This window comes from Camellia sinensis, chromosome 2 (genome assembly GCF_055761805.1).
Source record: "Camellia sinensis isolate YWXY chromosome 2, ASM5576180v1, whole genome shotgun sequence".
Taxonomy (NCBI): domain Eukaryota; kingdom Viridiplantae; phylum Streptophyta; class Magnoliopsida; order Ericales; family Theaceae; genus Camellia; species Camellia sinensis.
This window is the reverse complement of record NC_138962.1, coordinates 138,116,603-138,188,691: the sequence shown is the minus strand read 5'-3', so window position 1 is coordinate 138,188,691 and position 72,089 is coordinate 138,116,603. Positions and strand designations below refer to the sequence as shown.

The 72,089-nt window shown below is 37.4% G+C and overlaps 2 protein-coding genes across 3 annotated transcripts; both read left to right on the top strand.

The window, feature by feature from the left end:
* Positions 1 to 24,979: 24,979 nt before the first annotated feature.
* Positions 24,980 to 52,443, top strand: IMP4 (Ribosomal RNA processing Brix domain protein). 2 transcript variants are annotated; one of them, XM_028241371.2, is made up of 9 exons: positions 24,980 to 25,289; positions 25,421 to 25,504; positions 27,380 to 27,489; positions 27,606 to 27,656; positions 38,858 to 39,001; positions 39,101 to 39,190; positions 39,684 to 39,790; positions 48,853 to 48,937; positions 52,173 to 52,443. In XM_028241371.2, the coding sequence occupies exons 1-9, from the start codon at positions 25,178 to 25,180 to the stop codon at positions 52,269 to 52,271; spliced, it is 882 nt and encodes a 293-aa protein (XP_028097172.2). In that variant the 5' UTR covers positions 24,980 to 25,177; the 3' UTR covers positions 52,272 to 52,443. The 2 variants fall into 2 exon arrangements, 1 of the variants encoding a protein (XP_028097172.2); XR_014361645.1 differs by having other exon boundaries at positions 24,986 to 25,289; positions 48,805 to 48,937.
* Positions 52,444 to 53,105: 662 nt separating this feature from the next.
* LOC114323156 (uncharacterized) lies at positions 53,106 to 60,143 on the top strand. Its single transcript, XM_082913061.1, has 7 exons — positions 53,106 to 53,243; positions 57,238 to 57,315; positions 57,399 to 57,514; positions 58,486 to 58,585; positions 58,889 to 59,274; positions 59,323 to 59,881; positions 59,967 to 60,143. The coding sequence occupies exons 1-7, from the start codon at positions 53,106 to 53,108 to the stop codon at positions 60,141 to 60,143; spliced, it is 1,554 nt and encodes a 517-aa protein (XP_082769187.1).
* The last annotated feature ends 11,946 nt before the right edge of the window (positions 60,144 to 72,089 follow it).

Genomic DNA, 72,089 nt, shown 5'->3' with positions numbered 1-72,089 from the left:
AAAAAAAAAAGATGTGAGAAACAAAATAATTAGAATATAACTCCCTCATATTTTCTTATCTTCATAACTCTTATCTCCTCGTAAGTTGATGCTTTCTCCTTTCTATTATGACTAAAAAAATTATCCAATCAAAATACAAGTCATTCATAATCATGAAAAATACAATTTATAAGATGTAATCATATCAAGCCATGCATTTGCCAAAAGTGCACACAAACAAATTTTCAGATTTTTAAAAATATAGCAAATATTATTGTACGAGTACGAAATAATTCTTCTCGTATAATCCTGTTGACCAAGTCTGCGCTCCGCTAAACGTCGTCGCTTTACTCCCTGAAAACACAAACGTGAGCTAGTCGGCGAGTGTGTGCCGGATACCCCTCCGATGCCTAAATCAGCAAAACAGACAAATGGTCAAAAGCTCTGTGTATTCGGGAATCAAAGTTATGTGTTACCTCTTCCACGGGTGATGTTATGAGCTTTTATAAGTTCCCTGTGGCACAACCCTACTAGGACTCTTATTCCTCCATGTAGAGTCCTCCTAGGAATCACACTCCTGAAAGATAATGCTTATCCTTCAACACCCCCCTCACTGCTTAAACCAAGTGAGATGGTTTCACCTCGGTAGTATGACAAAACGACCAAGCTAACATGACCATGCTAAACTGGCAAACATGACTGAGCTCTAACTAGCTCGGTTCTTCCCTTCATAGCTTGTACCTCGGTTTCACCAGTGGAGACCAAGCTAATCATAGTAAGCTTGGACCGAGCTAACTTCAAGGCTCTTTTAGGAGCGAGCTAACTACAAGGCCCTTTTACTCAGCCCTTTCTTACTGCGGCCCACAGAACGGTCCATTACACAGCTCGGCCCAATTTACCTATAAATTACCCTCTCAATTGCCCCTTAATTCTATCTGCGTAGCATGATTGGGATTACCCGTTTCCAACCGAGCTAAAAACTTTAGCCTTCCAACCGAGCTAAACTGTGGCCTTCAGCCGAGCTAAATTCACACCGAGCTACCGATTGGTTCGGTCAAAACACGTCTCTTCAGTTACGCTGTCATCTAAATCGCTTGCTATTCCATAGACACGTGGCTGGCCCCTACTGGTTGAGTACAGCTGTCAACGCTGCCCTCGTTCTCCGAAAATTTTGAACAGCCCCGCCTTTCTTTGCCTTATACGAAAAACCATACGTTTTGAACCTATCACTTCAACTATTCATCATCTTCTCTCTCTCTGAGCCTCTATTTTTCCAAACTCAGTGCTTGTGAAGCTTTTCATTGCCATCTCGATCTTCATCTTCACGTCTTCATACTGCAAGTAACTCAATCCCATTTCTTCTTTGTTTATATAGTTTTCGAAGTATGTAGCATAATATCCATATGTTTTTCAAAACACATACACCATTTTTGCTTCCATTTTTTTGAGAAAAACCCATGTAATAGAACTATTATATTCACGAACAATCTGAAAAACGACGCCTTTGATCCAGAATCACACTCCAACCGAACTAGGATATGGTTTGTATTTAGGTGCAAGCCTAGTCTGACTGGATAACCCTTCTGCAACCGGGATAAAAACTTCACACCGTACCTGTAGTTTCAATAAGTCTAAACACCTTCTGCCTCACTTTAGCTGAGCTAGCGAACTGTATTAGGTCTGCGAGATGCCACACTAGAAAGCCTCAACCACAGACCGAGCTATAACTTGGGGCTTAACCAGCTCCCTGACTTAGTCAAAACCGAACTAAGAATGCTGTACCATAAGCTATAACTAGGCTACGAACTTCTCATAACTTAACCGGGCTAAGAACGGATAGTATTCCATGTAGCCGAGCTAAGACAACATTTATTTTTCCTTTTTTGCTTTTAGCACGGTCCATCGGTCTATGCTTAACACTTTTTCCTTTGCACTTTGCAGACTCTGACTAGGTTGCCCAGACACTCCTTTGAATGTCCAACCGAGATAACCAACGTCATCTCAGCACCGAGCTAGCACCCCAGCTAATTTATACATAATTTAAGACCTCATGGGTAAATATAGGTTTTTGGTAAACTCACCAGGGGCTATGGCCGAGTTCCGAAGTGACTACCAGATCCCTGATGATGTCCATCTTACTTTAGCCGAACTAGACACCACATCCTGGGAAAACCCGGGCTCCGTTCCCTTCACCCTTCTTTCTATTGTAGAAACCGGACTCCGATTCCCTGTACAGCCTCTTTTTTGTGAGTTCCTTAGACAAACAAACCTCTGCCCTACCCAGCTTTCAACAAACTCATACCGAATAATAAATGGCATTGCCGAGCTAAATCGCCGACTTGGCCTCAACCTCGGTTTGGCCGAGCTGTTTCACCAGTACTCTCTAGGCTAAAATGAGGACGGCTGGGTTTACTATTTAAGAATAAGGCGCCGCCGTGAAAAGATAATAAAGAATACCCCAGACAAAAATGTAAACGACGATGCTTTTTTCTGGGTTTCTGGGAATTTTGAAGACCATGAGGCCCAGATCCCAGGCGACCGAATAAACTGGAACAAATGAGTCGCCGGTATAATTACCTCTGCTTAGTTTCATGTTTTTCTTTACTTCGTTGCCTATTTTCAACCGGCCTAACCGTTCGTTTTCCCTTTTACAGATTTAAACTTTCTAAAGTCCCAGTACAACTACCCCAACCTTGGCATACTCCGCGCCGCACTAAGACATCCCAACCAAGGTTGGGCCGAGCTACTCAACTTTGAGCCGACGTACCGATACAGTAGCAAGAGGAAAACCAGAGTGACAGACTTCCTTTTGGAGCCCTCTCCTGAACCTGATCAAACCTTGCCTCAAATCAACCTGATCCCACTAACTGTTGAACAAGAAATGGCCAAGAAGAGAGCCGTACGAGCCCTTATCACCGAGACAAACCAGCCCGAGGTACCACAAGCCGGTCAAACACAAGAGGCCGTGGTAGCCCTATCATCCCATCAGCCTTCATCATCCCGCCCAAGCAAGCGTACTCGGATTTCCACAACCGAGCCACGCCTTGTTGATGAAGAAGACATCATTCTCCCCAAACCACCCAACCGAGCCCAGAGCCCACGGGTTCTGATCGAGCTAGCCCTTCTGAATGGGCCCCAAAACTGTCATTCTAGAACCGAGCCATCCGTGATACCGATTTCGTGGTGGCAGACAAAGACCACATGCTCGCCTTTAACCTGGCTAAGAGCGTGTGTCTGCCCCCTGATATAGAACATCACCATCATTTGACCGAGCTAAAGGCCATCCGGTTAGCAACGAAGTCAATGGTGCTGGTAAGTACTCTAGATCGTTTTGTATTTTATACATTTGTTTGCTCGGTTTTGACTCATCTTTGTTGTCTCTCCTTTCGCAGGCCATGCAGAAGAACCATATTGCGCATAAGCGAGTGTTGGAACTGCGCAAAACCACAAGGCAGGCCATGGCTGAGGCCAATGCTAAATCGACCGAGCTAGATGAGGCCAAGAAGGAAATGGCCGAGCTATGGACCGAGATGGTCCGCCTGATCGGTCTTGTCAATTCAGTCGAGACAGAGAAGCAGAAAGCTGCGGCCATGTTGAAAGACAAATATTTGCGTGAGCTAGCCAAGCTCGAGGGAAAAAAGAACGCCGAGATAAAAGAGTTGGAAAAGAAGGTGGAAGACGCGGAAGACCGCGGCTACAAAGAAGGTGAAGCCACCTACATCCTGCAGTGCGAAGCTGCTAAGGATATATTCTTCAAGTGTGGTTGGAAAGCGGCCATGGCACAGTTCGATCACAGTCCTGAGACCGAGGTCTTCCTGAACCCTCCTTCGCACTTCATGCCGAGCTACATGGCGAAGTACGCTCAAGCCATTCAACAAAAATTCCTTCAAGCTGAGGATGATGAAGAAGAATCTGAGCCTCACAATGCCCCGGTCGTCAATGATCCCGCTATTCAGTCAGCTCGAAAGGAGCCACCACTGGAAGACTTGGTTGACAATGTGACCGAGCTACCTGCTGAAACCGGGCTTCGAGTTGACCTGGATATGGATCTTGACAACCTCTTTGCTTAATCTTGTATTTTCTTCTTTTTGTTGTTGGAAAAAAATTGTAGCCGGGCTGAGGCCCCCACCTTTTGTACTTGGTTTGAATTTTTAATGAAATCTTCTTTTGTTCCAACTGTTGTTTTGGTTTACTGTCACGCTTGTATTTACTTATCAATTACAATCCGAATGCAGTATAACCTTTTCTGGCCGAGATGCCTATCTCGGTCTTAACCTTGGCACCTATCTAGTCATACCTACCAACCTCTTCAGCCTAGGTTTTTATCTCGGCGGAAGATTACCAAAAGTTATTCCAGCCAACCACTCTTCAGCCTAGATCCTTATCTCGGCTGAAGAGTACTAAGTGTTGGTTTTTCTAGCCAACCACTCTTCAGCCTGGATCCTTATCTCGGCTGAAGAGTACTGAGTGATGGTTTTTCCAGCCAACCACTCTTTAGCCTGGATAATGTTGGTTTTTTCAGCCAACCTTTTCAGCCCAGATCCTGATCTTAGTTGAAGAGAGCTCAAAGTTGGTTATTCTTGCCAACCTAGAGTCGAAATGTTTGGGAATTCCTGCCAAACGTCCTGCAGCCTCGATCCTTATCTTGGCTTAGGAGAAGTGTTGGTTTTTCCAGCCAACGTCTTTAGCCCAGATCCTAATCCTAGCTGAAGAGAGTGCAAAGTTGGTTATTCCTGCCAACCTAGAGCGAAGTGTTTGGTTATTCCTGCCAAACGTCCTGCAGCTTAGATCCTTATCCTCGGCTTAGGGGAAGTGTTGGTTTTTCCAGCCAACCTTTTCAGCCCAGATCCTAATCCTAGCTAGAAAGAGCTCAAAGTTGGTTATTCCGGCCAACTCTGATTTCATTGCCCTTAGTACACTAAAACTACTTTTACAAAGGAAAACAATTATACTGAAAAGAAACTACTTGTTTTATTGAAAAAATTACAAATACTTTAAAGAAAAGCTAAAAATAAAATAGTTTGAGATTGGCAGTGTTCCATGGCCTGGGAATGGCCTTGTCGTCTCCATCCTCCAAGTGGTATGCCCATTTTCCTGCTAATCCAACCACTTTGTATGGTCCTTCCCAATTAGGCCCTAACTTGCCGTCTCCGGGTACTAGAGTATTTCCCATTACTTTGCACAACACCCAATCTCCAATCTTGAATTGCCTTGGATGTACTGTCTTGTTATATTTTGTGGATAACTCCTGCTGGTATGAGGCAATGTGAACCAGTGCTCTTTTTCTTCTTTCTTCTGCCAAGTCGAGCTCCAATGCTATGGCTTCTTCATTTAAGTCTAGATCAAAATTTTCACTTCTAATTGTGGGGAGGCCGACTTCCAGTGGGATTACTGCTTCCATGCCATAGGCTAAGGAAAAATGTGTTTCTCCAGTAGACCGCCGATGTGTGGTACGATAAGCCCATAAAACATGAGGGAGCTCCTCCGCCCACTTGCCTTTCGCTTTCTCTAACCTTTTCTTCAATCCATCCAAGACGACTTTGTTTGATGCTTCCGCCTGGCCATTTGCTTGAGGGTATGCTGGTGTAGAGTTGTAGAATTCTATCTTGTATTCTTCACAAAAGCCTCTAAAAATTTTGCCATCAAACTAAGTGTCATTGTCAGATATTAGAGCTTTTAGTATGCCGTACCGAGTGATGATGTTCTGCCAGACGAACTTCTTTACATCTTTCTCCTTTATTGATGCTAGTGCTTCTGCCTCCACCCACTTTGTGAAGTAGTCTGTTGCTGCAAGAAAGAACTTTCTATTGCCGGGTGCCGTTGGAATTGGCCCTACTATGTCCAAGCCCCACATTGCGAAGGGCCATGGGCTAGTTAGAGGTAGAAGCTCTCTGGCTGGCTGATGTATTTGGTGTGCGAACTTGTGACATTTCTCGCACTTCTTGACATACTTCTCCGAATCTACCTGCATGTAAGGCCACCAAAATCCCTGCGAAATTGCTCTGTAGGCCAAGGATCTTCCCCCTTGGTGGCTTCCGCATACGCCTTCGCGTATCTCGAACAAGAATGCTTCGACCTTGCTAGGATGGACACATTTCAGGTAGGGTCATGTGAAGGATTTCTTGTACAAGGCCATTGATGGAGAGAGCCAAAATCGCTGTGGCTTTGCTCTAATTTTGTTGGCCTCTTTCTTCTCTTCGGGTAAAATGTCATCCTTTAAGAACACTATAATGGGATCCATCCATGAAGAGCCTAGTTCGGCACAACATACCTCTGTTACTTCGGGTTCTTCAATGCTTAGCCTTGGTAGGAAGTCGATCAGTAGTGGATATGGGATGGATGTATCTGCCATCGAGGCAAAGCCTGCTAATTCGTCTGTTCTACTGTTTTCTTCTCTGCTAATCTGTTCAATCCGCACTACTTCAAGTTTCATGATCTCATTTCTGACTAACTCTTGGTACTTAGCTATCCTCTCATCCTTTGCTTCATAGTCGCCTGAAATCTGGTTTACTACCAGCTGGAGTCGCTGTAAACCATTAGTTCGGTGGCCTGCATGAAAAGTGCTGATTTTAGGCCTGCTAAGAGCGCTTCATACTTCGCCTCATTGTTTGATGCTGAGAAGCTTAGGTTGACTACTTGTTCCACTACTAGGCCATCTGGTGAAATGAGGACTATGCCAAGTCCTGCACCGTGCCTGTTGGATGCTCCATTCATAAAGAGCTTCCACATCTCTCCAACAAATAGTTTCCAGCAAGTGGAGGGATCGGATGATGCCTTGGGGTCATGAGTGTTGCTGGTTTTTTCTTCAAAATCCACTCTTACTGTTGCGGTTTGCTCTTCACTATCTGTCTGTCCCAAGTTATGACTTGTTGATGAGTCTTCATTAGGAATGGCCTGGTTTATTCCTTTCTTTTGATCCTCAAGCCTGTTTGGTTCGCACTGTGGCAGGGTGTCTTGTATTAGAGTTGCGCAATTCCTGCGGCACTTTCTGTCCCCATTTCGGTTGTACCAGTCAAGTCAACAGGGCATAGGTGATGACTTCCTAGTGTAAACTCTGCCACAAAGTCTGCCAAAGCTTAGGATTTTATTGCGGTTATGGGTTGAAACTTGATATCGAACTGTCCTAATTCCACCGCCCACTTCAAGATTCGCCCAGAAAAGTTCGCCCTCTCAAACAAAGCTTTTAACGGAAAAGCTGTTAAGATGATTATGGTATGGGCGTGAAAGTAATGCGACAGCTTCCTTGAGGCAATCATCAAGGCTAAGGCCATTTTTTCCAATGGCAAGTACCTGGTTTCTGCGCCCAGCAAGGTTTTGCTTACGTAAAAGATGGACAGGTGTTGGATTCCTTCCGCTCTGACCAACACTGCGCTGACTACGTGCTGTGAAACTGCTAGGTACAAAAAGAGCTCTTCTCCGGGTACTGGGGTTACTAGCAAAGGTGGAGAAGACATGTACTCTTTCAAGTTTTCTAGAGCGCGGTCGCATTCTTCATCTCACTCAAACTTAGCCTTTAATGCTTGGAAGAATGGTCGACATCTGTTTGACGACCGACTTATAAACCGGTTGAGCGCAGCTGCTAGGCCAGTGAGATGCTATACTTCTTTTACTGTGTTGGGCCTCTCAAGAGCCTGGATTGCTTTGATCTGAGAGGGGTCTGCCTCTATACCTCGGCTGGTCACCAGGAAGCTTAGGAATTTGCCTAATCCTACGCCGAACGCACACTTGGAGGCATTAAGGCGTAACTTGTTCTTCTTCAGGATCTGGAACATTTCATCTAAATCCTTGAGATGGTCCTTCTCATCCTTACTCTTGACCACCATATCGTCGATGTAAGCCTCCATTGTTCTGCCTAACAATGGCTCGAACATCTTAGTGATCATCCGTTGGAATGTTGTCCCTGCGTTCTTTAAGCCAAAGGGCATGACCTTGTAACAGTACAATCCTCCGGGCGTTGTAAAGGATGTGACCTCCTGGTCAGGCTCATACATGGCAATTTGATGGTAACCTCTATACGCATTGAGGAAGCTAAGTCGATTATGGCATGCTGTCGAGTTTACCAGTTGGTCTATCCTGGGTAAGGGAAAGCTATCCTTTGGACATGCCTTGTTGACTGTTTTGTAGTCCACGCAAACGCGCCATTTTTCATTCTTCTTTGGCACCTCCACTGTATTGGATATCCACTTGGGATGGTGCACTTCTCTGATAGCTCCTACCTCTAAAAGGTTTCCCATTTCTTCCGCCACTATCTCGGCGTGGTGGAGTGCTGATCTGCTAGTGCGCTGTATAATCGGTCTGGCAGTTGAGTGGACGATCGGTTGGTGACAGATGAAGTTTGGGTCTATGCCAGTCATGCCATACGGTGTCCAGGCAAACACTTCGATGTTAGAGGTTAAGAATTTCATGACCTCTATCCTCTCAGTGCTGGATAAAGACGGGCCAAGCAAAAAGAACTTTTCTAGATCTTTTACATCTATTCTTACCTGTACTAAGTCTTTCACCATCTTCTGTTCAGCTGCCTTGGCCACATCCGCAAACAGTTTATTTCTCTCAGGTTCTTCCACCATCTGAACATATCCCTTGGCAGCGCGGCTGCCATTTACTGTGATGAAGCATTGTTTAGACATAATTTGGTCTCCAAATACCTCTTCAATTACTCCGGCTTCGTTGGGGAACCACATTACTTGATTGTAGGTTGACGCTACCGATCGCATGGCATGCAGCCATGTCCTTCCCAAGATTATGTTGTAAGTGGAAGGGACTTTCAATACCTAGAATTCCACTTGTTTTGTCATTCTTCCCGCTCTGACTGGGAGGATTATCTTGCCCACTGGCCACTCTGGCATTGAGTTGAATCCGATTAAGGGAGATGTTGCAGGCGCCAAGTCTTTGTCCTCCAGTTTTAATTGTTTGAAGGTTTCGTAATACATTATCTTACGCGAGCTTCCTTAGTCGATCAAAATCCGTTTGATGTCGTAATCCTTGACGCGAAGCGTGACGACCAGTGCGTCATTGTGAGGGCAATATATCCTTGCCAAGTCTCTGTCTGAAAAAGATATGACATTCGTGGCTTCTGTTCTCCCCTTTTTGAAGACGGGTTGTGCACTTAATACCTCTCTCAAGTGCTCAGCCTTCTTGATCATTCCCTTGAGCTCATATACTCGCTCAGGTTCGAATACCCCATGTATTACGTTAATCACGCCTTAAGGTGGGGCGTCGATCGGTATTCCGTTTGGGTTGTCGTGGTTCTGGGGGGCTGCCTGTGTCCCTCCTTCTATGTACTGGTCCAGGTGCCCAGCTGCCACTAACTCCTCCAAGTGCTGTCTCAACGGTGTGCAATTCTCAGTGCGGTGCCCCTTTTCATCATGGAAGGTGCATCGGGACCTTTCGTCATAGTCCTTCTGTGCTTCTCCCAACTTAGCTGGCCATCTGACGAAAGGTTCATCGCGTATCTCACTGAGAATCCGGTAGATTGGTTTTTTGAACACTGTGGTAATGGCAGTGCGAACTCTTAGCCACCTTTTGTCTGGATCCTCTTTGTTGGCCCGTTTGCCTCGCCCATTTCTACTTGGTCGTTCTACCGTGTTGACTTTTGCCGAAGTCTTTTTATCTAGTATTGTTGTTGTGCCAGATTTCACCTTAGCACGGGCGCCATCCTCTTCCACACGAATATGTTGGTGCACTCTCTCCATTAAGGCTTCCATCGTGAGGGGAGGCGTTATAGTGATTGAATACCTCAATTTGTTGCCGACTGGTAAACCCCGTTTGTATTGTGCAATGGCGCGGTTCGTAGGGCAATCCCCAATCTGGCTGAAGGTTTCCCAGTAGCGACTGTTATAGGACCTAAGCGTCTTCTTTTCGCCTACGCCAATGGAGAGTAACTGGTCGATCTCCACTGGTGTTTTGGTGTTCGTCTTGAATCTAGTCACGAACGCCTCTGCCAATTGCGCCCATGAGGCGATGCTGCTTTCTGGTAGCCTTTCGAACCAGGTTAAACCTAGGTCGCCCAGGCTGGATGGGAACAGGATACACATTAAGGCGTTGTTCCGCCGGTATACTGCCATAACCTGGCGAAAGTGGCTTAAGTGCATGTAGGGATCTGTCTTCCCTTCGTAAGTAGTGAATTTGGGCTGGAGAAAGCCCGAAGGTAGTGGTGCGTTCTCAATTGTCGGAACGAACGGCGAGGTCTGCAGCCTTGCTAATGCTTTGTCTGTTGGTTCGTAAGCAAGGTACGGTATTGGCATTCCTACCTCGACACTCCCATGCGTCCGAGGAGCCAACCGCTGAAGGGCCAAAACTCTTCGCGGGTCACGTGCCCTGGCATCTTCCTTCCATCGTGTCCTTTCTTCAAGCACAGTTTGCAAGTTAGAGGATCTGGGCAACTCCATGTGCCTAGATAACGTCTAGTGCGTGTGCAAGGGCCGATAGGTGCTCCCCTCAGTATATGACCTCTCTGTTCTCGTTCTCTCAGACCTGGAGTAACGAGTCCTGGAAGTCTTTGATTGAGTGTCGCCTGTTCTGAGGCTCCTACTCTCTGCTTGCGATGGTGTGGTATGCCTACCACGATTGTAGGAACCCACATTTTATGTTCTCATCATGTTCATGAGCATCTGTGTGATTATGACTTGTTTAGCTTGCATGTGTATGTTGTGGTTTGTTTCGCTTGAGTTAATGTGATCCATGCCTTGTTTTGAAGCCTTGTGATTTGTCTAAGTGTAGTATGCTTGCCTTGTTCCTTCCTTGATGTGAAACTTAGGTCACGCCTTGCCCGAGCTATACTAGCCGATGTTATTCCAAGCCGAGGTCATCCTTAATCCTGTAGTAGTATCTTGGAACCCCTTGTTGACCTCCGTCCTTGCCTTAACCACATTAGCCGAGATGTTACCTTGCACCCAAGTGATCTCGTCCTGGAGTGGTATGACCTAGGCCGAGGTGTGGTGCATCTAGGCCAAGATGTGGCACAGCTTAGTCAAGTGTTGTCCTTCCTAGCCGAGGTCATTGTCACCTTAGTTGCCGAAGTCCTTGGTTAGCCGATGTCACCCCTTGCCGGAGTACCATTCCGTGTAGCGTGATAGATACGCCTTGTTATCAGCCGATGTCATTGCCCCGTCAGAGAGCCCATACCGCTTTGCTTGTTGAACACCCTTCCACCATGTTTTGTCTGGTCTGTCAGCCACCTTTTCAGGATAAACCCAACCAGTCGCCGCCACGTGTCTCAGCAGAGGGTTAACCCCAGAACCGGGTATAGAAAACTATCATTTGGTGTCATAACCTTGTCTTGTAGAGAGAGAAGCTCTAGGAGGAAGAAAGAGTTTTAGAGTGAGGAAGTAGATCTTCAAGCTTGATTTCTAGAGATCCAACCGTTAGATCCGCGTTCTAAGGTTAGATTCTTGATCTACTCGTGATGTTCTTTATGTTTATGTTATTGCATTGCATGATTGAAAACGATTTGTAAGCCATGCATCGTTTTGAAGTTCGATTTTAGAAAGAGAAAATGACATTCATGTGTTCTTCAAGAAAGTCTTGTTTTGATCCGGAAGCTTGCATAAAGAATCATGATTTTGTGTTTATTTCCGCAAGGATTCCAGGTACGGGTACCCAGGTCCATGTTTTCAAACTCATAGCACGAAAATCCCAGATTTGTGATGGCAGATTATGATCAAACATTCGTATTTTTCATGTTTTCACGCTCATGTTCTTCATATTCGACAGCAGGGGGAAACCTAGAGTTTCCCGACCTCTTTTCCTTGCATGTGGCCCTCGGGGACACACCTCGGCGAGGAGGTGTGGAACCTCGGCCTAGACCTGGTTAGTGCCCAGCATGCTTTCCGAGATCATTTGTATACATGAGAGACTTGTTTGAAAGTGCATTCAATAGGCTTTGCCCTGTGTTTGTAGGACTTGGGCTTGTCTCGACCCCGACGTGTGAAGAAACTATGTGAGTGGTATTTTTAATAAAGCTATGTTACACTTGTTTTGATAAATCTTGTTTTGCCTTGTCTTGAAAAGTATTTGATCTAGCATGAATGACTATCCCTAATTGCATAACAAGCACTATCTTGTTTTGATGACTTGTCTTGATAGTCCTTAGTGCTAGAGGACTCTAAACTTTCGCAGCACAGCTTGTCTTGACAGTCCTTAGTGCTAGAGGACTCTAAACTTTCGCAGCACAGCTTGTCTTGACAGTCCTTAGTGCTAGAGGACTCTAAACTTTCGCAGCACAGCTTGTCTTGACAGTCCTTAGTGCTAGAGGACTATAAACTTTCGCAGCACAGCTTGTCTTGAAAGTCCTTAGTTGCAGGGGACTAAAATGCAACTGCACTCTTGTCTTGATATGTCATCACCCCTTGAAATAAGTAGATGTTATTAACATCCAAGGAACTTGAAAGCCGGCAAATGAACTTGACTTTTTCTTTGATTGTAAAGTATACTATGTATTGTTTTGTAAGAAATCTTGGATATCAATCATGCAAACCTTTATTTCTAATATCATTCACTGAGTATCCAAGCTCACCCTCTCTATATATATATGTAGGTGATGAACAAGAAGGCATTGAGGCCTAGACGTGATTGCCGATGTATTTTGGGCGCATAGCCGACATGTTTTGGATTTGTGTTTTGCATCGTCTTGAAGATTATGCTTCTCGGCTTATGTTTTCTTTTGTTTGTTTTGACATATGTCGGCTTGAGAAGCCTTTTGGTCAGGATGTATTTTGGTATCTCATTCTTGTTGTATCTAAATTGTAAGACTTGTAAAGATGCTTGATGTATGACATTCCATTGGACATATGCACGGCTCTCATGGACTACTCAGTTTTATATGTGTATTTTGCTTCCGCTCTTGTAAGCCCCATATTTCATACTCCGGTTGTGTGTGATTTATTTTGTAAGTCGGCCTTCGGTAATCTCGGATTACTGGCCATCACGGCACCAAACTACTAGGGGCGGTTTGGGGGCGTGACAGAATGGTATCAGAGCACAAGATCCTTGTAGTACGTTAATCACACACCTTGGGTCCTAGAGAGCCTAGGATTTCCCTTAGAATGATGTTAGGAATTGCATCATATTGCTTGCTACTTGACTATGTGTGCATCATTTTGGCCTAGACGCTCGTTACTTGCGCATGTGTTATTTGTTTAGTTGTTTTAAAGTCTCATCTTGCATTCCCCCTAGCATCATGAGGAGAGGTAGACCCCCAGTTGGCCGGGATCGTTCAGAAGACAGGTTGGAGAGATTGGAAAGGTTAGTCGAAGGCTTGGTTCGTGAGCAGAGACAACCTAGGCCGCAGGATACTGGTACCACTTCTATGCATGCCGAACAGACGAATGGCCGATATGCAGCTCCACCCCCTCCAGTGCCACAAGTGCCTCCGCAGCAAGTTTTGTATGGGAACGACACGATAACTCTAATCAGAGAGTTCAAGAAGATAAAACCGCCGAGATTTCAGGGAGGCATAGAACCAATGAAAGCCGAGGCATGGGTTTTAGAGATGGAGAAGTTGTTTGAAGTTTTCCCCAGTACAGACGCCCAGAAGGTATCTCTGGCAGCATTCACATTAGACGACGATGCTCGTAGGTGGTGGATGATGGTCCGAGAAAGCAATCCGGGTTTGACTTGGGCAAAATTTTTGGAGTTGTTCTACAACAAGCATTTCCCCCTCAGCGTCCGAGACCAAAAGACCACGGAATTTCAGAATCTGATCCAAGGGAACAAGACGGTCGCAGAATACGATCGTGCCTTTACTGAACTGGCGAGATATGCGCCTCATATGGTTGACGACGAGTACCGAAAGGCGAGGAAGTTCGAAAGTGGGTTGCGTGGACCGATACAAGATCGGGTCAATATGCTCAATATGCCGTCATACGCTGGAGTACTGGACAAGGCCATCTTGGCTGAAGCTAACTTGAACCGATACCAGAGTTCAGGTGAGGGTCAGAGGAAGAGACAGAGTTATGATAATCGCCGAGTTCCGTTCAATGCCAAGAAGAGAATGAGCACAGACAGTTCCAGCAACTCAAATCAGGAAGGTAACGCCAAGCCGATGTGCGCGAGTTGTGGAAAGCTACATTTCGGGGTTTGTCGTTGGGCAACAGGGGCTTGCTATGAGTGTGGCGAGATAGGCCATCGCGTGAAGGACTGCCCGAAAGCAAGGACCAGTGATGGGAAGAGGAATGGAAGCACCTCGGGCTCCGCACAGAAGACTAACATCGGGGGAGTACAGACGAGGCAGGGCCGAGTTTTCGCATTGGTGCCAGGAGACGCTCAGAATACTGAAGCAGTGGTATCAGGTACCATTTCAATTTGTTCTCAAGATGCATACGTATTGATTGATTCGGGTTCTACGCATTCATTTGTGTCTACCTTATTCGCCGAGAAGTTGGATAGAGAATTAGAACCCCTTGATTATGTATTATCTGTGTCTATTCCATCTGGGAGAAACATGATTGTTGCATCCATTTATAGGGCGTGTGTTGTTATGATTGAGGGTGTAGAGTTGTTAGTCGATTTGATGCCTTTGAGCATGACCCATTTCGATGTCATATTGGGGATGGATTGGTTAGTAGCGAATCATGCATCCATTAATTGTGTTACTAAGAGCGTCACATTGAAGACCCCAAGCCAAGCCGAGGTCATTTTTCAGGGTAAAGGAGTAGTACCCCCACCTTACTTAATCTCATCCATGAAGGCCTACAAGTTGATCCAAAAAGGATGTAAGGGTTATTTATGCAGTATACTAAGTGATCTGAATGGAAATGTTGAGTTAGCCGACATACCCGTTGTTGAGGAATTCCCCGATGTCTTTCCGAATGAGTTGCCTGGCCGCCTTGTTGATAGGGAAATAGAGTTTACCGTGGACATCCTGACAGGAACACAACCCATCTCCAAAACACCCTACAGAATGGCCCCAGCCGAACTTAGAGAACTGAAATCGCAATTACAAGAATTGTTGGACAAAGGATTTGTTAGGCCGAGCACTTCACCGTGGGGAGCACCCGTGCTATTTGTTAAGAAAAAGGATGGCACACTTCGTCTTTGCATTGACTACAGAGAACTTAATAAGGTGATCATCAAGAACAAGTACCCATTGCCTAGAATTGACGATTTGCTTGATCAACTACGAGGAGCACGAGTCTTTTCCAAGATTGACCTTAGGTCAGGCTACCACCAGTTGAAGGTTAAAGCCGAGGACATTGAGAAAACTGCTTTTCGGACAAGATATGGCCACTACGAATTTTTGGTAATGCCTTTCGGAGTAACCAATGCCCCAGCAGCATTCATGGACTTGATGAACAGAGTCTTTAAGCCGTACCTAGATGAGTTTGTCATTATTTTTATCGACGACATATTGATCTATTCCGGGAGTGCGAGCGAGCACGAGAATCATCTGAGACTTGCCCTGCAGACCTTGAGAGATAAGAAGTTGTACGCCAAGTTAAGTAAATGCGAGTTTTGGCTTTCCAGCATTTCATTTCTAGGACATGTGATTAATGAAGACGGTATATCAGTTGACCCCAGTAAGATTGAAGCCGTTGTGAATTGGCCGACGCCGACCAACGTGTCCGAGGTTCGTAGTTTCCTGGGTTTGGCAGGTTATTACAGAAAGTTTGTGAAGGATTTCTCGAGGATTGCAGTGCCATTGACACAACTAACGAAGAAGGGAGCGGCTTATGAATGGACCAACGAAAGAGAATCAGCTTTCCAGGAGCTGAAGACGAGGTTAGTCACAGCACCAGTTCTGGTACTACCATCAGCTAATGAAGAATTTCAGATTTACAGCGATGCTTCACACAAAGGTTTGGGTTGCGTTTTAATGCAAAAAGGTAAAGTCATAGCGTACGCGTCTCGTCAGTTGAAGCCCAATGAAAAGAATTATCCTACCCACGATCTAGAGCTAGCTGCCGTGGTTTTTGCTTTGAAGATATGGCGTCATTACCTGTATGGAACCTCTTGCCAAGTTTTCACCGACCACAAGAGTCTGAAGTACTTGTTCACCCAGAAGGAGCTAAATATGAGACAGAGAAGATGGCTCGAGCTACTGAAGGATTATGACATACAGATTCAGTATCACCCAGGTAAGGCAAATTCCGTAGCCGACGCATTGAGCAGGAAGTTAGTTGGAAGTATGGCGTGCCTGACAGCGGTTTCGGTGGAACCAACCATTATTGAGGAAGTGAAGACCAGACAGAGGGAGGATAAATTCCTCAACAAGGTAATTGATGAATTCGTCACCAAGCCGAGGCCGGGATACACTATGGAGAATCAAGTGCTTAAGTTTGAAGGAAGATTGTGCGTGGCCGACGTACCAGAGTTGAAAAGGAAGATTTTGCAAGAGGCCCATAGCTCCAAGTTTTCCATTCATCCAGGGAGCACCAAGATGTATCAGGACGTAAAGCGGACCTTTTGGTGGCCAAACATGAAAAGAGAGATAGCTGAGTTTGTATTTCAGTGTCTGAGTTGTCAGCAAGTGAAGGCAGAACACCAGAGACCGGCAGGACTTCTCCAACCCTTGTCAGTTCCTGAGTGGAAATGGGAGCACATCTCCATGGATTTCGTAGTGGGCTTGCCGAGGACGCAAAGAGGTATGGATTCCATTTGGGTTATAGTCGACAGGTTTACCAAGTCAGCTCACTTTCTACCGGTCAAGACTACATTCAATGCCAACCGACTTGCCGAATTGTACATGAATGAGATCGTTAGGCTTCATGGTGTGCCGATGTCCATTGTGTCAGACCGAGACCCGAAGTTCGTTTCTAGATTTTGGCAGAGTCTACAAGGAGCCTTGGGAACAGAGTTGAGATTTAGCACATCCTTTCACCCCCAGACCGACGGACAGACAGAAAGAACGATTCAGACACTCGAAGACATGCTCAGACTGTGCGTGTTGGACTTCCAGGGAAGTTGGGAATCGCATTTGCCATTAGTAGAGTTCGCGTACAACAACAGTTATCAAGCCAGCATAGGTATGGCGCCGTATGAAGCTTTGTATGGAAGGGAGTGTAGATCGCCGATATGTTGGACTGAAGTAGGAGACAAAGCTCTAATTGGCCCCGAGTTGGTTTAGATGACGACTGAAAAGATCAAACTCATTCAGCAGAAGATTAAAACTGCACAGAGTCGACAGAAGTGTTATGTCGACCAAAGAAGGAGGGAGTTAGAATTTGAAATTGGGGATCATGTATTTTTTAAGGTCTCGCCGATGACAGGAGTTTCGAGATTTGGGAAGAAGGGTAAACTTGCACCCCGATATATTGGGCCGTTTGAAATTCTGGAGAAAGTTAACACCGTTGCTTACAGACTCGCCTTGCCGCCAGATTTGAGCCAAGTCCACAGTGTGTTCCATGTTTCAATGCTGAGAAAATACATCCGAGACCCACTGCACGTAATAGATTACTCCGGAATTGTAGTTAATGAAGACTTGGGTTACGAAGAGAAGCCGATGAGAATTATCGACAGACAAGTGAGGCAGCTAAGGAACAAGTCGATATCAATGGTAAAAATCGAATGGGAGAAACATTATGGCGAAGAGGCCACATGGGAAAAGGAAGAGGAGATGAAAATCCGTTACCCGGAGTTATTCGTAGGACAAGGTTACTTAAGTTTGGGGACCAAACTTCCTTAAGGAGGGTAGACTGTAGGAACCCACATTTTATGTTCTCATCATGTTCATGAGCATCTGTGTGATTATGACTTGTTTAGCTTGCTTGTGTATGTTGTGGTTTGTTTCGCTTGAGTTAATGTGATCCATGCCTTGTTTTGAAGCCTTGTGATTTGTCTAAGTGTAGTATGCTTGCCTTGTTCCTTCCTTGATGTGAAACTTAGGTCACGCCTTGCCCGAGCTATACTAGCCGATGTTATTCCAAGCCGAGGTCATCCTTAATCCTGTAGTAGTATCTTGGAACCCCTTGTTGACCTCCGTCCTTGCCTTAACCACATTAGCCGAGATGTTACCTTGCACCCAAGTGATCTCGTCCTGGAGTGGTATGACCTAGGCCGAGGTGTGGTGCATCTAGGCCAAGATGTGGCACAGCTTAGTCAAGTGTTGTCCTTCCTAGCCGAGGTCATTGTCACCTTAGTTGCCGAAGTCCTTGGTTAGCCGATGTCACCCCTTGCCGGAGTACCATTCCGTGTAGCGTGATAGATACGCCTTGTTATCTGCCGATGTCATTGCCCCGTCAGAGAGCCCATACCGCTTTGCTTGTTGAACACCCTTCCACCATGTTTTGTCTGGTCTGTCAGCCACCTTTTCAGGATAAACCCAACCAGTCGCCGCCACGTGTCTCAGCAGAGGGTTAACCCCAGAACCGGGTATAGAAAACTATCATTTGGTGTCATAACCTTGTCTTGTAGAGAGAGAAGCTCTAGGAGGAAGAAAGAGTTTTAGAGTGAGGAAGTAGATCTTCAAGCTTGATTTCTAGAGATCCAACCGTTAGATCCGCGTTCTAAGGTTAGATTCTTGATCTACTCGTGATGTTCTTTATGTTTATGTTATTGCATTGCATGATTGAAAACGATTTGTAAGCCATGCATCGTTTTGAAGTTCGATTTTAGAAAGAGAAAATGACATTCATGTGTTCTTCAAGAAAGTCTTGTTTTGATCCGGAAGCTTGCATAAAGAATCATGATTTTGTGTTTATTTCCGCAAGGATTCCAGGTACGGGTACCCAGGTCCATGTTTTTAAACTCATAGCACGAAAATCCCAGATTTGTGATGGCAGATTATGATCAAACATTCGTATTTTTCATGTTTTCACGCTCATGTTCTTCATATTCGACAGCAGGGGGAAACCTAGAGTTTCCCGACCTCTTTTCCTTGCATGTGGCCCTCGGGGACACACCTCGGCGAGGAGGTGTGGAACCTCGGCCTAGACCTGGTTAGTGCCCAGCATGCTTTCCGAGATCATTTGCATACATGAGAGACTTGTTTGAAAGTGCATTCAATAGGCTTTGCCCTGTGTTTGTAGGACTTGGGCTTGTCTCGACCCCGACGTGTGAAGAAACTATGTGAGTGGTATTTTTAATAAAGCTATGTTACACTTGTTTTGATAAATCTTGTTTTGCCTTGTCTTGAAAAGTATTTGATCTAGCATGAATGACTATCCCTAATTGCATAACAAGCACTATCTTGTTTTGATGACTTGTCTTGATAGTCCTTAGTGCTAGAGGACTCTAAACTTTCGCAGCACAGCTTGTCTTGACAGTCCTTAGTGCTAGAGGACTCTAAACTTTCGCAGCACAGCTTGTCTTGACAGTCCTTAGTGCTAGAGGACTCTAAACTTTCGCAGCACAGCTTGTCTTGACAGTCCTTAGTGCTAGAGGACTATAAACTTTCGCAGCACAGCTTGTCTTGACAGTCCTTAGTGCTAGAGGACTATAAACTTTCGCAGCACAGCTTGTCTTGAAAGTCCTTAGTTGCAGGGGACTAAAATGCAACTGCACTCTTGTCTTGATATGTCATCACCCCTTGAAATAAGTAGATGTTATTAACATCCAAGGAACTTAAAAGCCGGCAAATGAACTTGACTTTTTCTTTGATTGTAAAGTATACTATGTATTGTTTTGTAAGAAATCTTGGATATCAATCATGCAAACCTTTATTTCTAATATCATTCACTGAGTATCCAAGCTCACCCTCTCTATATATATATGTAGGTGATGAACAAGAAGGCATTGAGGCCTAGACGTGATTGCCGATGTGTTTTGGGCGCATAGCCGACATGTTTTGGATTTGTGTTTTGCATCGTCTTGAAGATTATGCTTCTCGGCTTATGTTTTCTTTTGTTTGTTTTGACATATGTCGGCTTGAGAAGCCTTTTGGTCAGGATGTATTTTGGTATCTCATTCTTGTTGTATCTAAATTGTAAGACTTGTAAAGATGCTTGATGTATGACATTCCATTGGACATATGCACGGCTCTCATGGACTACTCAGTTTTATATGTGTATTTTGCTTCCGCTCTTGTAAGCCCCATATTTCATACTCCGGTTGTGTGTGATTGATTTTGTAAGTCGGCCTTCGGTAATCTCGGATTACTGGCCATCACGGCACCAAACTACTAGGGGCGGTTTGGGGGCGTGACAACGATCTTCCGAGTGGCGAAGAGGCGTATTGCCTTTGCGTCCCTCTCCTATTGCCACCCATTTTCCTCTTATCTAGCGCTTCATTAACTCCATGTCTGCCGTCATCTTCCTTATTAACTCGTCTTGTTCCTTTACGCGATCCTCCAGGACTTGAGGGTCCAACCTCCGCCTCTGTCATTCAGGACTTTGAGAGCGACGGGGGTTGTTACCTCGCCTCCCACTTGCATCCCTCTGAGGGTTCTGTTGTTAGGGCTCCAAATCCGCCATGGGAGGGATAGAAGGAAAACCTTCGCGCCTCCCACCCCTCTCTGGGGTTTGTCCGTCTATAGCGGACTGCGGCAAGTCTTCATTGTGCGTAATTGCTTCCGAATAGGGAGGAAAAACTTGATCAAGAGGTTTTGTTCTTTCTGGAATTCCCACAGACGGCGCCAATTGTACGAGCACGAAATAATTCTTCTCGTATAATCCTGTTGACCAAGTCTGTGCTTCGCTAAACGTTGTCGCTTTACTCCCTGAAAACACAAACGTGAGCTAGCTGGTAGGTGTGTGCCGGATACCCTTCCGATGCCTAAATCAGCAAAACAGACAAATGGTCAAAAGCTTTGTGTATTCGGGAATCAAAGTTGTGTGTTACCTCTTCCATGGGTGATGTTATGAGTTTTATAGGTTCCGCGTGGCACAATCCTACTAGGACTCTTATTTCTGCATGTAGAGTCCTCATAGGAATCATACTCCTGAAAGATAATGGTTATCCTTTAACACCCCCCTCACTACTTAAACCAAGTGAGATGGTTTTACCTCAGTAGTATGACAAAACGACCGAGCTAAGACGGCCATGCTAAACTGGCAAACATGATCGAGCTCTAACTAGCTCGGTTCTTCCCTTCATAGCTTGTACCTCGGTTTCACCAGTGGAAACCGAGCTAACCATAGTAAGCTTGGACCGAGCTAATTGTTACCACTCTGACCGTGGTGACCAAGCTAACTTCAAGGCTCTTTTAGGACCAAGCTAACTACAAGGCCCTTTTACTCAGCCCTTTCTTACTGCGGCCCACAGAACGGCCCATTACACAGCTTGGCCCAATTTAGCTATAAATTACCCTCTCAATTATAATATATATGTGAGACTTAAATGGATATTCTAATATTTGATTATTTAGTCTCAACTCAGTGATGCTTTATTTTCTTCAATCAAATATAGTTATAATAAGCATCTTTATTATATCAATTCACGTGGCTTAAGGATATCATGTAAGCATGGTATAACAAACATATATGTATGATAATGATGTATTCATATATGCATGAAAATCTTATATTAGTCAAAAAAATCTTTAAGGAACATACAAATCTTGATAAAGAGTGAATAACTATAAATATAGCTACCAATGCAAAAGTATCACCAAAATCAAAATATTTTATTTGATCACTAATTTGTCTCCGACCATGTATTTTGAACATTCATTGTCGAAGTACCATTTCTTTTCTACCGATTTCATTTTGAAGCACACCTTACAAAAGAAATCAAGTATTCGATTTTGATACCTATATCTTTTTGGGTGCATGACTTAAGATTACTTGATTTTGGAACCTAGATCTTTTTGGGCCCATGATTTTTAGTTTCAAGATTACTTGATTTGGAGCCCATCTCGTATTTGTTCCTAGTAAATCCCTTTTGTAAGGACATGATGAAAATGAGTGCACTTTTCTAAACTAATAACGACAAGTAATGTGTGAGCTACAAGAAAAGCAAGCTTTAACAAAGAAACTCCAACACCGGCTTTGTCGAAAACACATATTTGATTTTCAGATAATTGATTTAAATTTTCTTTTCGTTATGTGAATTTAAAAATTATTTTATTTAAATCTTCTATATTTTCTTTTAAATTATCGACGTATCATCTCTCCATAGTTGGCCGGATTGCCACAAGTATGAAAGAGAGAACCATCAAATCATGCAACTTAGATCACCATCGCCACCTTCAACTGTCACTTCTTTTGCTTCTCTTTTTCCCGTCTCTCCTCTCATTCTCTGCAAAACCAGATTTGGTCCGTTCTCCAATCTACGTAAGGCGAGAAAGGGAAGAAGATGATGAGAAGGGGGACGACATTAGAAGGGAAAGAATGAGCAAAAAGGGGAGGAGCATGAAAGGGAAGGGGTTGGGCGGAGCGACGTTGACGAGAAGTGGAAGGGGAAGGGGCTGTGGTTGCTTTGCTGTTGTTTTTTATTTATTTTTAGTGGCTTTAACCAAAATAGCGTTGTTTTATACAACTGCAAGAAAACTCTAAATAAGATAACTATAAATGATTTGGACGCAATAGAGACATTTGATTTGAACAGGCCGTATCACTTGGCCCATATAGCAACGACCCTACACGCTGTCGTTTTACGAATAACGACTACATACATATATTTAAGATAAATTACAAATATACCTGGCGAGATTTTCTTAAAATATGAATTGTCCTATGTGATTTGAAAAATTACAAATATCTTTTTATCAAAATTTTTATTTAACATAATTAATTGAAAAAATAAAATCCTTAACTGTTCTCCTATATAATAATAAAATTATCAGAATTATTAATTGAAATAAATTTATAATATCATTAAATATTGTTAATTGACTTGATGATTTATTAATAAAAGAGATCATTTGTTATAAATTTTAAGGGGCAAGATATAATTTCCAAGAATGTAGGAACAATTTATATTTTAAGTAAACCTAATGATTTATTTGTAATAGGGATGTTATTGGTTCAGTACAGTCAGTATTTAGATAAAAAATTTCATTGAACTGATAATATCGGTTTTATTATTTTGAGTACCGATGTAGACTGCTTTTCTCATCAAACCGCACCGAAAATGGTTCGGTTTGGTGCGGTTTAATCAGTTTAGTAACTTTCAATTTTAAACCATTTTTTAGTATAGTCACTCATTTATGTAAAAATATTGAATTAGCCATTTGTCAACCATTTCAAACATATCCTAGGATTATATAATAAGGATATACTAACTCAGGTTATAAGGATGATAGGATTAATTAATTGAGATTAATAATTTATTATAATTATTAATATTATTATATTATTAAAGTATATATATATATATATAGAGAGAGAGAGAGGGAACTATATGCAAGTAAGAGAAGAGAAAAAAATTGCAAACACATGAAGGGTGCAAATGTGTCTGTGGTGGGGTGCAAATGTGTCAGTTTTGGTTCAGTTCGGTGTATAAAGTGCCTACCTGTATATAGTTCTTCCTATATTATAAATACAATATATGTTCAAACGGTCAGTTTTGATTTAATTCAGTGCATAAAGTGCTTAAATCGATACTGAACCAAAAAAAAAAAAATCAAATTTAAAAGCTACACAAACTAATTCTTGTTAAAAAATAAACCAAATACAAACAGTTTAGTTTGATTTAATCAGTTTAGTCGGTTTTTCTTACCTCCCTAATTTGTAATGAAAAATTTGGCCATAAATCCTTTTTAACTTCCTTTTCTTGTTAAAATGACAAAAAAAATAGTACTTTCAAAACCTCCTCATAATTATAAAGTAATGTATGGAGGACAAAATTTGTTATTTGATTATTTTATTTGATCATTATACCATCTCTTTCTTCTCTTTCTTTTATAGCATTCTCTTTCTCTTCACCAACTCGACGGGTGTTCATCACCTCCACCATCTTCATCGTTTACTGGCGTTGCTCATTCTCATTATTGGCCAACAACCACTATTTTTACCATCAAACCATCACCATTTCAGATTTGATACACACGAACTCATATTTGAAATGAATAACTTCAAATTTGGGATTAAAAAAAAAAAACTTAGATTTGACAAAAAAAAAATGAGAAATATAGATATTGTAATGAAAAATCAAGAGTTTTTTGTTTGTTTGTTCATAGATGTAAAAGTAAAATTTGATTTTGATTCGTTCATTTAGTATGTACTTTGTTTTTTTATAATAGTAAAATTTTACTCTGGTTAACAATATGTTGATATGCTTAATGACAGTAAAATTTTCTTTTAAATCATATTAAACTTTACTTTGATTCAGAGTAAAATTTAACTTTAAATTAGTATTGTGTCATGAACCAGAGTAAAATCTTACTATTAAAAAAATAGAGCATCATGAGAAGAAGAAAGAGAGATAGAGAGACATAATTTGAAAATAGAGGATCATGAAAAATAAGAAGAAGAAGAAGAGAGAGAGCATAAATGGTGAGTGACACACGCACACACATAGAGAGAGCACGGACCATCAGAATCAAAGAGAGAGAGAGAGAGAGAGAGAGTAAAGGATCTCAGATCTGAGGTTTTATGAACCGTCGTGAACCATCATTTTCCGGCGACGACGACTGTGAATGATCTTAGATCTAAGATTATGGATGCGACGAGTGATGGTGGCGATAAAGATGGTAGAAAAGGAATTCCATGGTGAGCGACAATGGCACCAGTGTAGAGCAATGGTGACGTGAGTGTAGAACGTCGATGGAGAGAAACAGTTATAAGAACGAGATAGGAAAAAGATGTATATATATATATATATATATATATATATATGAGGTTATTATAGTAAAAAAAAAAAAAATTTAAAATATTAATGCTTTGTTTAGTTAGAAATTTAAAAAAAGATTTAGAAATAAAAAAAATATATATATAAAGCTAATTAAAATATGTATTAGTTAGAAATTTAAAAAAAGATTTAGAAATAAAAAAAAATATATATAACTAATTAAAATATATACATATTTTATTAATATTTTATCTATTTTTTTTTATCTTTTTATTTTTTTTATTCAAAACTTCTAACTAAACGTAATTTAAAATATTTTAAAATAATCCATATAATATTCTTTCAAAAAAAAAAAATTAATTATAACAATGTTCCCAAAATAGTCCACCATATCCCCAGTGCAGAGGCTACACCAAATCTGCCATTTGTAATTTAGCGATGCGTGTATCATGCGTGCTCTGGCTGCTCGAATCTCCAGCATCGCTTCCGTATTAAAAACCTAAAAACCCTAAACCCTAAACCCTAATTTGATCCCCTCCGCCTGCGACGCTGCTACTAGTTCTCTTTCTCTCTCTCATAGCAGGTAGTTGAAGATATGTTGCGAAGGAACGTAAGGTTGAGGAGAGAGTACCTGTACAGGAAGAGTTTGGAAGGCAAAGAGCGTTTGCTCTACGAGAAGAAGCGAAAGATCAAAGAAGCCCTTGACGGTAACTCTACGGCTACTCTACTCATTCCATTCACACACACACACACACTCTTTTTTCTTGTTCTTCTTATTCTAATTAACTATTAAATTAATTAATTCAATCGAAAATTTCTCTTGTTTGTTTTTATACAGAGGGAAAACCAATCCCTACTGAGCTCAGAAACGAAGAGGCCGCCCTTCGCCAAGAAATCGACCTCGAGGACCAAAACACTGCCAGTATGCTTCTTCTCCTTTTCTCTCAGACTCTCTCATCTCATATATATACATATATTATGCCAATATGTGTATGCTGCTCGGATTGGAATTAAATAGATTTTTATTTTTTGATTTTTGTTAAGCTGGCAAGAGGGTAAATCATAGCCTCCCAAATCAAGTAAAACATGTCCCAAGATATTTCACTTTGTTTGCTTGAGTTTTTAAAATAAAAAAAAAAACTAGTACTTAATTTGGTACTCATTATTTTAGTATGTCTTCCATTTTTTGATGCGAAAATAACTTTTATAAATTTAAAAATATTTTTTTGTTGTTTATTTTGGTTGTAATAGTTTATTTTTTAAAAATAAAAAAATAATTTCTGAAAACTCAATTAAACAAAGTGTTTTTTTAGATTGGGAAAGACACAATGATATTTTGTGCATAAGAAAGAAATGAAATATTTGTAGCATACTGTAGATCTTAATTGATGTTATAAAAATTTTATTCACTTCAAGTGATTAGGACAACCACTACCACCTCCAATTTTATCCATGCCTGCACGGTGACCATTAAAATTTAAGAGCCTAATAATATGAAAGATTTCTAAAGTTGAAAAAAATAGAGATTTTAGCTGCTAAAAATATAACGAAGATAATTAGTTAATTGGTAAATCAAATAGCTGTCCTTCGAATTTTCGACATGCAGGCTTTGATGTTTGTGTATATGTGAATTGACTACATTGATCATGTTTGTGTATTTGTACTTTAGTTTCTATGGATGTGGAAGGATGTGGGCTTATGAAAAATAGGCTTACTTTTTTAGAGGTTTATGTCGGAGAAGGGCCTAAGATCCTTTGATTAGATTGAAGTTAGTAAAGGTAAATTAGTTTGTAACTGTTTAAATTGGACAAACATGATTAGAATGTCTCCCTTGTGTTCTATCTATATATAATCGTTTTCATTTGTAAATGTGTGAAGAGAATAAGTACGTAAAGAATGAACTGAAGTTGCAATTTGAAGGAATCACAAATTTCAATGTTTAAGACAAAAAGTTGTCAAGCTTGTTTTTGCGGCATTGATCTTCTTTGCCCATTTAATGATGAATGAAAGTTTAACTAATCTTCATACAAAGTAAGCAACTAAGCATGTAAAGCCACAAACGCCTTCTCTTTTTGTTTGTGTGTGAGTTTAGGTTCATCATAAACTACGATGCAGTGTTTGAAGCGCGTATTTAAGAATATAGGTGAGTGTCAATGTCTGGACTATCTGTTTACTGAGAGCTTCACATTGCAGTGTAAGCCTCAGATCACTTTTAAGCTGCACAGCTTTTACTAGGGATTATTATTTGGAAACTCATCTTAGGGTGAAATGCAAGGTTTAAATCTCCAAAAATAAGATTCTATTAAATGTTTTTCGTGGTTAGTCTGTGATGGAATTAGTGCAGTACCCAACATTACCTTCCAGACTTCCAGTGAAAATCACATAAAGCCAATTTGAAGTTGCTCTAATGCCAAAAGTTGATTGCAGACTGATAGGATGAGATTTAAAATGATATTTGGACTCCATTGGCGTCGTTGTACTGGTTCTTTTAATACATAATGATGAAGTACAATCATATGAACAATGTGTGCATACTAGAGACAAATGGACATACCCTCAACTTCCTTGGTTCATTGATTTTTTTACTTTGGTAAGAGTCTATTTACATGTGCTTACCATAAGGCCATGTGTTATGGATTCTGATGTCGGTTTTTGTGTCAAAATCAATTTGGAGTTTGATTTACTATAGCTATTGGCCATCTGCAGTTAGTGATTTTGCTATTGATTTGGATATTTTTTTCTTTTCTTTTTGTACACATGAAAGTTAAGTAAATCTGGTTTCTTTGCTTGAATCTAGTTCCAAGGACACATATCGATGATGAGTATGCTAATGCATCAGAAAAGAATCCTAAAATTTTGTTAACCACCTCCCGCAATCCAAGTGCTCCTCTTACACAGTTTGTAAAGGTTGGTTCAGTCTAATTTGCCCAATATTTTGTTTGCCCAGTCTACACATTTTGTTGTCTTTTTATGCACGTGCAGTTTAGTTACATCAAATTGTTATCAAACGAAACTTTTTGCAGGAATTAAAGATTGTATTTCCTAATGCACAGAGGATGAATCGTGGTGGTCAGGTCAGCTTATTGTTGATTTCATTTTATTTATAATTTTCCTATATAATTTAGGGCGTGATTGCTCATAGTACCACCATAAGCTCAAATAAATTCTTAACATTTTTTTTTGTATTTTTTGAAATTTATTTGTCTATACTTGGTTTCAATAAAGTTTTTTTTTTTTTTATAGTTTTTTTATGTTTTTAACTTAAGCCTGCCTGCTCAACTGATAAAGTTATTTTGCCCTACATTTCCCCCCCTGAATATTTAAGTGCAATGTAAATTACAAAATTTTGATTTATGACTATTGTTTCTGAAAATGATATTTGTAGTTAAGAGTGCTAACATAACCTCTAGTGAAAGAACTAATTCTGCATATAGAGTTATGTAGATTAATTGGTTAATAAGTGATGTATGAACATAAACCAAGTCCAATATGGGATCACCTTGCACCACCCGGTTTGCATATTTGACCACTACTTGTAAGGATCCTTATAGTTATTTCTCGGTGGTTATATAATAGTTTTTGTACCATTTGTTGTGCTTACTTAGGGCTTTTCATTTATTTGTTTGTTAATCTATTCTTTATTTATTTATTTGATTATTACCTATGTACCAAATTTGAATGATTGTGTGGAGGTTCCACTGAAAAAGGCTCCCCAGGAAGGAGATTGTTGTGCAAGATGCCATGGATAATAGGGCAAAAAATGATATTCCTGTTGCTAGCACAAACATGTCTAATGCTTTAATGTGCTTCACTTGTGGCTCTCCATGCTTGAAGGTGAAGATAAGATTGAAAATTCTATCACTTCTCGAGAGAAAATTCGCAACTTGAAGTTGGCCTGGGAGAGAGGAGGTATCAAGATTGCTTAACTACCTTATCCTCGAGTTGTGGAGGATGTTTTATTTTGGTCTAGTGTCACAGTCTGAATCTTTTAGCTACGTAGCAGAATAATTTTTTGCTCATGGGGTGCTTGAACTCCACCTAGTCTAAGCCCACCTAACTCTTTCAAACATATGAGTGTTGAGTCTTTCACTCATCTTTACATATGTAGGTCCAAACTTATCTAGCAAGAACAATTCCTTTGAAAGAAATCTCGCACTTTAAATGCCACTTGAAGACATGCTTGTCCCAGGTTGCATGTCTATACGGCTAATAGGTTGCTTCACCACACCGAGCTCACCTATGAGCAAGGCATGCTTGTCCCACCGAAGGATCAAATGTCAAGGCATCTCGTGCCATCAGTGCCAATCAGAAGTGTTGCCCACAACTAAGCTACTTGAGGTTGCCTAACCATGTGCTAGCATAGGCCCCCAACCTTTGAGACAAGCTTCCATTGCATTTATGGTCTTTGTTGTGCACTTCTTGAATATCACAGGGCCCTCCTTTACCCCACACTATACTGAGGGTTGCTTGTGCGACCACATCATACTCGTTCATGCTTGTATGCTCTTATACACCAAGGGGCATTGCACGGCCAAGGCGTTGCACTTGCGTGTTGCATGAGCAAGGCAACTGTGGTCTGTAGCCCCCACCGATAGCATACCCTCCCAAAAGCTATGCACAAGGTGCCTGGCATTATGATAGGGCTGCATGCCTGTAACAACCCCAAATGATTGACATATGATAACTCTGATTAATCCTTCTCAATTCAATAATCATTATTCTCCAATCATCATTATACAGGTCAAATATCTATGTTTCACGACATATAGGAGATTTACAAAAGGAATCCACATGCAGTTTCATATTCAATCTCCTATAAGGTATGAATCTATAGCATGTAAGATAGATAATATAAAGGAACAATTATAAAATAAGCTCCTTGGGCCACAAGTTCCAAGGTTTGAGCTTGGTTACAAGTAAATGGTTTACAAACCCATACATGTAAGCCCTTGGCCTAGCAAAAATAGAACAACTAAACAAAAGAGTCTTGCGCTCTCAAAACATCCACTCGCCTTCACGGAAGCGAAATCACCACATCCTTTTTTGCACAAATCCACTAGAGGTGAGCACAAAACCTAATAGAAAATCTTAATAAAGTATATATGTTTTAATCAGTCTAATAATATGGATGCAATGATATGTCATTCTCCAAAACCATGGGTTTTATTCTTTAAAAATCTCATGCCATGCTCTTTTCGAAAACATAACATCTCAACGAAATCAAAAATACTAATATGGGGTGGTAAATACGACTCAGTTAATCCCTAGTCTGGTGTCTGCAAGTAGACATACCAAGTACTACCAAGGCCACTTTACCGGTTCTTAACCAGAAAGAAATTTGGAACCTACCGTGCAGGTTTTTGGATTTTTACCAAGAACCTCAAGCCAACTTAACAAATACCAAACTACACTCCTATCTAGACTTACCAACGTATTTACCCCAAAACATTTCAAGTTCAAAGGTTGTCTCATAACCATAACTGGATTTTTTCAAAATCATAGCTTTAATAAAACATTATTCAAAAGATATGCAATGAATGAAAATGGAGTGCAAATTTAATATATTCTCAATAAGCAATCCCCAAAATTAACAACATTCTCTCAATGTTAACACAATGTTCAACATTTCTTAAAATCATTGCAATTACCGATATTTCTCAAATATCATCCAACAATGTATATGTGACACGTGACAATATTCCATATTCACAATCAATTTAAAAACATAATTTAAACATATTTCCATCATGCTATTCTTGGCAATCTTTCACTAACAATTTCATCCATCTCATGGACGCCTCAACAATATATATAACATATGAAAGTTCATCATCTCTTTCCACTAAATCCTAACATATAAGAGTTTTCACAAAAATCAACCTTCCCCAATTCCCTCGATCTAGGTTTTCTTCCGAAAACAGCTTCTCTCATTTTCAAGAGGTACTTCCCTCAATGGACTCCCAAGAGTCTTATAAGTTCACAAAGCAAGTTAATTTGTGTAAAAAAAAAATTACGAGAGAAGCCCCCTTTTCAACATTTCAAAAGTTACAATACAAATCCTAAGCTTCCAACACAATGATCTCATTAATAGTAAGTCAAGACATGCTAAAATCATATATACAACTTAAAGACTCCCTACCTCAAGTTTGGATGGGAAGGGTGAGAAAAGCCCTAAGATTTTGTCGGTGTCGAAAGTTTATCTCCTCCACTGCACAAGTTGTAGCCCTTGGTGAGGTCTCCAAAAAGTTCCAAAGCACTAGGGTCAAAATCCTAATGGGTTTGGAGAAATCAAGGAATAAATGAGGTTTGGTGAGAGTGAATGAAGAGACAAGTGTGTTTTAGAGAGATAGAGAAGTGAAAAGAATGAGATAGAGAAGTGAAAAGAATGAGATAGATTTAGACTAAGGGAAAGGAAAAGAGAAAAATTTTAGACATAAAACACTCCCGCATTTGCGCGCCTTTTGCCGCACGTGTGACGTGCTCTCTTCGCACATGCGGGCCCCATGGCTGCACATGTGGTTTCCAACACAAAGGCCAAACCAAACTTCGAGGAAAAATCCGCACGTGCGACACAACCATTTCCGTACGTGCAGCACCTTTCCGCAGTGCCCTCCGCACTTGCCTTTAAAGCAGAAGCAAACCTTTGAGATTCAACCCTTATTGAACGTGCGACACCTCCTTCGCACGTGCGGCTCACACCCTTGCACGTGCAGTTTTGTTTATCGTTCTTGATTCGCAAGTTTTGTCATGATTTCTCCAAAAACGGGCCCGACTCCGCACCCAAAACAAGAAAAACTCAACTCTGTGAACAAATTAGGTTATCAACACGAGGAAGTTTTCGAGAGTGGTGAATTCACACAACCAATGAGGCCTCAGATTGAAATCAAAAATCCGAAATTATGAAATTAAAGGAAGAATAAAACGGGTGACATACCCGGCACATTGCAATGCCATTCAAAGATTTTCACGAGTAGTAGCGTTGCCATCGAACTGCTAGCCTCTAGCTATAGGACCCCCATGAGCGTGGTTGAACCCAAGCACATGTCCGTCAGTTGGCACACAAGGCTTTGTTGGTGCCTTGATAACCCATTCAGTCTAAGGACACCCCTAAGATGATATAATGCTGGGCATAGTGGTGTGTATCCCAAACCTTGCACCTGGGAGGAATGTGCAGTGTTAACACTCATGGCCCTTGATGACACCGTCCTTGAAATTCCCAAACCCACATGGAGACCTTAGACATGCCTCATGGATGCTAAAGGTCTGCCCCCAGGTTCCCTTGGGGTTGTCTATTTCAAGCCCACTTCGTGCAGCGAGGCAGGTAGTAGCACACCATACCCCCTTACAATAGCATTTTGAGCCATTTGTTGATGGACATGAGGAAACATTGACCATGTTTGAGGAGTCATAATAATTTTTTAAGGCCTTGTTTGGCATATACTAAAAAATTCAAAAAGTCAAAAAGTCACTATCCTATTTAAGTCACATCACTTCTCTACCACATCACTTCAAACCCAATCCATACCCAACACATATTTCATAAAAAGTCAAAAAGTACACTTATTTAGAACATTCCAAACCACCCCTAAGTTTCACAATTATTGAAAAATCCTAATCTTTAAAAGTGGGAAACTACACATCCTCATGAGTTGCTAGTGAAAAATCTCATGCCAAAACTTCATCATTTGAGCCCCTGAATCGTATGTCAAAGATTCGCCAAAACTTGCCCCACCAGGTTGCTTGACGTGCATTGGCATGCATGCTTGGGCGGGTGAGCACATGGGGCATTGGGTGTGTTGTGTGACATGCACACCTCTAATTGGAGCCATCCTCTAGGCTATGTTGGGGTGTCAAACCACTGACTTGGAATTTTGATACCACACTTGTGGGTACTTCTGAAGGCTTTGATTGAGCATTCCAAAGGTTACCACATATGCAACAGGTCACAACGTTGGCCTTGGATTATTGAACATGTTGCAGTTTTAAGTATTCAAAACTCAAACAAAAGGTTTAAACGATAGCTTGTGATTATAAAAAAAATTCATTAAAAAAATGTAAAATTTTAGTTGGTATTCGAGATGTAAAAAACAAAAAGTACTTTGCAGTAAGAAAGAAAGATAATAAGTTTCTTAATAATGTTTGTTTTATTTTCTTCTCTCTATGTCTCCTCTTTTCATTTATAGTTTCTCATATTTTTAATAAATTTAATATTTACCTTTATTCTCAAATAAAGTTTTTTTTATTTTTTTATTTTATTTTTTTTATTTTTAACAAAAAAGAGTCAAAGAAAAATGAGCTTGTTAAATATTTTTAATAGGTGTTGAACCAAATCATTGTTTTGCCATGTTTTTGTCCTAATTTTGGGTGGTTTAATGGCTCCGCCCCTTGAGAGTAAGCATAGAAAGACTCACTTGTTGATTTTCAAATCTCAATCGAAGTGATTCAAAGTGTTCTAAATACTGGTCTTGAATCTTTAGGCAAACCTGGTTGCAGGGTAATTGTGATGTGGCAAAACATGCCAAAATCAATTATCTCTAGACAAATTAATATTATAGGTGTAGGTAAGTGGGGTTAGAGGTGGTCGGTGGTTGACCTTTGAGAAGATGGCGGGCACTTAAATGGCTTGAGATCACTAGAGGTTGAGAGGAGGAAGGCCAAGGCAGGCTTAGAGATAGAGAGGTTGGCAGCGAAGGACTTTGAACACTTGTGTATGATGATGTTAGTGTCTTAGTGTAGGTGTGTCTTTCTACTGTACACATGATATGTTATATAAGCCCTGGAGCATTGGAGCCCAAGCAACACAGTGGACACAGGTGGCTGGCTTTTTCCAACTCCACTGGAGGTTGATATCAACCCTACTGCCATCTGTGGTTCAGGCTCAAGTTTGACTCAAGTAACTCTCAACAATAGAGTTTGATCGAGATCATCCAAAATAAGGAGATAATATTATCCATCAATAATAAAATACATATTCAATGGAATCAACTACGATAAAGACAATCTCTGGGTCTACTACTAACTAAAACCATATAGCCAAGGGTCAATAATCCTTTCCTTCGGTCAAAGTTATGATGGTATTGTTACTCAAATAGCGGCTCAATGATGATGCTGGCAGATTTGGGGACCATTTATCATTCCCAATGGAAGGGACATATTCACACAATGCCCAAAAGTGTGACTTTCATTCTCACACAAAGGCCAAGGGTAGGGCATGCTCTTCCACATAAAGCCCAGGTTTAGGGCACTAGCAAGGATATCAAAGCATGAATCTCAGATCACATTTAAGAAATGTTCTTGTTCCAATAATTATAATTTTTGACTCAAAAGTCAATTTCATGCATAAAAACAATTCATAGTCGATAAGGACCCAAGTTACATACTCATTTATTAGTTTAGTTTTTAGTTTATATCTATATATATAAGAATTGCATTGCTATAGAAGGCTCGCTTTCCCCCCTGTTTTGCCCCTTAGATTCCAAAGGAATGGTAAATGTTCAGCGGCCATTAGCTTAGTACAAAGGGTGCTATGTATGAATTTACTAAAATGTGTGAAATGCCTAGAGAAAGTGCAAGCTTGATATATAATTACCATTTATATTTTACAATTTTACAACCTTACCTATAATACCTGTTTTAATTTCTTTATATCTGTGGGGTTGATTTTGGTTTACCATCGCTTTGACTTTTTGTTAAATCTTTATTTTATTTTATTGGGAAATTTGAAAATCATTGTATGTTTTCAAAAACAATTTCAAAATAGTGGTATACTTTACCAACTTTAATTATTAGAGGTATAAACTTTTCTATGAATTTGTAAATATTTTGTGAAATGACCACTGCTTTGCAGTTTTTCCTATTTTATTTGAGATTTATAAAGAAAAAAAAAATGGAGCTTCTCCAATGAAATGATAAAAAAAAGATATAGATGGTATATAAGGTAAAACATACATTTTAATATAAAAGAGATGATAACATCATTTTTTTCCATTCGTATGATTAATGAATTTATGATGAAAATGGACTCAAGTGTTATAGGAATTAAAAACTTTAGGGAACCCAGTGTGATTATGTCAAACTTATGGGATTCACTATATTTCCTTCAAATTTCAAGGAGGTCAGTGTAATTTACCCAAAAAATAATGTTATTGGCAAAAATTAACATCAAGGCCAATTTGGAACTCTCCAAAGGCTAGATAAACATTATGTTATATTTTAAAATTACTAAGTTTTGTGCCAAATTTGATACAAGATTTAGCTATAACAAAAAATTTGACAATATTTTTGTTTTTGCATCTCATGATGAAACCCGTAAATAGCATTTCTATTTGATATTTTGTGTGAAAAATAGAAGCAATTACAATTGCACCGTTACACCAATATTGCTATAGTATTGCATTTGTCAAAATAGTTGGATTTTATATAGTGAGTATGTAATAAATAAAAAAAATGACACTTATCATGTCACATTATTGTAGGTCAAACTAAAAATTTAGGGCAAATTACAAAAAATAAAAAAAAACACCACAGGATTTGAGCCATTTAATAAAATAAATCCTGAGTTTTTAATTTGTCAATATAAATCTTATACTTTGGATTTATTTTCAATCAAAACTATTTGCCTATTTTTGTTAAGTAAAAATTGATGGATTAAGGGATATTTTAGTCATTAAACTCATGAAAAAGCTTATTTTAGACATTTTATATATACGTACATTGAGTTTAATGAGTAAAGTACTCTTTTTTTTAATCAATTTTACTTAATGAAAATAGGCAAATGGTTTAGATTGAAAACAAATCCAAAGATTAGGGTTTGAATTTAAAAAATTAAATACTCAAGATTTATTTTGTTAGAACCCTCAAACTCTAGGATTTTTTTTATTTTATTTATAATTTCTCCAAAAATTTATTGTTAAAAATATCAATTATTTTTCAATCATAATTATTTATTGTGATGTATACCTTAAAAGGTCCGTGCCTTGCACGGGTGTTTCTTACTAGTAATTCCATATACTCAGCTTAAGCACACCACACCTGAATCGAGGTCTCAACTTGATGTTTGTGTGGAGCTGAAGTGGGTGTGTAGTACTTGCAGAACCTATCAGAAGCCACCCCATGACACATGATTACTTAAAACTTATTATTGCTCACTCAATTCATGAAAAAATATGTTTGAGCTTAATCCCCACCTAAAACTATGTTCCTAACCACTTCCCAATAAGTAGAGCACCGTTTAATCCACTTAAAACGCATGTTACTAAATAATGAAATGAATATTCAAACTAGCTAATTTAAGAAATACTGGGCAACATATTTGGACTTTATAGTACAACTAAAATGAAGCAAAGCTGTTAAACATTTCTTCCACTGGTTAAAAAGGTCAAAGTTTTTCATCAATACAACATTTAAACAATATTGAGCCATCCAAGATTTAGGAGGACTTGCGTATATGTCCTAATAGTTGGACTTTGTCCAATGGGTCATGTGATAATTAAAAGCATTTTTCATTAAACACTATTAAAAAATGTCACGAATTGTTAATTTTCAGCGACATAAAATTTGTCACAAAAAAAAATCACCAATTATAAAGTTATTAATTTTCAGCCTTCAGCGACAATTTGAAAAATTTGTTACAGAAAAACATCACTAATTGTAAGTTTTAGCAACATTTAATAAAAAACGTAGCAAAAAAAGTCGCTAATTGTAAATTTTTAGCGATGTATGCAAAAATAGTCACAATTTTTTTTTTAGTGACGATTTATTAGGACTAACTTTCAATAGCACTTAATGGGAATTAAGTCCAACTATTTGGACCTATTAGTAATTTATCCCAAGATATTTATTGTTGAGCTTAAGTTATAATTTTAGTACCTAAGAACATCAATTTTCAGCATATATAATATAATCCAGCACTTAATCACAACCCTATAGATGTTACAATAATTTCCAGCACCTAGACACAATATTTCGGCTACCATGTAGGATTTTCAATTGGTAAAAATGAGTATTTCAGCTTCTAATCATGAGTTCTAGTATCTGAATTATAATTCAGCAACTAGTCAATTTATTTAAGCTTTTAGGCACCAAACTCAGCACTAAGAAAAACCGTTTGAGCATTTAAATACTATTTTGCTTAAAATATAATTATGGTATTAATAAATACTCCCTCCGTCCCAAAATATTAGTCCCTTAGTCCTTTTTCAAAAATCAAGAACTAAAATATTATGAATTTTCTATTTTGCCATTTTTTTTAATTCATTAACATTTATATGCACAAAAAGTATAATTATGACAATTGATGTTCCCAAAAAAAAATACACTATTTTGATTTTAAATCAAAAGGTAGTTTTCAAAATTTAATATTTTTGAAATGTAATAATTGTATTACCAAAAAAAGTTAGATTCCGTAAAAAGGATTAATATTTTGGGACGGAGGGAGTATTAGAGTTAGAATGTAAAAATATGTAAAACTATGATTGGGGAGAGAGAGAGAGAGAGAGAGAGGAGAAGAAGAAGAGAAGAATACATTATATTGAATATATAAACCTAAAACCATTAGCAGATATTTATAAAACACATCACCTCACAATATGATCATAATACCCTCAACTTAACACAAAAATAACATATAACATATAACTATTCTAACAATTAGCTTTGGTGGACACTTGCCTATTTGTTTTTAACTTCACCTAGTATAGGAAATGTATCATATTCTAATATTGTGAATAGGACTTTTAGGTAATTAACCCATTAAAATATTCATGGATTGACTCAAAGTCCCAAACTAAAGGCAAAGGGCCCCAAAAAGACAAAAAAAAAAAAAAAAAATCTCAGCAACTAAAGAAACAAAGGAGGGTCCACTGTCTATTTGTGCTTTGCTCTTAAACAATAGAGAGAAATCTTGTCGGAGCCCTAACTTTCCTATAACTAAACTTTTCTGATTATTGTCATTTATGCAAATCTATCCCAACAAAAAGTCAAACAAATTGCAAACTTGGTTTTTTAAAGATTTTCATTTACGGAAAATAAAATATTTTTAGTCTTTAGATTTTTCATTTGAGATTTGTGATTTTTATATTTTATTTACTGATTTACAATTTTTCCATTCGATATTGTTTATAATTTCAGATTTCATCTTCATAATGAAGAACATGAAGTTATTTATTTATTTATTTTTAAACCGGATTTTACTAAACTATGAAGAAACAAAATGAGATATTATCTTTTTTAAGTCTGAGTAATGATTTGTTGAGATTTTAGTCTAGGTAACTAAATTTAAGTAATTATATTCAACAAATGTTTTGTGCATATTAGAAAAAAATAAATTTTTTTGAGTAATTATTACTCCATCATTATTTTTTTAGGGTGTGAGATATAAAGGGCCCCAAACTTGAAGGTTCCCTTTGGGCCCCAAAAAGTTGTGGGCCGGCCCTGCTTATGTATGTATCAATGTGGTTGTTTGGGATGTTCTTAAAAACTAGCTTTTTGGCTAAATAAGTCAAAAAGTTAGAAAGCTTGTTTGTCATCAACTAAAAAACCCACTCAACTTCCCAAACACGTAAGCTTTTTGTAGATTCTACAAAAAAAGTCAAAAAAGCCAAAAAACTACAAAAAAGCAAAACCCAACTAGTAATTTCATATTTAGCTTAATAGTTCGTTTAAACCAACTAGTTAATGAGGATAAAGCATGGTTTTATTTCCAATATGATAGTGCTATAGTCTTTCATAAACAATATAGAAATCTCAATTGGAAAAAATGGATCTAAGCTATGTTACCGAAAATGCTAATACTCTAGTGAATTACGTATTAGTGCACATGTTCCGAAACATGGTACACTTTTGTTCCAAAACAGTAAATTTAGTGATCCAAGGTGTTCCCAAAAGTTTTTTCTAACATACTTCCTTAAATGTTACTTTAGGAGGAAAAAAAATCAAATATAATGAACTAAAATTTAAGATGAGTTAAGTTTTGACAAGACAAAAACATTAACAATGAAAAGAAGAAAAAAAAAACATTTTATTGGATGCATAATAGTTAAAAGAAAATTATTTTAGTACCTTAAATTCTTAAGTATAATATATACTAGTTTACCCTTATCGTACCACATTTTAGAGCATGTGGCGTATCACGTTTCCGTTTCCGTTCCACATACCGGAACAATCCATGTTCCAGTAACATAGGATCTAAGAAAAATGTAAGAAAACTGAAGCTTAAACAGTTTTTGAACAAATTTTTGAAATGATGTTTATATATTTCTTTTTTCTTTATTTGCAGGTTATTTCTGAAATTATTGAAACTTGTCGTGCACATGATTTCACGGATGTAGTGTTTGTTCATGAGCATCGTGGTGTACCAGATGGTATAATTATAAGCCATTTACCTTTTGGTCCAACTGCTTACTTTGCATTACTCAATGTGGTAAGTAGTTCTACTCCCTTTAGTGGCCATTAATTCTTGTTTTTCTCTTTATGCCTCTTGGATTTGGTTACAGTATTATGATCTGTTACTTTCCTATAGGTTACAAGACATGACATTAAGGACAAAAAAGCCATGGGAACAATGCCCGAGGCTTACCCACATTTGATTCTTAACAATTTCTCAACCAAGGTACAATTGTACAGGTCTTTTTCAGTCGGAAATGTTTGACTTTCATCTGAGATAGCCAATAGACATTTAAATGGTTGTCTCATGATTTCAACAAAGATTGCAACAGTGGATGCATTTTAAGTTCAACCACATTCATGTATGCTTAGGTTGTGATTCAGTGTTTAGCAAGAATCATATCAGAGTTTCTGCACTTATGCTGTTGTATATATAACATAATGGGACACCATAGCTATTGTATGAAGAAAAATGAGTTTTACTGTTTCATACTGAGTTTGTCAGAAAATGGATAGAATATTTTTGAAAACTGGTTAAAGAATTATGGAAGTGAAAATGCATGGAACCTAGATTCTTAGGGGCCCTACCACCCTTCAAATATTTTTTTCTTTCTTACTTTTAGTTTTTGCATGAACTTTTTGTTATGTTCTGAGCTTGATTATCAACCACTAGCAATGTGTTGCCTCTGAATATTTGTGGATCTGCTGATTGCTGATAGCTCGGCCAAAGGACAGCAAACATTTTAAAGTATCTATTTCCAGTGCCCAAGCCTGATACAAAACGTATCATCACTTTTGCCAATCAGTCTGACTATATTTCTTTCAGGTTGGTTGTCTTTTGCATACTTTCACAGATGCTTCTGTTTACTGTTGAATTGATATAAAGTTTAATTTGTGAGAAAGTAAACATCCATGGATGTAATCCTCTACATTATCCATAATGAATTTGCTACTTCACTGATATTGTCCCCTTGGATCTCCAATCTGCATGTCTGCAGTGCTGCTAGTGCACTGTACCTTTATGTCTTTTCTCATTGTTTGGCGTGTTCAAGTCATACTATTTTTAGTATTCTTTTTTTGAGAACTATGGAAGAAATGGAATTTTGTCGTCTTTTCTGTTGAATTTTAATTATGCATGAAGGCACCCCTCTCAATGGAGCTGTTGGTTTTATATCAAATTTAGTTTATTCACTTCAAAACTTAATTTGTCTTAAGAGGAAAAGTTAAATTAAGATTTGATAGGTTATATTTTGATGTTATCAATTAATTATACTGGTATTCTTGACCTCTATTTGCTGTAGTGCTAATTCATCTCTTCCCAGCCATGTATGTAGTGTGTCCCATCATGGGGGACTGGGGGATCTACTGATGTAGTAGAATAAGTGCCTTAAGTGTCAAAAGTCCTTTGTCTAGTGTCATTAGTTTTTGTATTAGGTGTCCATATTAGTTGTGGCTGTTAAGTGGTCTTAGTCTATAAATAGGTGATGTCATAAGAGTCATTGTTATGAGTTTTTTTTATTAAAAGAATATACATATTGATTGGAGCAGAGCTTTGGTTTCTCTAACCCTTCATTAGGGGTTTATCCCCTAATTGGGAATTTGTTCTCTCTCTCAATTGAAATTTGATTTACATTTTGATTGCATTACCTTCATTTAGGTGAAGCATTTAACTGAAAGTTAGGTAATGACTCCCTCTAGCAACAATTTGGGGGGGTATGTGTCAGCCATGTCAAAGTAGTTAATCTGATCTCTCAATTAGGATTGAAGGGGCCAATGATTCCTGAAAACTAGGCCTGTAATGCCCAAAAGAGAGCAATCTGAAACGGCTTCATCAAAGTTGAGCAATTTAAGAAAAAATGTATTGGCGAAGAATCAACAGCGACATGACTCGTTAAATTGCATACCCACTTCAAAATCTTGCTTTTTTGGTCTTCCATTAGTTAAGCCCAGCGTCGTAGTTGCTGTTTTCTCTCCTCTTCATGTTGCTCTTGCATCTGCATTTTTTATGTGACCCACTGATGTTCTTGTCAAACAGGTTGCTTTCATTCTCAAATGCCTTTAGAAGCTTTAAGAAATTGCATCTCTCATATTATTTGTCAATCTAACTTTTAGCAAAAGCTAATAAAAGGAGAATGGTTTACCATTCTTTGAAGAGCTTCAAAGAGTGCTGGCCTTGAATGTAAACAGCATCCAAGTTCTCATCGCAGATGACTGAGAAATTTTGTAAAGCAAGATTAGTGTCATCTAACTTTGCAGTACACTCGAGGCATTGTCATCTAAATTCTCTCTGTCTCTTTACATTTTAATAGGTTTTGAACAGATAGGGAGTTTGGCACTAAATCAAATGTAATTATAGAGGGCATGTTAGGTTGTGTTTTTATTTTTTTGGTAGTACAGAAAAATTGTTTGGTGAAATGTTTCCAATTTATTTTAAAAAAAAAAAAATTCTAAAGTCACTCTTTTAAAAATTACCAAAAGTTTTTTTTCCAATTTTTGAAAAAGTATTTCTACAAAGAAATAATAATAATAATAATAATAATGAGTTTTTTCGAACTTCGATTATTTTTTATTTTTGATAATATGAAAAACAAAAATTAAGAAAACCAAAATACAACCAAACCCACCCTGAGTGTGTTATGAAATCTGATGAATAGAAAAGATAAAAAAAAATGAAATCTACTTGTTCTTTAATAGTTGACAGGAGTACCATGGCAGATCTTATAAAGCTAAACTGTGCTTTGGGAAAACAATTCTTTAAGTATTGAAGGTCAAGATTATAACCACATTATATGCTAAAAGCTTTTGAAAGTCGAATACTTCCAAAAGTTGATATTAATTTGCTAGGAGGGTAGGTAGAGAAAAGTAGAATAATTTGTGCTTATGTACGAGGTCCTTTAAATGAAAGCTCTTTTAAACCTGAAAATCTCATTTATATCTCTGAACCCCTTGTATTTTCCTTCTTTGCTGCTTTTCTAAATTACCTGTTTACTTTAGTGGGAAATTTTTTTTTTTTTTTGATATAATCATATTTGTCAAATTGGGATTTGAATCATGAATCGAAATGGCCTTGTACTGAATCGGGAATCGAATCGAATTATAAAGATTCAGTCACTTTTTGTAAATTAAAACCAACAACCAATTAGTACATGTAAGAATTTATGTATTATTGATTGATATATTGATTAATTATCTGTCTATTACAAATGGTTCCTTATATAGATGTAGGTGTAGTGGATGGTGGTGGTAGGTGAGTGTAGTAGGTGAGTGTGTGGTAGGTGATGGTAAGTGTGTGGTAGGTGATGGTAAATTTTAACAGCCCCCCGCAAACTCAAGGAGGATAGGAACTAACCAACTTGAGTTTGGAGAGAGTTACAAAACAAGAAAATACATAAAAATAAAAGAAGATAGGAGACACTGTATGGTCGTGTCAGACCGTTGGTGAAGGTGTCATAACGTTGTAGAGGACACTGTATGGGGGTGTCATGACGTGGTAGAGGACACTGTATGGTGGTGTCATAACGTGTAGAGGACACTGGATGGCGGTGTCAGACCGATGTAGAAGACAGTTTATGGGGTCATGTCGGACCGTTGTAGCAGACAATGTTGTGACAGTTGTTGTGACAGTTTACAGAGTCTTGCTGGACCCTTGTAGAAACTAACCGGAATCAATGTCGGGACAGTTTACAGAGTCTTGTCGGACCCATAAAGGAGCTAACCGGAATCAATGTCGGGACAGTTTACAGAGTTTTGTCGGACCCATGTTAAAGCTAACCGGAATCAACGTCGGGACAGTTTACAGAGTCTTGTCGGACCCTTAAAAAGTCACACCCTCAAAAGGTGTGCCCAATCTTTCAAAAGGCGTGCCATCAAAAGGCGTGCCCAATCCATAAAAAGGCGTGCCATCAAAAGGAGAGCCCAAGTCATAAAAAGATATGCCGGACATGATGGCGAGGCACGTGAGTGCCTTGGCTGGCGCGCCCGTTTGTCGTCTGGCGTCAAGTGGCGCGCGATACGCGTGGCTGCCTCGCTATTTAACCAAGGTTGATGTTGAGGCTGAGGCAGACAAAAAACTTCTGAAAATCCTCTGAAAAAACTCTTCCTTTGCTGAGAGATAAACTCTGTAATACTCTGTAACCAACCCGTCTCTGAAACACTCAGCAACATGGCCTCTTCTTCCCGTCCAGCTACCCAGAACATGGCCTCCTCGTCCCGTGGTCTGCTCACGCTCTTTCCAGAACTGAACGAGTCCACAAGAGAAATAACTGGTGCGGTGGCCAGTGAACCTCAACCAAACACCTCTGGTTTTGCTCCGTTGAACTTTCCGATGCGGTCGGTGGAGCAAAAAATGGCGGTGCAAACTGATATTGAGGCCAATCAGTATACTCTGAAGTCATGTGTGGAAACCATGACTGCGGTCACAAACTTGTCGCACCGGCTGCAGAGCAGGACAAATGAGGTGCAACAGTTAAACTCCCAGCTGGCTCTGCTCCAACGCATGTATAAGGATGCGCGAGCAGAGATAAGTGTGCTAAAGACAGAAAACAAGGAGCTGAAGCGGAAGGCCACCGTGATGTTCCGATTTGAAGGGCCACCATATGCTGTAGTGGAGGAGCAGGGAGGAGTGATCATGCCCAGTGGAGTGGGAAACATGGAGGCAACACCGTCAAGGGCCGCCCAGGACGGAGGCAAGAAGAAAAGACCTGCGGCAGAGTAGAGAAGAAAAAGCTTGCCTGTAGAGGTGGTTGTTTTGGGTGTTTTGTTTTGGTTGTTGTTGTTGTTGTTGTTGTTGTTGTTGTTGTTGTTGTTGTTGTTTTTTTTTTTTTTTTTTTTTTTTTTTTTTTTTTTTTTGTGTGTGTGTGTGTGTGTGTGTAAAATGCTGATCGGGGTTGATCCCCGGCATGAAGAAATGATAAGATTGTAAAATGTTGTTGTTGTTGTTGTTGTTGTTGTTGGTTTTTTTTTTTTTTTTTTTTTTTTTTTTTTTTTTTTAAAGAAAATGAAATAAAACAAGGGATAAAGTAAATAGATAAAAAATATTGGTAGATGGATTATATGAAAAACATCAATGTGGGAAATGAAATAAAATAAAATAAAGAGTTAAAAAAGCAGAGGTGGGGGAATCTGTGGGCTCGTATGTGAAGGTAAATAATAATAATAAAAAATATGTAGATATATAGATAGAAAATAAAAGAAAGTGGAAGAGAATGGAAACACGCTGAAAAAGGTGGAGCAAAATAAATAGATATAGATATAGATATAGATAAAGTAAAAGAAAGCAATTTATATATAGGTATATGTGTACAGATTAAAATATAGAGAGAATATATGATGATGAGGTTTTGGATGGAAAAAAATGATAAAATATTTTAAGAGATAGTGGGTGGTGGAAAAGTATGGAAAGAGTTCTGTAATTGCATTGATCGAAAGATTCCACGACCCTTTAGCTGGTAAAGTCATGATTCTGCAGTGGTGCACGTGCCACCTCTGAGTTTGAATAGGAGCTTGGCTTTAGAGACTCCATACTCGAAGCGATACAAGGATCCATTAGCAAGGAAACAGTCCAAGCAAGAGAGCACCACCCCACTGTTAGGATGTCGAAATCCACAGTTAGGAAAAATTTGGACAGGCTGATAATGGGTTCGAAGTTGAAGCAATGGGTTCGAGTCCATCGCTCGGCGTTGTACCAGTCTCTGCAAAGGAGAGATATTGAGCTTCGATCTTTGTGGGACTTCAAAAGAGAGAAAACTCCTTCGAGACCTTCGTCTGGAAATGGCGAAAACGAGTCGACTCGGACGAGTCCTTCATCCTCTCTGATCCATGTCAGCTCCAAGCTCTTCAACTGCTGTGAATGCTCCCATGGTCCCTGCTGAGGTTCTTTCTGAGTTGGCTCCTTATGTTCTGCTAGCAGAGAAGCTTGGTAGGCTTGCTGTACAGTTGGTGACGGGAGGGAAAGGAGTTAAATCCGTGAAGGTGGTTTATGGATCAGCTCGAGATCCTGATGACTTGGACACCAGGCTTCTTCGTGCCATGATCACAAAAGGCATGAAGAAGAGTGAAGGTATGTGTAGAAAATTCTAGCGGACTAGGTTGAGGTCCGGCGGGCGGCCAAGGCGAGGTTGCCGCCCGCCGGTGAAACGAAAAATATTAAATTCTTAACCTTGCTCTGATACCATGTAAGAATTTATGTATTATTGATTGATATATTGATTAATTATCTGTCTATTACAAATGGTTCCTTATATAGATGTAGGCGTAGTGGATGGTGGTGGTAGGTGAGTGTAGTAGGTGAGTGTGTGGTAGGTGATGGTAAGTGTGTGGTAGGTGATGTTTTAACAGTACACATTAGTGTGTGTTTGGGAGGGAAAAGATTAGGTACACACCTAACCTTTGGTATAGTATACAAAGTAGTTGCTCTGAAATTTGAACCAATAACCTCAAGGTTATTAGGCCAAGGTTTTACCATTGAACCAATGGTCACTTTTGTCTAAATTACTTAAAAAAAAATATATCTATACACTTGGATGTTAAATATATCTAATGAATATGAAATATTTAGACTTAAATCAATGAAAATATTATTTTGAACGATGATCACATGGTCTAATAGGTAATAAGTTAACACAAGTTCTCATGTAAAATCATCATTTCCCCTTTCCATTTTTTAGATATTGTTTATCACCTATTCTTAATAAAGAAAGTAAACAAAGACAAACTCTCAATTTTCAAGTAACAATAACTTTACAATGATATTGATATTTGGACAATAAGCATACATACCTTTCAAGTAACAATGACCCAATAATAAGAAAGAGTTAATTGGAATTTTTTATTTTAAAACTTAAAACATTTAGAAGGTATATATGCTTATTATTCAACTTGTTGAACTGTTAGGTCTAACTGAGTTTACCTATATAATATTAAACTATATTTATTTCAATAAAGTAGCAATAGATAATCCTTGGTGCAAGTTTCTTTAACTTTAATTATCTTTAGAATATATAAAAAAAAGAAAAGAAAAGATTATAGACATGTTGGGTTTGACTATATCTGGTTGGATCCTATTTAAAACTCCATGATCACCAAAATAACAATAAATCATGTATATATATATTGGTTATTTTCGTACTAAATACTATTAGAAGTTGTATTTATGTCATTTTCATTAAAGAGGAAGAAAAAAAGAATCGAAATATGTTGGATATGATAGTTTCAAGAATTGCATGAATCGTGAAAAGTAAATTGAATTGTGAATCGTGCGATTCACCTAGATTCACTCATAGATTCGTATTGATTTTGCAAAAATTACAAATCGAATTGTGACTTGTAAGATTCTGGTAACAGAGGATATAATATAGTTAATTTCTCTCTCTCACAATGAATTAGAAGAACTCATCTAGGCTGCTTTGGGCAGCATCTAGTTAAACTCTCTGAAATAGGGGTTGATTCCATTGATATATATATATATATATACATATATGAATGTTGATTACCAGGAATGTTTCCCTACCTAAAGTCCATGGGATTTTTGGAAAATTTTGAAAACTTGAGGCAAAACAAGGCACGGTTGCTCATTTCTTTGTTTTAACCTTTATCCTTAAAGAGGCCTTCCTGGTTCCATTTCTTTATCATGAGAATTTAACAATTGAACTGAGTCCAAATTCCAATAGCTGCATGCATTTTTCTTTGATCCCTACTAAAGCTCTTCGCAAAACCTATTTTGGAATCTTTTGCAAAGCTCTCTTTTCTGAAACATGACAGGGTTGTTCATTTTCTTGGACAAATATTAACCTTTATATTGACTACCTTTTGTTTACATGCTCAAGTCTGAACTTTTGATTTTGATACCTATAAGGTTAGTGTCACACACAAGTCCCAAATCATAGCTGGGGAAAAAAGGCTAGTGGCTATAGAATTTTGTGAGAAATGAATGACAAATTTTGAACTTACAATGGACGGCATTTCATAAACATCTTTTATGGCATGTTTTTTTTGGCAAGCATAGCCGTGGGATTGGATTAACAATCCAACAATGGCATAATCTGATGTTTGGTTAAGAAAATTGATGTCCTGACTAGTAGTCTATCTAGACATAGTATATCCCCCATTATAGGGAACTATTGAATCCCAAGAGGGGGTTGGGGGGTGGGGATATAAAATGGAAGGCTAAGGAGAGATTTGGACTAATTAGTTAAATTGCGAAATTGATAGGATTTTGTCAATCATGCATAATCTAGAGTCAATCCAAACATGAGATGAGATTCACGATTGAAAGGGAGTGATAATCCCAAGACCTAATAGTCCTAGGAATGCTAATCCCATCTAAACCAGTCCGTCCAAATAAACATGGCCTTAATGTTTGCAGTACTTCTTATTGCTCAAGTGTAGTGGGTTATAATATTATTACAAAAGTGTTTTGGAATTGATGGCAGTATATTCTGGATGTGATTCTGCTCTTGTAAAATTCTTTTTCTCAGCATGTGGGTAACCCTTTCCAAATTAATTTGTTTACACTAAAGATGTCATGGAAATGTACAAAAATATTATTCTAGGCACTAATACAACCAGTTCCTTAATGTGCTGATCATCTTTTAGAGATTTGGCAAGGATAAATTTATATCATCAATTGGCGGATTCATTTAACTATCACCATTTTCTCACTATGAGAGTTAGGGTTGATAACAGGTTGGTTCGGCTCGGGTTTACCCTTAGTCCGTTAGCTGGACCAACATCATTGGGGGAGAAAATTAGTCACCTGTTGCCAACTGCCATACTGTTTGAAATTGACCGAATCAAAGAACTAGGTTTGGCAGTCAATTCAGTTGATTTTGAAAATCTGCTAGAGAAAGAGAGTGGAAAAAATTTGTAAAAAATGGAATTCAAATTTCAAAACAACAAACGAACTCATTTATATATATATATATATATATACTTATAGATCTGTGTGAGAGAGAGTGAAGAGAAAATGGGGGAAGAAAGAGAGTTTCGGGGAAGTTTCTTAGGGTTTATGAGGGAGAGACGTTGAACGGCTATGGAAAAGTGGGATTATGAGAAGCAAAGATGAAGAAGAGAGATGAGATCGAGAGAGGAGAGTCTCTTATTTTTTTGGGAAGTTTCTTAGGGTTTATGAGAGAGTACATTGAATGACTACGGAAAAGTGGGAAAGTGGGACAGTTGTCTCAAACTTTGTGATCAAGTGCTAAGTGAGACAATCTGACTCACACTCAAACAGTGATAAGACTTAAAGATAATGTGTGTGTATAGCCAAGGCCAATATAAAAATGTTATATAAAGTAAAAATTTTTTTGGCTGGACCGGGTGTATGGCTCATTTACCCGTTTCCGATTGCAAACCTGCAAAACAATGCATCATAAAACCGCAGCCGACCGTCAATGTGTTCAAAACCATCCACGACATAATGGGTCGACCCAGGTTGGATGGTTTCAGCTGCTCAATGGGTTCTGTGAACAGCCCTAATGAGAATATTTCTAATTAAATGATTTTTTAACAGTAATTGTGGTAAAAGATAATTATTGAAGAACCTGTCCTAAGTTTGCAGATGCTAGTCTCTACTTCTATCCAGTAATTTAATTTTGTACACACTTTTTTGTGGTATTTTCTTTTTCTTCTTCTGGGCACCCATGTCCAAGGGAAGAAAGGCCGTTTTCTTTCTTTCGTTTCTTCCCTTTCTTTCCCATTCACTACTACGATTTTGGGCCCTGTTTGTGTATGTGTATTGTATATATATTTATTTTTAATTCGACATTTGTTGGTGTATATCATGACCTCTGTTCTTTTTTAAGCAAGTAATATACTTTTTCTTCTTGTGGATTCTGTTTACAGCCGATTTACTTTTCCATGGCTTGTTAATATTTTGTACTAAACATCCAGGCATCATGTCTATGAGAAACGTGGAGGTCCTAAATCGGTTGAGCTGAAAGAGATTGGTCCTCGGTTTGAATTACGGCTGTATCAGGTAACTTAGCCATGCAATTCAAATCACTTTGCAGCTACATTGTTTGCTATTGTGTTATGAATTCATTTTGATGTCATTTGCTGAGGGCTATGTTTTTTGAACTGATATTGGCAAGAGTTGCATGATTTTTTATTATCCTCGCCAAGCTACCTGTTTCATACACCAAGCAGCAGTGTCAGGCATGTGCATCTCCATGTTTTAATGTTGCAGTTGTCACTGTTGACAGTCAGAAGCATTTGTTTTTCCTCTCTGCATTTCTTCTATGACAATTTCAGAGCTCTTATTTCTTGCCAGAAGATCTTGACAAACCACGACTACAACCATGTTGGTTCAATCCTTCTGTAATCTAATTACTTAAGTAGTTAATATACCAAACCAAACTAAACTTTGTGTTCCACTCAAGTGGGGTAGGTTCCATGAATACTTTTTGTTTTTCTGTTATGCTCTGTCAAGGACTACCCTATCCCATGTCAGTTTGGGGTTGCCCCTCCCCGTAACATTTCCAGCTACAGAGATTATATCATTCTTCCTTACCAATGCATCTATAGGCCTTCGTTGCACATGACCAAACCATCTTACCTTGTTCTCTCTCAATTTATCTTCAATTGGTGTTACTCCTAATGATTTCAAGAATATGTTCATCTTTCTTAGTCTTGTCACACATCCATCTAAGCATTTTCATCTAAGCATTTTAGTTGCATGACATTCTGTTTTGTAAAACATTGCTAGCCTTTATAGTTTATCTATAAAATTTTCCTTTTAGTTTTGTTAGTATTTATTGATCACATAATATGCCAGATGCATTGTTACTTTGATTCTATGGATCACATCATCTCCAACCTCACCATCCTTATTAATAATTGAACCTATGTAACTATTTGTTATCTCCTGATTTTCAATCTTCATTTTTCAATTATTTCTACTTCTACTGTCACTAAAATTACATTTTGTATATTCAATTTTATTTCTACTAATTTTATACCCTTTGATTCTAGTGTTTTTTTTTTTTAAATTTTTATTTATTTATTTATTTATTTTCATATTTATAATTTAGTGTTAAATCCTTCCTTAGTTTCATTCACAAGAACAATATCATCTGTGAACAACATAGACAATGGGATATTATCCTATATGCATTTAGTTAATTCATCCATGACTATGGCAAATAGGTAAACGATTCAAAGCTGACCCTTGATACAACTCTATAGACTAGTGATAGGGAATTCATTAGTTTCTACTATAGGTGATCTGATCATACTCAACTTTGTGTCTTCTATCTTATTAATGTACCTTTTGGTTACACATCTTTTTCTCCGACACCTTCCAAAATCATATCTCTAGGCACCCTATCTTAAGTTTGTTTTAAATTTATGAAAACCATATGAATCATTCTCTCTTTGTATTTTTCTGTTAATTTTTTTAGTAAATATATCACTTCCATTGTTGAAATTGGTGATATATTGAAAATTTATTATTTATAAAAAAAGATATATTGATAATTTGATAGTGGAAAGAAAATTAATGTATTAAAATGGTCGGGATTATGTTTTTTGGAAGGGTTCCTCTGGGTTCTGATGCAGTGTATTCTCTCATAGAGGTATGAAATACTGTTGTGACTCATTTTTTAATTAGTAAATTTAACCGTGAACATGGTTTCACAAAAAGTTAAGTTCATGTAAAGATTGGGGTAAAGCTCAACTGTGATGGGTGATTCTTTTGCAATCTAGGTTGTGCGGGCATTTCTTAAGTGTCAGTGACTTCAACCTAGCTTCAACATTTCAAGTTTGGCTTCCTATGCCTGTTAAGAGAGTGCTTTATAGGTAGCATATACACCAACATGCTGAATATGCTTTTAGGAATATTCACGCAGTGTTGATGTCCAACACGACATGCCTCCATAAAAGCATCCCGTGCTTCTTTAATTGCTATCTCCTCCACGCGTGTTTCTTTCTCATTGGCTCATCAAAATATTAGTTCGTGAGAAGATTTTCTTGCCAAAACTCTAATGTTGAAAGTGGAAACTATTTTTATGATGTTTTCTAAAGATATTTTTAACATCTTTGTTTATACTTTTTTGTAGTACTATTTTTATTTATTTTTGGTAAGTGAGCTATTTCTTTGGCCCCATACCCCCGGGCGGGCTTCCCTACTATTGGATCTCGGTTTGAACAGTGTGCTATTTGAAAGAGTAAAATGTCGACACAACATAGAGAGGAAGGGAGAAAGTCTTTTCTTTTTGCAGTAAGGAATTTTTAAGTCTATTATCACATTGGATATTTTATTATCCCTTTTTTTTTTTTTTTGGTAGTCGATGGTTCGAGAAGGAAATGATGTCAAGGGGGCATCGTTCCCTTTCCTCCCTTACTCCATCACTGCCTAATCCTAGTTTTACCACATGGGTATCTTCAAAGCTGTAGTAGGCAAGCCCTTGATACAAACTCCCTTACTCAATCACTGCCTAGAGTTGCCTCCTTCTTGTTGTACCTGTTATGTTTTTTGCCGGCTCTTGGGCAAGTTTTTTATGAGATGGGCCAAAAACATATGGCTTGGTGCATCAAATGGCAACTTTCACAACATTCCATGAAAAATCCACCTTGTTTTTGGGTCTTTGAAGTATTTTATTAGTGAAAAAAACAACCCTAAACAAAGGGTGTTGAGAGGGGTGGATCATGTACATATCTTTAACCAAACATTATTTGCAACAAAGTGAGACCCCTCAAACTGTAACTAGTGTTGCCATACTTGATAGTTGAGCTTTTTCCATTGCACCTTGCAGTGTCCCCTAATAAAACACATGCATGATATTGCCGGAGCCTTTGATTGAATGTTTGTGTGATTCTTGGATATTAGATGTCACATTGGTTTAATAAACAAACTTTTCTGTGAATATTTTATTTATTTTATGAGCAAGAGATTGGTAATTCTTCATTGCAGATGAGTTCCTAAATACTAACTAGATGTTATTGTGATGAAACTTGAATGCTTTTGTACTGATTGCTCCTTGATAAGGAGTTTTGAGTGTTTTTTAATATGACGTTGCTAATATCTGAACTCTTCTCTCTCTCTCTCTCTCTCCAAGAAGATTATTTATAAAATCTTGACTTAACTACAGTTCTATCTGTTAGGCCACTGTCGTGCTCTTTGATTTGGAGACTTCCAATGTATTGTTTTTGTTTATTTCTTGGTTGAACCGCTCAGGTTGATTTTCTAATTATTGCTGCTCTTGCCATTGCAGATCAAGTTAGGAACAATGGATCAGAGTGAAGCACAAATTGAATGGGTCATCAGACCATACATGAACACATCGAAAAAACGGAAGATTCTTGGTGATTGATACCATATAAGATACTTTTCTTATATTTCATAATTTGTTTGAGGCAACTGATTGTGCTTGAGTTCATAAATGTATCCTAATTTTGTTTGTTGGTTTCATCACTATCATTAATAGCATTTCTTTGCTGGTTAGATATTTTAATGATTGATCAGGTGTTATATATTTGACAAAAGGTTGTCATGGCATGTTTAAATTCCTTGGGCTGTTTTTGGATCATGGATTTGATTAGAAATTTGTGGAGAGAAAGGAAAAGCAGAGTTAAAAGTAACAAAAATAGAAGCTAAATTTGTCTTATCTCTTTGCTTTTTGTTTTTCTTCACAAAATTCTACTCAAATCTGAGATTCAAACAGTCTCAGTTGTCGAGGAAATATGATTTCCATCCCTAATCAGAATGACTATCTTTGCTCAACTGTCCTGTTTGGTCTGCATCATGATAATGGGGCATCATATTTAGTCTCATTATAATTAAAACTCCAAATTTCTTACAGTTTTGCTTATGCTGTGTTTGGTTGGAAGATTTGAAAAGGGATTTAAAAACAGAAAGAGAAAATGTAGGTGAAATATGAATAAAATATATTTATATTTTATATTTTTTTTCTTTTTCTTTCCAAATCTTTCAACCAAACAAGGCGTTAATGTATTTTCTTGTGATTTTTCTTTTACAGTTTTGCTCAATGCAAGATTATAATGAGATAACAATACAAGATTATTCCAAAATATATGTGAATAAAAGCAAAAATGTAACAATCATATTTAATGATGCTAATAAAAAAATTTGAAATTTCGTAAAGATATTTATAAATCATGGAAGGTTTGCTTTGGTAGCCTGTCACATGGCTTTGTCCTTGGAGAATCTGCTTTTAAGTAGTGGTCACATGGGTTTGTTCTTGTTACAAATTATTGACGTTGATGCCTTGACATGTGTTAGAGTAGTCATCGCCAAGGTCTTGAGTAGGAATGAGTTGGAGAAAGTATTGGTGAAATTGTTGGTGGTCGTTGGCTAGTGACAATTGGGGGAAGTGTTTCCAATATGATTTCATCATTAGAATCAGAGAGAATTCTGCCTAGGCCATAAGAATCATTTTCATTTTGACAGTTTTTTTATAATTATGTTCAAATTCGTGTTTTGAAATTGAGGGATACTTATCCTTTAACTTTTGTTTAAGTTCTTGTTTAAAATGATCATAATCAAAAGACTTTGAAGATTTGAGGCTTTAGAAAGCCATAGAAGGAGCAGGGTTAACAGATTTTCATTGTTTAGGTTGCTTGTAAAATTGGTGAAGCTGGTCAGGATAATGCTCTTCTTGAATTTTATTATTCTTCCACCATTTTGTTGCAATTTGGAGGTTGAGAAAATGTGTATTATATGGATATGATATGGTATATTTATCAGGCCATAATCCAGGGATTTTGAAATCAAGGACAAAATATGAAAATTCAGGGAAAGGAGGTTCAACTTCCTTTAGATAAATATGATACAAATCTTGGAGGGGATCTGGGAGAGCAGCAAATTAGAGACCAAATTGGTGCCACCACGGTTCAAACCATGTGGGAATGTCTCCAGTAGTGATATTAAAATTGGGTCCAAAACGAATTCACCAAGAATGTTGATTTTGGAAATAAAAGACATAAAACTAAGCATTTTGATAATCGTAATAATTATATTGAGTAGGTTTGACATATTAAAATTGGGTCCAAAAGAATTCACCAAGAATGTTAGAAGAACCGATTTTAGAAATAAAAGACGTAAAACGAAGCATTTTGATAATCGTAATAATTATATTGAGCAGGTTTGAGGTTTGAATTAGCAAATTTATGAAAAACTGACGGATGTCCCTATTTTGTTGGAGAAATAAGTTTGAGAATATGGAGTTTGGAATATTGAAGAAGGTTTTTGTCTTCCTTAGAGTAAACATAGTCAATTCTTCTTTTAGATAAAGAATCTGAATCTGCTATCGAATATACTGATAATACCTCTAATGATGAATTCTAGATCAATGAAATCGATAATGATATTCCCTCATCATAAACAGCCCGAAGATCATAATGAACCTCCTCATGATTGTCCATGCCAATCTTCCAATGATTATTATAAAGTTATTTTAGAAATGAATGGTCTTAGTATCAATGTTTTAACCGCACAAGAAAAAATGATCCTTAAATTTATTAATAATATTGATGATCTAAAAAAGAAACAGCAAGGATCAGGTTATGTTTAAATATTCTAACTCCAAACAAATACCACTCAATCTTCAAATACTACTCAAGAATTAAAATATGATATGTATGTACGATTTGAAAAATGCCTTTGATAGAGCTAATAAAGTCCGAACTTTCTAAATCTTATTACACCATTAAATATTAGTGAATTACCAATATAGCATTATTTTCCTATTGGTCCATTTATAAAATATTCATATTCCAAAAAAGATTATCGTTATCCCAAGAAATAAAAATCAAACCAATTCTAGGAACTCGTTTGAGAATTGATTATTTTAATTAATTTTTTAATTTTTTTATGAATATATATATATATATATATATATATATATAAAATGTAATTAGCTATTTCGAATTTTTTTTTTTTGGGACTATTTTAGTCAAAAACCTAACTTCCCACCCAACTGCTAAAAGTTAGAGTTGAATGAAAGTTGGGCCTTTTAAATTTTTTTTCCTTGGCTGAATTAAAGTTTAAGATGTTCATGTGATTTCACCGGATAGGAACACGAATATTGGAATTGATTTTACCAGAAAGATAAACTAATGTTGTGTTTGGTTAGGGGATTTGGGAAGGGATTTAGAAAGGGAAAAGGAAAAAGTGTGTGAAACTATGTGAAATATAAGCATGTTTTATTCACATTTCACCTATCTTTTCTATTTCCCTTTCCAAATCCCTCTCTAAATCCCCCAACCAAACACAGCATAAGAGTAGTTCTAACAAGTTTTTAGAGAAGGAACATATTTCATCTTTTGGTAACTAAGGAATGTGTTTTTTTACATTTATTTTTTTGTCAATCAATAAAAAGGGAGATGGAATTAAATACAAATATGAAAAATTTGCACTGAAATTGCATAAAGGGCATGTTACCCATTGTCCATTCAACTGGAGCACAAAATTTCATATGGACTTTTTATTTATTTATTGAGTTTGATTAGGATGGAATAATCTAATGGTGATATTACACGCTACTGATTATATGGTATAACCATTAAACTTTTCTTTGGTTTGTTTTTTAAAAAATTATTTCTATGTTGTGTAAGGTACAAACTATATTCTTTTGATAAATTTAAAATTTTAGAATATAAATATTCAAACAAATTATTCTGTTTAGTTTGATTTTTTAAAAAAAATTAGTTTAGACTGATTTTCCTGTATTTTCATATTTTATTTTATTTTAAATCTAAATACACCTAAAAAGTAAAATTAATTAACGAAATTATTAAAAGATATCACTAAAACAAATGAAAATCTGAACAAAAACATATGTGCATTTTTGTCTGGATTTTTATTTATTTTTAATGAATTTTTTATTTTTATTTTTGTAGTTTAGTTTTTTTATTTTTTATTTTTTTTTACTTTTTAAATGTATCTAATTTTGATGCATGTAAATTTTTTTTTAAAAAAAGAGAGGCTAAAATATAAAAAATATGATCCATTTAAATAAATCATGATTGCAAAACAAATTATCCAATTTATTAATAAATAAATTATTAAATCAATTAATAATTTTTAATGATATGAGAAATATTTTTCAATGAACAATTTTAATAATTTTATTGTTGCATGTGAAAGTAGTTAGAAATTTTATTTTCTCTATTTATTCTGTTAAATTAAAAATTATAACAAAGGGATGTTGTAATTTCTAGAATTATAGAGGTAATCCATATCTTAAACAAACTTCAAGGGTGTATTTGTAAATTATCCAAAAATAAAATTTTCATATTTCATAACTGACCAAGACTCTTTACATAATTACGAAAAATCCTTCATCCAAATTAATCCCACCAATATTGGTAACTAATACAAAAGAAAATGACAAAATGGAAAAGTTAAAGTACAAGCCACTATTGGCAAATAATATCAAACCAAAGGGCGAAATAGGAAAAGCAAAGAGAAAGCCCCAGGAGCCTCTTATTAGTAGACGGGAGCTTCTATCTACACACACCAAATCTCCTCTATACACACACTTAATGATATTTAATTTTATTACAATTGTATCCCTAAGTGAAATTACTATCTTAGACATCATTGTTGATTCAAAACATCTCAATGCACACATTCATCTAGAGTTCACATCTGTTGCATCGTGCACACATCCATCCAATTCAAAACGTCTCCAAGTTTGTAGCTTCATTGAGCTAGAAGTGAAAGCAGAGTATTCACTCATTCGTAGCTTCTTCCAAGTTCATTGAGCTAGAAGTGAAACCAAAGGGATTTGGCATTTCCATATTGCACATGCATTGTAGCTTCTCAATGCACTCATTCATCAACCTTCCTCATTCGTAGGGAAAGCATCATTGTTATGGTGGATTTGCCTTCTGAAAATCAGCAAATAAGTGTTTATGAGAAACATAGCGAAGGAAATGTGAGTTTCTCTCTCTTTTTTTTTTTTTCAGCGTTCGGATTACCAGAGTCGAATTATATTATTTGGTTCGGAAATCTACTACCAAAATAATTATTTATTTTCGGAAGTTGTTGTCCGAACAAAGTAATTAATTTCGAAAGTTGTTGTCCGAACAAAGTATTTAAATTCGGAAGTTGTTGTCCGAACAAAGTTAACTTTTACAACATTCACTTCTGAAATTTTAAAATAAATTCGGACAACTACTTCTGAATGAAGTGAATTTTTTTTTTCCCATTTTATATTCCAAATTTGCAAACTGCATACCAAATTTACAGTTTCGAATTGCAAATTAATCTTTATAATGCCATTAAAAATTTGTAATGTTATACAAAACATGTAGGAATATGTATCAACTCAAGGAAGTCAGGTTTGCGCGGATTTTGTGTTGGATTACACTACTCAATTCACAACTGAACAGGTTCACTCTACAAAATTATAATGATTATATTTCGAATTGCTCACCAAATGTAAATGTTTGATAATATTTATTTGACTTTGTAGGCATTCAAAAGTAAGGATGAATTGCTCAATTGGGTACGTGAAGTTGGAAAGAGAAATGGTTTGGTCATTGTAATCAAAACATCAGACTATGATGGAGGGAAAAAAAGACCCATGATGTATCTTGCTTGTTAGAGGAGTGGCCAATATAGAGTGACAAAGAAGTTAAAACATGATGGCAACAACACATCAAGAATAACCGGTACGAAGAAGTGTGGTTGTCCTTTTGATATGAGGGCTCACAGGTTTACCACATATAATGAATGGACATTGACCGTAGTATGCGGATTGCATAATCATCCACCTGCGGAGCACCTTGAGGGACATTCATATGCGGGGAGGCTATCAAAGGATGAGAAAGCATTGTTAATGGATATGTCAAAGAGCATGGTTCGGCCAAAAGAAATCCTAGTAACCTTGAAACAACGAGATGCCCTTAATGTAAGCACACTTAAAACCATTTACAATGTATGCCATCGAAACAGGGTGGTACAGAGAGCTGAAAGATCATAGATGCAACACTTATTGGGTGAATTGGCCAAGTATAATTACATTAAGCGCCATCGGTCTGAAGAGTCCACGATGACTGTGACAGACTTGTTTTGGGCACATCCTACCAGTTTGGACTTATTTCGGTCTTTCCTACACATATTAATTATGGATTGCACATATAAAACCAACAGATATCGTCTTCCTCTTCTTGAAATTGTGGGAGTGACATCAACTGAAATGACATTTTCTGTAGCTTTCGCATACTTATAGTATGAGAGGGTCGATAACTATGCGTAGGTGTTAGCTACATTGTGTGATGTCATGGATGGTTTTGTTGTGCCAACAATTATTGTTATTGACAGAGAGCTAGCCTTGATGAATGCCATACAGAAGATATTCTCGAGTGCCAGACATTTATTATGTCGTTGGCATATCAGTAAGAATGTATTGACCAAATGCAAGAAAATGTTTGAGACATAGCAGAAATGGGAGAAGTTCAACCATGAGTGGAACTCTTTAGTGTATTCATCTTCTGAAATTCAATATGATGAGCATCTTAAATCATTACTTAATGAATTCAGTAGTTATCCTGATGCAGTCAAATACGTCATGGATACTTGGTTGGTTCCTTACAAGGACAAATTTGTGGCAGCATGGACAGACACGTGTATGCATTGTGGCAATGTTACAACAAACCGGTAAGATTACTTTTCTTCAATATGTTATTAATAAGTGCCATGTACTTGATTTTAATTTGACTTACATTGAATTGAATAGGGCTGAGAGTGTACATGCAAAACTTAAAAGACAATTGGGTTCATGTCAAGTCTCATTTCAGGCATCATTTGAGAAAATACACAGTCTGCTTGAGTTGTAACACACTGATATCAAGGCTTCATTTGAGAAAAGTCTAACTGTTGTGCAACATCAATTTAAACCTTCTCAGTTCAGGGAGCTACGGAGTAATGTGTCTATCTCTGCATTGGAGTATTTGCTTGTAGAAAGTAAGAGCCAATTCCATTGGTATTGATGTTGAAACTTGTGGATGCGTCCTTCGCCACACTCATGGTTTACCTTGTGCCCATGAGATTGCTGACTACATCAGACAAGATCGTCCTATACCACTTGCTACCATACACTCACAGTGGAGGCAACTTCATATCTCCATATGCAAGAAAGGAGAGGAAACAGAAGTGAGTTGTCATGCAGAAGTAGAGTTGTTTGTGAACAAGTTTAATGAAAGTGATAGAACCATGCGGTTGGAGCTTTTGAAGAAGTTGAAAGAGATTGTATATCTGGGAAGCACTTTTCTTGTTGAGCCGGAGGTGAAGCCCAAAACACGTCCTCGGGATCATAAGAAGATCAATGTTTCTACCCGTCGTGACTCGTGTGCATTTGAGTTGGTGTAATCTGGACATGATTCCTTCTCACCTAGGGACACTCAAATCACTACATTAGCTTCTACTCTGCAAACCAAGAAGAAGCGACCTGTTAAGGGAAAGGAGAAGGTGAATCCGAAAGGGAAGGTATACATTATTAGAATAGTGAAACTTGGTGCATATGTTGATGCTTTCCCTTCTGGGTTGAAACCATACATTAAGTTTGTCAAGGATGTAGCTGCAGATGGAAATTGTGGTTTCAGGGCTATAGCTGCTTCAATTGGTCATACAGAAGATGATTGGGCTCAGGTTAGGCGTGATCTGTTGGGTGAGCTGCACACATACAAAGAGGAATACATTACACTTTATGGGTCCTACGAAAGGTTTGAAGAATTGACAAGCATATTGTCATACTTTGAAGACAGTCCTAGATACTCACATTGGATGACTATGCCAGACATGGGGTATCTTGTTGCATCGTGCTACAATCTTGTGTTATACCACTTGTCATTACAGCAATGTCTCCTCTTTTTATCTCTTAGAACAGTGCCAGTACCTCAACTTGATAGACGTAAGATTGCCATTGGGTTTGTCAACGGAAATCATTTCGTCCAGGTAAAACAAAAACTTATCAATTGGGTTTGTGCATGTACAAGAAGTTATGAGGTATGACCACTAACTCAATTGATATTTGGTGCAGGTTTTGTTGCAGCCAGGCCATCCAGTTCCTCCTATAGCCACTAATTGGCGAAAATACCGTCACCCTTGCGCTGTCGACTGGGATGATGCATATGTGCGTCGCATTCAACATTTCAAGGACATTATTCATGATAATGTAGCTACTCGAGAGACATTTGATGTTGTTGATGTCGCATGACACATGTATGCATTTGACAATGTTAAAATTATGGAAGAAATTAATGGATGTGTTTTTGATGTTGATGTGTTCTGTTTTGCAATCTGGATTGAATGTTATCGACCATTGTTACCATTCCATTGTAATAAGAAAATATCATTTACAAAATCAACGACCATTGCTACCATTCCATTCTAATAATAAAATGTCATTACAATACCATTGTTGCCATTCCATTCTAATAAGAAAATATTAACCACTGTTACAATTACAACAATATCATCTTACAAAAAATACCAAAAAAATTCATAAACTAACAAATAACATGTCACGAATTAGCTGTATGCCTACGTCTAGGCCTACGATTGCATGTCAATGTCGAAGATGAAAAGTGACCTCCAGTATAACTAGGTCCAGCTTCGTCAATATGTTGACCTTGAAGGACATGCGTCATACTCTCGATAGCCTGGTAAAGTCGATACGGATGTCGAATCCCCTCCTCATAACCAGCGTCAATAATAGGATGTGAAATATGCAGTGCATGTGCACTACGTTGCATTTGAAAAGAATATCACATTTTAGGTAACATATCAGAAAATAAAAAGTAAGTTACAAATGCATAAGAGAGGATAATATATTACATCGACATGTTGGCTGAAATCCTGATGGTCATGGACACGCGGTTCATCAGTGTGCTCAACATATAGGTGCGTGATATTCTTATACCAATCCATGTAACCCGGTATACATTCCCAAGGCTGACGAACTGGTGTGCTCCTCTGCTGCTTAGATAACACGTGGTTATCCCAAGCCTCCCAGATCCTATCCAAGTATCTATACATGACTGTATATCGTGCAGATATGTTGCCTCGAGCACCACGACTGGGAGCTAGCGGTGCATCTAGGATGGTTTGAACCCTGCCAAACTGCCTCAGAACTCTATCTGGATGATAGGGTTCGACAACGTCTAAGCACTTTAAGCATCCATGGTAGAACGTAACCGGGTTACATGGATGCCGGTCTTTGCAGCTGTGGTATGGATCCCAAATAACCTGTAAACGTAAAGTGTTTTTGAATTAAAGTTTATAAAGGGTAAGATAAATGAAAAGTGTTAAAATTATCTCAGGATGAGTAAACTTACATTAGTAGCTACCAAACTGTCAAGCTCGGCTCGAAAAGATTTCAAATGATCAATGGAGGAACCTGCCTCTCTCCTAGATGCCCAATGGTACACGTGTGGCATGTCTTCATTGTAGCCCATGTTCTGGTGAGGTCGAAATGCTCGGAAGTGCTCATAAATCCACGCCTCCAAAAGAGTCATAAAACCACCCATCTGCTTAACCCTGGACCTGCTAGCAAACCCCAACTGTCTGTATAAAAATGCTAATGCAGCAGCACTCCAGGTGTAAGTATGAATAGATCCCAAATCCATCAATACGCCAAGGTAAACAACAGGAACCTTGCCGCCACTCTTGTCACTGAAGAGTGTACATCCCAACAGAAACATCAAATAAGCTCTAGCAACGCACTGTATAGCCTCCTCAGGGTCTGAATCTGTGACACCAGCAACCTAACTTCGCAACCACTCAAGCCTGACTGAATTGCCACCAGCAGTAGAAACCTCTTCATGCGCTGCACGTTCAGTAATCCCCAAGCCATAAACGAGTAGTGTAACTCCATGATGATCTGTCACATTTGGTACGCTGACTGATTTGCCTACAATGGGAAGGCCAAGAATAGTGCCAACATCATCCAGGGTCAAGGTCATCTTACCAACTGTCATGTAAAATGTGTTCGTCTCAGGTTGCCATCTCTCAACAAAACTGGAGATTAGAAGCTTCTTGACGAACCGATAAGTGAAACGAGCTAACTATGACAGCCCAGACTGCTCAATAATGGCTTTGAATCTGGTGTTGTTGTCTACTGACCACCATGGCCACGCAAGGATCTTCGAAGAGTGATTATGACACTTTAGGGGCCCTCGTTCTTATAACACAAATAATATCTCATTAGAAACTACCATACAACACACACACAGAAAAAAAAAATTTCATATACAAATGAATTTCACTTCTACTCAGGAATGTTTACCTCCCCGTGCCAAACAGCTACAGCGACATGACTATTGAAACTCCGCAGTATTGATGGATCAGTCGATCCACCTGGAAAAGCATGAGTAAGGTCCTCTTCCTGGACAGGAGGAGAATCAGGTAAAGAGGCATCCTCCACAGCAATGTCAGGCATATCATAACCTTGAACTCGTCTTTGGCTTCCGCTCCGACTTTGACTGGCATTGGGGATATCATATTCTACCGAAACTGGATCACGACCTCGACCACGACCTTGACCTCGTCCTCGCCCATGCCCTCGTTCCCGTTCATGGTCTATATCCAATTCACGACGTCGTCTATTTGAAGCAGTAGGTGGGACACGTTGTTGACATTCAGAATCCATATTATCTGCAAAAAATAATAAAGAATGGCCATGCAAACAAGTGAGTGTGTGTAAAATTAATGAGAGTGTGTGTAAAATTATAATAAGTGTGTGTAATGAGTGTATGTAATGAGAGTGTGTGTAAAATTATAATACGTGTGTGTAAATAAGTGTGTAAAATTATAATAAGTGTGTATAATGAGAGTGTGGGAAATTATAATAAGTGTTTAACAAAATTATAATAAGTGTGTGTAAATTATAATAAGTGTGTTTATTAAGTGTGTGTAAAGAGGGGAAATGTGAAAATATAAGCTCCCTTCAAACAACAATATACAACAGAAGGGAAAAAAAAAAAAAAAAAACCTGTTCGGAAGTTTACAACCGAAAATACATATTCTGTTCGGAAGTTGAAATCCGAAACACAAACATAATTTCGGAAGTTGAGTGTTGTCCAAATTCAAATTTTTCAGAAGTTGACTATCGAAACAATGAAACATTTTCGGAAATCTACTGATGAAATTATTGATTATTTTCGGATTTCTACGTCCGAACAAATTGTTATATTTCAGAAAACCAGTTCCGAACGACGGTTACAAATGAAAAACTCTACATTACAAGTGAAAAACTCTACATTACAAATGAACATGGGGTATGCTAGCCGTTGGGAGCTATTTGGCAAATGAAAAAATTAAAGATTGGTGAAAAAAGTTACCCCAATTGTGTGAAGCAGGGAGCTATTTGCACCGTTGGGAGAGCAATGTGAGAGATGCAACATAGCTTCAATGGGTGTATTTGCATCGTTGGGAGAGCAATGTGAGAGATGCAGCTTCAATGGGTGTGCACCGTCGGAAGAGCTGGGTTTGAGGGTGAGTGTGTGTGTGTGTGTGTGAGAGTGTGAGGGTAGATGTGGAATCAAATCTGTGTGCAGTGAGTAAAAGAATTAGGAATGATTTTTTTTGGTGTGTGTAGTGAGAAGGATGTGAAAGAGGGTATTTGGTGTGTGTAGATAGAAGCTCCCTTAGTAGACATCATGAGTATTAGTACCCCAATTAATAATTTGAACCCCCTAGTTTTTTCGCTTTTTATTACAATATAATTTCAAATGAAATTATTAAAAAGCGCATAAATTATTTTGGGACACATTGTCTCACAATTAAACCCATTCACTCGCAAAATCATAATATAAAACTTATGAGAGCACCCACCTCCATTACTATCCATACACTTCAAATCTCTCAAAACTTACACACCCTCAAAACCTTCAAAATGCTTTGATAGCTAGTTTTCTAGTGACTTCTGATGACAACTACTAGAAAGTACACACTTTTCCGACAAAATCAATGAGTAAATATTTTTTCGACAACTCCAGTACAATGAGATAAATGGAGCATCACAATATAAACTCAAAAGAGGTTCACAGCTTGGATGATGTTCGCAGTTCGGAGGAGGTTGACCTTGTAATGACAATTTTTTTTTTTAAAAAAAAAAAAAAAAAAAAAATTGAAATCAATTTGAATTTTTTTCAGTACTGAACTTCCTAACATATGCAAAAAAAATGGCAACATAGGCCAAATTAAAGGTATTGGTTCGACAGTGTCTAATCGAACATTGTTCATATGTTCGGCACTTTAAGTGTAACATTAATGCATACTTATGTTTTGGTTCTGCGATGAACTTTAGTTTTATTTGTTAATCAAACTAGCTGATCATGCATATTTATCTTTTTTGATGGGCCATATTTGTTCACAAACACAGGACTTCTTGTTTTCATAGTGCACGGTAACACAAGTTTGAACACGTACAAATTGTTCGGTAATAGATCTGAGCATTGTAGTTGAGAAATCGACAACAGAGAGAGTTTGGCTATGAAAGAGATTGACGATAGAGAGAGGTTGGCGGTGAGAGATCGGTTGTGAGAGATAGCTTGTGACAAAGATTAGCAGTGGAACTCTGTTAACGGTGAGAGAAAATTTGAGTTTAATAGTGAGAGTTCAATAGTTGCCGATGAGAGAAAGCTTGAGCTCAATGGTGAGAGTTCAACAGTTAAGGGTTTTGGGAGATGAAGGGTTTTTAGGAGATATGTTAAGGGGTGTGTATTTTGATCGGTATGATGTTTTTAGAAGGATAAGTTTGATATTATTTGAATAGCCCTTAGAAATTTTTAAGATTTTAAATTTTTAGAGATCCAAAGAAATGAAAGGTCTAAAATATTAATTGAGTGCTAATAATAATAAGCAATATATACTTCTAGTCTAGGAGACAACAAACTAAACAGACAAGGCTCATAGGATACTACTAGTTGTGAGGTCGTGGTTTGCACGATGACCTATGCCCGTGGCTCAAGCAAATTTTAACTTGAAATAAAATATAGCTGACCATTTTATTTTATAAGGTATTTGAAAGGGAAAAAAAAATAGTATCGTTAGAAGCTACTTTTGAAAACAGGGAGAGAAATAATACATAGATTAAGACCATGTCACATATCATACATGAATAGCACTAAACCAACTACCATCATCCAAAAGGTAAAACCAACTGGGAAATAGTTTGAAAGTAAAAAATGTTCTAAATTAACGTCTTGTACATATATTAAAGAGAGTATCAACTTAACAATGGTCAAAAGTTATGCGAAGAAAAAGCATTGAAGAAGCGTCAATAGAAAAGGTGTTCACATGCCTTGTTTAAAAATATCAAGACTGAAACAAAAAAGAGATGTAGAAGAGAGGAAGTAATTGCATGTATATTTGAGTGTTCATATGTTCTACTGAAATGCTGAAATTGAAAGAGTTGCAGCCAAATGTCACTTGTTATATATTAGTTACTAATAATAATTATAATCTCCATGTTTTTGTTTTGTTTCCTTTCTTGATTCCCATGCTGGAATCTAACGCTGTGTTTGGTTAGGGGATTTGAGAAGGAATTTGGAAAAGGAAAGGGAAGAGTGTGTGAAACTAGGTGAAATGTAGGTATATGTTATTTATATTTCACCTAGTTTCACACACTCTTTCCTTGTCCCTTTCCAAATCCCTCCCTAAATCCCCTAACCAAACACAGCATAAAAGAATCTCTACATTTTCATTTGGAAGGAATTCAATATTTCATTTTCTCTCCATTCACTTCGAATTCAAATTTTTAGCCTGATTCCCACATAGAAATCTTAAGCAAATGAGTGTGTTCTCATCTACTATAAATAGAGGAAGGACTTTCCATATTCCTTCAAGTTTCCATTGGAGGTCTTCCATTGAAGATATCCATGAGAAGGAGCTTCTAGTTCTTTTGATATACATATATATATATATATATATATATAAAACAAAGAAAGAAACAAATAAAATATTCAACTATATGGAACGCAAGTCGGTTTATGAATGCTGGGAATTAGTATAAACTTATGAAATTCAAGTAGTGTCTATAGAGGATGGATGCACCATTTCCTTGGTTGGTGTGCATTTGAGTTCCATGTAAGGAATCTTCTCAACAGTCCATAGACACTTCGTTTTTCCTACTTGTATTGTTTTCTGAAATAAGGCATCGTATCATAGAGATATAATACTAAGCATCATAGATGTACCTTACCTTTGTGTTTTTCTTCTTTAACGAATCTGTTATCTTTTCATACACAATTTATATACAACAACACTAATACTATATTACCATATTTTTCAATTTGCAACAAAGCAATAATATACCATTACGGCTTGAAGAAACTGCTGGCCAACAATCCTAGTAAACTATGAGATGAAGATGAGAAATTTGTTCTTTATATACCATTGTAGAGTTGGATTTCCTTTGGGATTCTAAAATACTCTTTACATCCCTCCTTTTTATATTCAAGACATTTCTAGCAATAAACAAACAACAGGAGAAAAAAATATATGAAGATCCATAAATAAGTATTGCCAAACGCTAAGAAAGTAATAATATTGTCTCAAGAAGAAGAAATAAATAATCCCACACCCAAAACTTGGAACAAGCATGGATTCCCCGGTCAGCCACCTCGGTGGTTCATTGGGTGGCCCATGCTTTCCTCATGGACCAACTTCCTCTTGATTGGGTTTCTGTTCCCCCATAGCAATTTTGGTTGGTAGTTGTTAGCTTTTGTTTTGGCTTTGGTTGTAATTTCTTTGTTCAAAAAAAAAAAATAAATAAATAAAAAAAACAAGGAAACTTTGGTTAGAAAATTTGGGAAGAGATTTGGAAGGAGAAACAAAAAATGTAAGTGAAATGTGAATAAAATATACCTACATTTCACATAGTTTCACACACTTTCTCTGTTTCTTTTTCCAAATCCCTTCCCAAATCCCTAAACCAAACGTAGCGTTAAGGAATTTCGAGATTCCCATGTCAATTTTGTTTTAGTTTCCACTAAGGATGAATTGAAAAGAATATTAGTTCCATGCATTAATATATCCAACATTAAAATGTCCTATAATATATCATTTATAATTGAGCCATAGATTACATTGAAAAACATAAAAGTAATTGATGTGCTTACTGTTTGCATGGATAATGCTCTAGAACAAAATCATTCCTGCCACCAACATTTTTAGCAAAATCATTTACAAGCATGTCAACCATATATCATTCTCTATTGGCATTTGGCACAATCTTTTCAATCATATTGCAAACATAGCCTTTCTATAGCAATCAGGAATCAAGAAATCATGAGAAGTGGGCAGAATATTGTCACAATATAGTCATTAAGTACAAATCAATCATCAATTATTCAATTTTGATTTCCAAAAAAAAAAAAAACTAGAAAAAAATAAATAACAGTAAATTTTAACAAATTAAAGTAGATAAATGATATACCGCAAAACAAGTTTGGAAATATAAGACCATCAGCTTGATTAAACCAATTGAAATTAAAAAGTCAGCCAAAAAAAAAAAAAAAAGAGTAAAATCAAATACATGTAAAAAATCTAAGATTGATTGAGAATTACAGACGGGATATAAATCGAGAAGGTTGTGTCATCAAAATATTGAAGCTTGAATATCTCAGGAACTTGAGATGCAAGGAAAAATGAGAAAATTAGTTCATAAATAATGAGAGTTACGAAGTCCGACTTCCTGGGACATTCTAAGAAAACTAAAACAAAAACTAAATCAAGTAAACAAGACCAAAAACCCAAAAAGGTACAGAATATATGCATAAGGAATAATAAAACCTGAAAGTGTAAAAATATATATTATATACATTGCCAAATCTAACAAAGAAAAGGAAGAAAGAAAAATTAAGAACGAAAGGAAAGAAAAATTGAAACGAAAGTTATAAACAAGGGAAGAAAAATGTTTGGAACCTCTAATTAGAAGTGCCACTAGTGATGTGGCAGTGGGTCCCACCCACTGCCACTGTTAGTGCTGTGTCTGTTTTTTTTTTTTTACCTCATTAGAGGTATGTTTAGAACTTTTAAATTAGAGGTGCATCACTGAACAAGGGAAACATATAGAAGATACATTGACTCTGGAAAGGTTGAAAATCATCTTTCCATGTACAAACACAATGTCAGGAAAAGCTGATAGGTAAAGATCTACCGACGGTAGGTCCAATACTATGCCGGAAATGTAGATCTATAACAATAGCAAAGGAAAAATCTTTACCAAAACTTAACAACAAAAACAAAAAATTCTTACTTTCAAAGCAACAAATCACAGAGAAGATGGACAAAACCAAAATAAGATGAAAAAAAGAAAAAAAGAGAACCTCATGAACAAAAACAAATTTATCCATCAACAAAAGTAAGCAAAAGTCTCCTACTCCACAAATTTTTAGGAAAAAAAAAAAATGAGAGAGATAAAGAAACTCAAAGAAATTCACACGAAGTAATATTATGAACATAGAAATCAGATCCAACAAAGGCCTCCAGAAGGACATTTCTCATAAGCTCATATAAAGAAGAAAAAAAATGGGGAATTTGGTGATAGCCTCCTCACTATCTAATTTGTCTTTCAAAAGGACAAGAATTATATAAGTACTTTCAAAACCCCCTGATATTTTAAAACTTGTTTCTTTTACTATATTACCCTCATATCTATCAGCTCTTCTATTAAGCCATCTTCACTATGTATTTCAGAGTAAAATTTTACTTTGATACAGAGTAAAATTTTACTTTCATACGGAGTAAAATTTTACTTTAGTTTTAGAGTGTAAAATTTTACTTTCATACAGAGTAAAATTTTACTTTCATACAGAGTAAAATTTTACTTTAGTTTTAGAGTGTAAAATTTTACTTTCATACAGAGTAAAATTTTATTTTCATACAGAGTAAAATTTTATTTTCATACAGAGTAAAATTTTACTTTCATACAGAGTAAAATTTTACTTTAGTTTCAGAGTATAAAATTTTACTTTCATACAGAGTAAAATTTTACTTTCATACAGAGTAAAATTTTACTATGAAAGTAAAATTTTACTTTCATGCAGAGTAAAATTTTACTCTGGTTCTGTCAAATGAAAAAAAACAGAGCAAAATGAAATTAGATCAAAAACAACAAAAATAAATCAAAAAAAAAAAACAAACAAACAAAAACAAAATAAATTAATCAACAAATCAACATATCTAATTGAGAAAAAACACTTCTAAAACTCCATCAACAATCACAAATCTCAATGAAAATAATACATGTATTCAACAACACTCATACACACAAATATATATATATATATATACATATATTCTACTATTCCTCATCCACATCCTTCCCAACCTCCTGTTCAACTTCTTTCAATCTCGAAGCTTCAGCCTTCGCATTCAACATCGCAAGCATCTCATCAACAACCTCATCATGTTTCTTCTCCGCTTCCAATTGAGCCATCTCCACCACACTCCGAATCTCCCCCATCTGCTCCGAAACCCTAGCTTTCAAATCTCCAAAGAGCTTATTCAGATCTTGAGACAAAGAGCTTATTCCTTAGGTGCAAACAACGAAGCCATTGATTGAGGATGAACTTTTGCTATTTTGATCTTCTTATTGTTTCTATGGAGGCATTTGCTACCAGATCTAGTCACTCCGACCAGATCTCCTTTGAAACCCTAGCCATGGAGTCATCATCTATGTATATGCAATAGTTGTATCAGACGAAGCTTGAGAGATTGAGATTGTGATTAGGGAAGATTTAATTGAGGGTATAATAGTCTGATAAAATATTTAAATAATAAATTTTGTCCTTTATATAAGACTTTATAATTATGAGGGGGTTTTAAAAGTATAATTTTTTTCTTAGTCTTTTTAACAATAAAAGAAAGATAATGGGGGTTTATAGCCAAATTTTCCAAAAAAATCAGACAACCACAAATGGATACCCAAAAACAAATTTCAAAGAAAACTCTATATCTCTTCACATATAGGATTGAAAATCAAATCAAATATCACTTCTAAGCAAAAGACAAATAGAAACAATATAGTGGTTACTATTTCGAAAAAAACATAAAAATTATTTTTTAATTAAAAAACCAAAACAAACCTACATGAAAGTGCCAAAAAAAAAAAAAAGCAACCATAGGGGGGGGGGGGGGTGTGTGTGTGTGTGTGGAGGGGATGGGGGGAAGAAACACTAACACATGTATAAAAACAACAACAACAACAACAGCAAAACATAAAATGCTATAATTTAAAAAAAAAATAAAAATCTATGCAGCAAAAATCAAAGTTTTTTATTTTATTTTATTGAACATGTAGATTTATATGAATGAGCCCAGTCTTATAAAAGAAAAAGAAGGTAGTTAAATTCAAGTGAAACACATAGCTCAAATAAAATATTTGCAGAGCAAACCAAAACAATAATCAAAGGTCGAAAAAATAATTAGAAAATATAAGACTTAATTTCCTTAATGAGGGTCTATTTGTTTTCTTTGCACTGAACATAATGAATTATTGTAGGTACTAACCAAAAGTGAGTAAAAATGAGAGGAAAATAGAGTACATTAATGAGTAGAGGCCAACAACCCATAATATATCTCTGAACTCTCTAGCCAAAGTGAATAAAACAGATGAATTGTTTGATAAATAAAGGAGCCAAAAGTATTAGAATAAAAGAGTATCCAAATCAACACTCATTCAAAATGGTTTTTCTTTCTTTTGGGTAAGGATTGTTTCCATTCCGGTTTCGGACTGGACCGTACTGTTGGACCTCTATGGGCCCACCATGGAACCTACATTGATGATTCGAACCGTCAATATATAAGGTTCATTGAGTACTTCATCCCTACAAAAAATCACGTTGCTCGGATATCGATTGTTACTTGATTAGATCATATTTCTATTAACAATTTTTTTTTTTTAATAAATCATACTGAACGTTCACATAAATGTTTATGATCAAGTGACTATTGATTTTTGATCACCGTGATTTTTTGCAGGGATGAAGTATTCGACGCGCCCTATACATTGAATGGTCCAGATTATTGATACAAGCTCCGTGGTGGGCCCACAGAGCCCAACAGTACGGTCTAGTCCGATTATGAACTAGATTGGACTGAACACAAGCCGCACTCTTTTCTTTTTGACCTTATGGTGAAGTCAGACAAACAAGATACTAACAATTCAAATTCAAGATTAATGACACAAACATAAAAACACATTTATGTATATATATATATATATATATATTCTTGGCTTGCATATATATGACAAGAATTACACTTCTATAGAGAGAATAGATAAAGGAAACCATTTAAGTTAAAAAACAAATCTTGCAGAATTCAAAAATAAAAAAATATTTCAAAGTCACACACATTCTTTGTCATAGCAAATACACCACATACACATATTACATAGCGTTGGAGTAACCACCCAACATTGTAAGTCCCACTCGAAATTTTTATACAAAATGGAAAAAAGAAATGAAACAGAGCACTTGTATGGAAATGAAGAATTGCAATTAACCTTGAATGGCAAAAGAAAGAACAAAAGTAATAAGACATCGATTCCAATTTGAAATTTAAACAATGATAAAAATGTCAAGATAGAAAATCTAGTAACCCTAGTGAGAGGGAGATTTGTGCCAAATAGTGCGCCGAGCTACATCGACGTAGAACATGGTGTTGGGGCCTCGTAAGGAGAACTTGGGGTGCATTGTTGGGCTGAACTGGGTCTACACTAAATATAGTGCTAAGCTGGATCAAGGCTGCCTGGGATGTATTGGGCCGAGCTGGACCAACACGAGACATGGTGTTGGGCCGAGCTGGACCCACGCTGAATGTTACGCCATGCCAAACCCAGCCAAATTGGCTTGTATCGGTGGGCAGAATTGCCCCAGCATTGAGGTCCAAGGTAACAGAGTCACGTGAAGACCGAGCTGAGGATTGATCAGGTTGCTATCACCGAGGCAGGCAGTCCGTGAGACCGCGGTCAGAAGCCGAGATGCCGAACGATGTGCCCACCTCCAGTCGGTTATGATAGGCCAGTTAAGATCTAGCTTGGCACGGAGCGACAAATGTAATGTTATTGGTTCACAAGTAACAGCCAAGTTGAGCATTCCACGTGGACCAATAAAGAGAAGAAGGAAATCCACTTCTGGAATGCGTCAATACC

What these genes read in the sequence shown, in the direction of transcription:
- IMP4 (XM_028241371.2), top strand. Translation starts at nt 25,178, where the DNA reads ATGTTGCGAAGGAACGTAAGGTTGAGGAGAGAGTACCTGTACAGGAAG. An exon ending in ACTTTGCATTACTCAATGTG is followed by an intron (nt 39,002 to 39,100) that starts GTAAGTAGTTCT and finishes ACTTTCCTATAG; the next exon opens with GTTACAAGACATGACATTAA. An exon ending in TCTGACTATATTTCTTTCAG is followed by an intron (nt 39,791 to 48,852) that starts GTTGGTTGTCTT and finishes CTAAACATCCAG; the next exon opens with GCATCATGTCTATGAGAAAC.
- LOC114323156 (XM_082913061.1), top strand. Translation starts at nt 53,106, where the DNA reads ATGGCTTTGTCCTTGGAGAATCTGCTTTTAAGTAGTGGTCACATGGGT. An exon ending in CTCAATTCACAACTGAACAG is followed by an intron (nt 57,316 to 57,398) that starts GTTCACTCTACA and finishes TTGACTTTGTAG; the next exon opens with GCATTCAAAAGTAAGGATGA. An exon ending in GGGAAAAAAAGACCCATGAT is followed by an intron (nt 57,515 to 58,485) that starts GTATCTTGCTTG and finishes ATCCTGATGCAG; the next exon opens with TCAAATACGTCATGGATACT.